A 56,903-nucleotide genomic window follows, 5' to 3' on the forward strand; every position below is an offset into this window, starting at 1 on the left:
ACATGCACCCACCCTCCCCTCCCCTCCCCCCGAAAAGCTGTGTTGCCAATGATGAGCTTGATGCTGGTGCAGCCCTCACACAAATGTCTGTCTCACGCAGACAGAGAGAGCACACATTGCAACCTGAGGCGACACAGCCCTTTTCAGCCCTAACCCTCTTGCAGAGAGTGAGTGACTTGAGCAGCAAACCCGCACAGTGCACACACACAGGGGAATAAAGGCATCTTCTAGACTCCGAACTAGTGGTAATGTCATATCATGTGATTGCACAGTCTTTCTGCCCAGTATCTGCGGCATGCATTGGGATGCAATCCGAAAAAGCCTGCAAAAATTCTAGCTTGCTTTGTTGCAGAGACCTCTTCGTGGTATGTGGTGTTGTTGTGTGATGTGGTGTGGAGTGGTGTGTCCGTGTGGGGCCCGGTAAAGGACAGGACAGGTGCAATTCACTGTGCCTGTGCATGTGTGTGGGGAGATGCATCATTGCATTATGTTTCCAAATGAAGATCGGGTCATGTTTGCGAGTTGATTGACAGCATTTTATTTGAAGATTGTGCTTGCCGATACATAGATGCGGCGATCTCATGCCACAGAGTCAGACAGGAAAAGAAATGTCCAGAGACACGTGCGTGCTGCCATTCTCTTCTTATCTGCCATCATCATCCGTTACTCTTCAAAGCTGTGTGGGCGAGGAGGGGGCAACAACAACATGCCAAGACTTGCTGCTCCACTTGCGGAGTGTTGTTGTCTTGCGTGCGTCCTATGTGTGTTCCCTCCTGGCTGTGCCTGTCTGTTGACTGTAGTGGGCGAAAGAAGTTTGGATGAGGTGAGGTTCAGGGCAGGGCACTGTTGCTGGACTTAGAGTGGGATATGGGGCAGCAGAGTGGGGTGGGGTGGGGTGGTAGTGCCTAATGGGTGTAGGCTGCCACCCCAATTTCAGGGGGGTGGGAGGGACAGAGGGCTGATTTTTGGTGAATTACTGAAGTTTTTGTGTCTTTGGGGCAGATGGGGGGGACAGAAAGTGGATCTGCCCCAAAAGAGTGGGGTGGGGTGGTAGTGCCTAATGGGTGTAGGCTGCCACCCCAATTTCAGGGGGGTGGGAGGGACAGAGGGCTGATTTTTGGTGAATTACTGAAGTTTTTGTGTCTTTGGGGCAGATGGGGGGGACAGAAAGTGGATCTGCCCCAAAAGAGTGGGGTGGGGTGGTAGTGCCTAATGGGTGTAGGCTGCCACCCCAATTTCAGGGGGGTGGGACAAAGGGCTGATTTTTTGTGATTTTTTGAAGTTTTTGTGTCTTTGGGGCAGATTGGGGGCAGAAAGCGTATCTGCCCCAAAAGAGTGGGGTGGGGTGGTAGTGCCTAATGGGTGTAGGCTGCCACCCCAATTTCAGGGGGGTGGGACAGAGGGCTGATTTTTTGTGAATTTCTGAGGGTTTTGTGTCTTTGGGGCAGATGGGGGGGCAGAAAGTGTATCTGCCCCAAAAGAGTGGGGTGGGGTGGTAGTGCCTAATGGGTGTAGGCTGCCACCCCAATTTCAGGGGGGTGGGATAGAGGGCTGATTTTTTGTGAATTTCTGAGGGTTTTCTTGGGTGCAGCAGAGCAGAGTGCTAGATTGATTCATTCCCATACTCGTCATAGTAATTAAGGAGAAAGTGAGAGAAAAGCGAGAGTGTTAGGGTCATCTAGAGTTGAGAGTACTATATGCTGCATGAATGAATGAATCATTCACTCACTCTGCTGCACCCAAGAAAATCCTCAGAAATTCACAAAAAATCAGCACTCTGTCCCACCCCCCTGAAATTGGGGTGGCAGCCTAAACCCATTGGGCACTACCACCCCACCCCACTCTTTTGGGGCAGATACACTTTCTGCCCCCCCATCTGCCCCAAAGACACAAAAACTTAAGAAATTCACAAAAAATCAGCCCTCTGTCCCACCCCCCTTAAATTGGGGTGGCAGCCTACACCCATTAGGCACTACCACCCCACCCCACTCTTTTGGGGCAGATACGCTTTCTGCCCCCAATCTGCCCCAAAGACACAAAAACTTCAAAAAATCACAAAAAATCAGCCCTTTGTCCCATCCCCCTGAAATTTGGGTGGTAGCCTACACCCATTAGGCACTACCACCCCACCCCACTCTTTTGGCTCCAGAGTCCTTTTTGCTGATCCGAATCGATTCGGATTCGGATTCGGATTAAATCCGAATCCGAAACGAATTGGGGGTGATTTGGGTCAGCAAAATTCGGACACAGAACAGAACAAAGGTGATTCGGCTCGGGTCCCGAGCCGAATCACCGAAAACCCGAAATGCACACCCCTAGTTTCTGTATCATGTACCTTTTTCACATTAGAAGTAATATAGCTTCTCCTGCTAACTTGGCAAAGAGGTACCTTTAACTTGGTGGTTCTCTTTATTTAGCGGGGGAGAGTAACTGGCCCTATCCACCCCCAGCACAGTATCTCCAGTGACAGTTGCTGGTGTCTGTCTTATGTTTCTTCCTAGATTGCGAGCCCTTTGGGGACAGGGATCCATCTTATTGATTTATTATTTCTCTGTTTAAACCTCCCTGAGCCATTTTTGGAAGGGCGGTATAGAAATAGAATAAATTATAAAAAATAAATACTTCCAAATTGGATCTATCTGGTTTCTAATGTCAGAAAACGAAATTAGAGCCAAAGAACATGTTTCCCATTTCAGGAGTAACCTGAAGGGTGTCTGTAAGGTGAGATTATTCCACTCAAATTCCACTGTGCTTGGAATTTGAGCAAAAGCTTTACAGATCCTACACACGATTGCTGTCTGGAACACAAGACCGAAGGGATGGAATCAGGATGACAGAAATGGGGATCTGCTGAGTCAAAGACAGCAGCCAAGACAGGAGGTTCATTGCGGCCAGGTGGGCCAACGTATATGATGACACTTGGCTTGGTGGATCCTGGCTGGTTTAGAGCTGCATTCAATGTTTGTGTACACTTCCATATGGGAACACGAACCAGTGATCCTGTTCTTACGTGTGCACGGAAGGTGTCAGGGTTTCCATATGAGAGCCACTTTCACTTTGACAAGCAACACTACTATAACACTGGGGGGAAACAAAACATAAAATTGTAACCCTCAAAAGAGTTTGCATTGGGGAAGACTTATTACTGAATGACCTCAAACCTGAAAGAAAGAGCCAGCTATTTGTACTTACATTCAATAAAATGAGAGAGAGAGAGAGAGAGAGACCTTTCCTCTAGGAACTGGGATGGCTGTTTTGGAATTTGGACTGTTAGCCCATCCATCAGTAGTTCTAGCCTGTCATGAAAGAAAGAAAGAAAGAACGTCACATGATCCAGGCCAGTCAATCTAATACAGCAGAAGTGACTTTCTTTCCAACTAGTATCATAAAGGGGAGATCGAAAAATACCCAACCCACCAACCAACCCATTCACAAGAAGCAACTCCAGACGCTCACGGCACATAGGCAACTAAGCAGGGGGAAAGTATCTTTTTTCCAGAGATTGGCATCGGAGGATAAAATGGGCCACAAGCTGGGGCAAGTCCTCTCCGCCTTTCCCTGTTCTTTCTTCTATTTTTCCTCAGCATCCATTCCCTCAGAGGGATACCTGCAATCCTTCACCGGGCTCCCCAGAGCTCACCTGTCTATCGACAGACCTATCTTCTATTAATTGGCGTAATTCTTAAGCGAAGCCGGTGGCACTCCCGACATCTCGAAGGGAATCCCGCAACATAAAGATGCATTGTGCAAAGCAGTCTGTCCTGAATCTACTGCCACTGGGTAACCAAGTTCTATTATTGTTGGAGTAGTTGTTCTCTCTCAGCCTAGAAAACCAAACAAAAAGACAAAAGATTGAGTCTCCGGCTCAAATGGCTATTCAACCACTCCCACCCGCTCCATTCTGATACTCATACAATTAGCAGACTCCTCCTCCTCATTGAAGTCCTCCAGGACAAGATCATCTGAAGGGAAGAGAAGAGAAAAGATTGGGTTTTCTTCTTTCAATTGGCTAAGAGAAGAGTGAAGGAGGGACAGGTCCATGTTGAATAAATGAGGAGGTTCTAATGGGTCACTTTTTGCACTGGGATTGCCAAAGCGGAAGACAAGCATGGCTTCCAGACCTCGCACTTTAGCTGCAAGGACTTTCCCAAGAAGAACCGTGTTTGCCCATGTGAGAGGGGTTGGGAGTTTGAAACATGCCCACTCGGGAGGCCTGCCACAGAGAGGTCAGAGCAAAACTGGGGCTCCTTGGACGAATGATGACCTTTGTCGCCCAGGCCCATTCTGGGATTCCAAGGAGACAGTTCTGCCCTCCCCACTTCCCTGGAAATTGGCATTACCTTTGAAGGTGCTTTCAATCAAATGATGAGTCAAGTCATCTTCAATGCGCAAGAGAGCCTTGTGTGTGGTCAGCTGTAGAAATAAAGACGGACATGTTTTTTTCATGTCAGGGTGACACCATATCCAAAGCAGTGAAGAATTGAAGATGATCCCGTTGGGAACAAAGTTGAGGATTCCCAAAGATGGAGTGTGGCTCTTCTGGGCACTGGGCAGCCAGAAGAGACATGGGGTGGGGGCGGGTGACAGCTCTGTCCTGTTCCTCCTCTTCCTCGGTGAGCCGCAGTGGAAACAGCCCCTCTCCAGCAAGTGTGCTGCCAGGCTGCCCCCGTGTGACCAGGGACCAATGGGAGGTCTTCTTCTGAACCTGGAAGCTGACAAGGGGTCCCAGAGGATGCTGAAGCAGAGCCAAGCCATGTCCACAGCAGGGTACTTACTTCCACATTGGGCAGTCTGGCCACATGCTGCAGGACGTAGACGTAGGCTTCTCGGCCCAGAGCCTGCAGCCGGGGCTCCTCTGATTCAATATACCTGTGGAGCTCCTGTGGGTTGAAACAGCAGCTCAGAGTCATCGCACTGGCCTAAATCATCCCTTGCCATGCTACTGAGAGCTAAGCCCGGAAGGAATTTGTTCCACTACAGGAACATCCCTTGGTTGTGTCCCAAAGGAGTCTAAGGAGGATCAAATTTCATATAAACACCCCCCCCCGGCAATAAAGTTGACATATTTCTGAATTGTCATTCAGAATTCTAGAAGTCAATTCTAAAGTTGATCAATATTTCTGAAAGTTGCTTATGAGAGTGATGGTTTTCTCTGTCTTCTCAGCCAGTTGTCTTCTAATAAGGAAGTGACCTAGATGTATCTTGAATACACCAAGTGGATGGGGTCTGCTGCCTCTTTCTGTCAGACCACGTTCGGATGTGGGAGAGGATGAAGACAGAAGCCCCATTCACACCTTATGTTGCACACTCGGACCACGAGTGGAGAGTGCACAGGGGCAGATCTGGACACAGGGACTGCAATTCATACATGCTGTTGAATAGAGGCACTGCTTGACACTCCCTCTCTGTACCAGGCCTGTGAGGGGCCCGTGCCCAGGTTCACATTGAAAAGAAATGCAACTACAGTCATGCACGTACCAGCGTTCAGATACCTGCACGCATCTACTACCTAACATCCCAATAGGGCTTTCATTGCGCTTACCTTCAAGATGCCAATGGTGCTGTAGACAGAGGGGGCCTCCTCCAGCAGCCCCCTGAGCATCTTCTTAAAGGATGCCATGTTCTCCTTCGAGGGGGGAAAGAGAAGATCAGTCATGAGTAGGAGACACAACCGGTCTTGAGAATACAACATTGAAAAATCACTGGTACTGACAGTGCTATCACGTTTTCTTCGCAAGAGAAAAAAGCCCAAGAAGAATTTACCTGGGTCCCTGGGTCCACTTGGTTCAGCCCAGACACCGCCACATTGAGGACTGCTGCCTTGAGATTGAAGGGCATAGGCGGCTTCATTTTGCTGGAGGGAGAAAGATGAGATTTCGTAGTGTGAGGAGGGCTGGTGATCCAGCCAATGGAAGCTCCTGTAGAGAAGAGGAACATGGCAACCCAGCAAGCGTCAAAAACGACGACAGGTCTGTGATGGTTTCCCTTCTTTTTTCCAAAAATGACCAGTCCCCGTCTGGGGAGGCCCTGGTTGGCAAAAGGCCGTAGTACTTCAGAAGATTTCTTTCTAAAAGAAAAACCTTCACATTAATGGCCATCTTTTGGGAAAGGGGAGATCCAGTTACAGATCTGGCCTGGTTTGCCACTGCCCTTTCCTGACACAACCCCCTCCTATTTAATCCCCGTGGGCTATAAGCATACGTGAGTTCCGTGACGGCGTCCAGGCTTAACCGCAGCAGGAACCCAGGGTCTGGATGCTTTTTGACATCCTCCATAATTTCCTGGCAGAGATCAAAGAGCAGAAGAGAGGTGGTCACTACCCACGGACTTCCTTGCTATAGCTCCATCCCCAAACACACACTTTGGACTGAGCCCTCGCTTGGGCATTCCCTTCCATTCTATGCCACATCTCACTCACCAGTACGGCTTCCACAGCCTCATCCTTATCATAGGTCACCTGAAAATTAGAAGCACTGAACTGATAGTGATGGAAGGACTCTCCGTGCCTTCCTGGAAATGGAGCGGGCACCCTTACTTGGTGGGCTGCTCTCAAGTCCTTTCTGGGGACACCACCCGCTCCATGGAATATTCTGCAGCTGTTGCTTCTCAGGGAGAGTGCAGAACTGGGAAAAGGATCCGAGCAGAGAGTGGGTGCTCCCAGATCCCGGATGGAAGAAATGCCTCTCACAGGAATGTCCTGAGCTCTGTGGAGGAAGGCGCTCTCCTCAATGGTTCCCTACCTCAGCTCTGTCCACTTCCTCCTGGATAGTTGTCAAACCTGGAAGGGAAGAAGAATGGGAAGGGAGGGGGGATTCAGGACTTGAATTCCCATGAGGAATTAAGCAAGGTGAATTCCCTTTGTTGGCATTCAGGCTGGCTCCCGGGCTCCCAAGCACCAGCTGTCCCACACTCCCCGAAGAGTCAGCCCCAGTCCCAACCATTCGCCAGGAGCCTGGGGCACCTCCTCACCGATGGTGACTCCCGAGACTGCCGGGGTGCCCCGTGAGGGAGTTGGAGGTGGCGCTGGAGTCGGCTCAACCCGCTTGCTTCGTGGCCAGAACCTCCCTCTGGGGGGCTTGCCCTTTTCGGAGTCACTGCTGGGGGAGGTCTTAAAGAACTTTCTGCAGCATCTGCAGACTCTTCGCAACCTAGAAGAGAGCAGGGAGAAGGTGAGAATGGGTCTCTAGTCAGACCTGTCCGGGGACAGAGGGAGCAAGGCAAAGCTGTTATGCAATCCTACTAACCGTGCAAAGAAGCCTTTCCTCATCTTCTCCCCCATTTCCCTCCCTGTCTAACTATTCCCCCCTGAATAACTATCCCTCCTCTTACTAAAAGCTGACTGTCCCTCCCTCCCCCCCTAGATCCCTCCCCAAACCACCCCAAACAAACAACAAACAACAAGCAACAAAATAACAAACACTAACACTAACTGTAACACTGAATGGATAATTAAATGGATAAATAGATCAATCAATAAATGGATAAATAAACAAATAGAGGAATAAATAGATGGATCAACAGAAACAGAAACAGAAACGGACTCTCTAATACACTCTTTCCTCGCTATCTCTCCAACTCCTCTCCACCTCGCTTCCTCCCTCCTCGCCTAACTCACCCACAAAGAGCAGCTGAGCCCCGGAGGTGTCATAAAAGAGGATGTGTCATGAGCCTCAGCAATGGCCATTGGTCCTCTTGCCTCTAGTGGTTGCTTCAGGACTTGGAGGCATCCCCTGCCAAGCGGGCAAAGAGGCACCTTTTCAAAGGGCTGATTCTCTTTATTGAACAGAGGCCGCACGGGGGAGCAGTTGGCCCTACCCACCCCCTGCCCAGTAACCCTCCAGTGGCGGTTGCTGGTGTCAATCTTAGGTTTCTCGGTAGATTGTGAGCCTTTGGGGGCAGGGAGCCATCTTTATTCCTTGATTCTTACTCCACTTAAACTGCTTTGGAAACTTGTGTCGAAAAGCGGTATATCAATAGTAGTAGTAGTAGTAGTAGTAGTAGTAGTAGTAGTAGTAGTAGAAGTTCTTCCAAACCTCACCCTTCCTGTTCATATGTCTGTTGATCTGAGAAATCAGAGGACTCTCTTCCCCACCATGTTGAAAGCAAAACCACCACAGGCCCCTCAGAGCAGACCCCTCCACCTCCGCCCACTGCCATTCATCCCGAGAGCCACCTTGGTTGCTGGGATGTGCTCTTGTTTCAGCACGACACGGGGACTCATTCCTTCAGCGCAATCCTGACACTGATTCTCACCTGAGGGGACACACATCACTTTGCTGGCTCTGCCCTCTGGCCACTGCTCTCTGCTCTTTCCAGAGTGTGGCAATGCTGTCACTTGCCTGCCAGGAGGCAGCCTGGAGCAGGTCGGTGGCTGCTTAGCCTTCTCCACTCTGCCTCTTCATCGCTGACTTTGGCATTATTCAGCGGAGGGTGGCGGAAGAGGCAGCAGCAGGATTCTCCCTCCCTCCCTCTGAGTCTCAAAGCCAAGAGCTGATGCCCCAAGTGGAAGGAAGCTCTGAACAGCTGCCTGGCTTCCCTCTGGACCCTCTTGTTTGGGGAACAGCAGGGCTCTCCTTCCCATGCTTGGAGAGGAGGAGACCCAGTGGAAGTGAAGGAGGGAGGAGGCTACTGACGTAATAGTGAAGCAGTCAACCACAGAGAGGCAGCCGCTTGTCTTCTCCATGCTGCCTCTGGAGTCATCCTTCAAAACCTGCTTGGAGGCAATGCATCAGTCATACCTGGAGGGTCCAATATTCAGGTAGAAGAATGAGTTCATGGATGCTGGAGTTGGTCCGTTTGGGTGCACACCCAAGGAAGAGAAGTCTGGAAATGGCTTGAGTGAAGTGTATGTGCAGGTTTGAAGGGGTGACCTTCAACTTCTCTGAGAAGTGGGATGTCTCTTTCAGGTGGAGAGCAAAAGTTTTCTGAACTCTTAACGGCTGAGTCCTCACCAGCTCATCAGGTTGACAAGTAGAAGGAGTTCCCTGTCCTAAAAAGGGCGAGTGGGCAACCATGAGGGTCAATCTCAAGTGTTGTTTAGCTTTCCACAACTGCTTGGATACCAACATTGCTCGCTGCTATAAGCTGCAGCTACATTGCTTTCATAGGGCTGTAGAGCTGACAACTGATATTATGGTTAACAGCACAGCCATTGCCTGATGACGTTTGAAGACTTGGGGAAGTCTGTTTCTGGTCAGCATAGCTCCAGAGATGACTGACAGTCTGTCTACACAATAGAAAGGAGGATACCCGTTTCTCACAGACAGAGAAGCAAACAGCAGGTTGGATTGAAAGAACGGGAAACAGAAAGAGAGAGAGAGAGAGAGCGAGAGAGAGAGAGAGAAGTCTTTCATTGTAGCAACCAGGAATGAGAGGAATCGTTTTGTTATTGAGTCAGGCGCTACCCCAAACATCCTGAATTCCCCTCAACTGTTGATAGATTTAGACAAAAATGACAAAGTTGCTGTTTGGTTTGCTGATGGGAAAAATAGTTATTCATCCAGGAGAGGAACTGCTGAACTGTCTAGTAAGCAATTGGATGGGGAAATGGAAAAGATTTTGATCCAAGATGCCCTCTTAGTCCCTGATATGGAGAGTAACTTGACCTCTGTGGGAGATGGAGTCAATCAAAGTTGCAAAGTGACTTTGCAGGACAACGTTTGCTACATCAGCTAAGAAGGATGATTTCCTGATGCATAATATATATAGCCTATATGCATAAAGATGTGCTTTTTCAACTGGACTGTGTAACTGAACAGGCCAGGCTTGCAGCCTCATGCAAAGACAAGAACTGTTCGACCATATGGCCGAAAAGACTAGCACATAGGCAAATCCATGTGATAAATGAGCTTGGGGGAAATGGCATTAGGAAGGACTTTCAAGTGGAGTCATGCAGAGAAGCTGCCACAAGGGGTCAGTGTTGCTTACTGAATCAAGGGGTGAGAGCCAGCTTTTCTGCACAGACAGAGTCACAGTGTCCTTTGGAGCTAATACATTCTGATGTCATAGAACCATAGGAAGCTGCCATCTCCTGAGTCAGACCATTGGTCCATCTAGCTCAGTATTGTCTACACAGACTGGCAGCGACTTCTCCAAGGCTGCAGGCAGGAATCTCTCTCAGTCCTATCTTGGAGAAGCCAGGGAGGGGACTTGGAACCTTCTGCTCTTCCCAGAGCGGTTCCATCCGCTAAGGGGAATCTCTTACAGTGCTAGCCTCCCATTCATATGCAACCAGGGTGGACCCCAACCTTCTCCCAACCTTGGAGAAGCCGCTGCCAGTCTGTGCAGACAATACTGAGCTAGATGGACCTATGGTCTGACTCAGGAGATGGCAGCTTCCCATGTGTTCCTAAGTCCTTGCCACTCAGATTGCCAGCCAAAGCAATAGACAAGACACCATCTGAACGATGGCTTGGGCACAAACCCTCTCTAAAGCATGTCAAAATGTTTGGATAGAGAGCTTATGCATACGTCCCAAAGGCCAGGAGAACCCAACTCAATCGCAACTGTGAACTGGGAGTCTTGGTTAGATATCCGCATGGCCAAAAGGGATAGAGAACCCTTGATCCTACAAATGGAGAGGTCAGGATCTGCAATGTGGTGTCTTTTGATGAGAGACAAGGGCCAACTAGGGATGATGTGCCAGAACTTGTGCCAGAGATCCAGGTGAAAGAGGCAAGATGTCTCACGATGCAAGAGCCAGACCGTGAACCCGAAGAATCTGTACCACAACCAGAAGGGGCATTCCTTCTCCACCAGAAGCAGAAGAGAAAGGATCTTCTCCAATGCCTGGTAGCTTCCTTGGTGCTTTGCTAAATAATCACAAAGCCCAACAACAGCCTCCTTGAAGTGAATGACCTTCACTGGGTTTGCGCATGTGTACTCGGTGAAATTACAATGCAGCAACCACATTGCAAAGCTCCACAAGCCCATTCGAAGGAGACATGGAGAATCCCAGTTCAATTGTCACATGTACACAATGCTTCTAAGTGTTAGCAACAAGATGGAGATCAGATCCTTGGAGGCCGTTTTCAGCAGCAGCTCCCTGGTGACCACCAATATCTGGTCTGACTTTTCACACTCTGATTTGCTTGCAGAAAAGCTTTGCCATATATGGGCAAAGCTTAAGTACACCAAAATATACCTGGGATACCAATAGGGCTGGCTCATTCTAAGAGAATAGCAACAGGCACTTGTATTGTGCCAGCTCAGATGCAGCTCTTTGATTAGAACATTGAAGTCCACTCCCCTCTTCCACATCAAGCGTGATTTCTGTGCATGACAAGCCACATCAAACAGCTTGAGATATCCCATGTGCAGCCTGGCTTGCTCTGTACAGGCCTCTGCTACAGGGTAAACTATGATGGAGAGAGAGAGAGAGAGAGAGAGAGAGAGAGAGAGAGAGAGAGAGAGAGAGAGAGAGAGAACTCTGCACAAGAGACTTCCATGCTCCTTTGGAATTAGGTCAGAAATTGCACTTACTGTAAAGAAGCTACTACTCTTAGAGTTGGAGATGGAGTTCCAGTGCATCGACCTTTTGCACCAGCTCTCCTAATGACCACTTGGGGTATTGGGCGTAGAGGTAGTTAGTGAGGGTCTCCTTACCTGTCCCTGCTTGCCTCTCCTCTATGGCCCCTGCCTCGACTCCTCAGCTATTCCCAGTCAAGAGTCAGTCCTCTTCCTTTCCTCTGAGAGAGTAGATGGAAACATCTCTCTCTCCCTTCCTATTCATTATGTAGCTGATAGATAGGACTAGGTTTTTCCTCTCTAAATGTACTTCACCAATACATCTTTTTCGTTTAGATTGTACAACAATCTCCATGTGTCTTCTTCACATAATGGCAACAACTCAACTCTGCACTCTACTCCGTAACTGGTGTGGGTAGCTTCCTTTTGGCGCTTTGCTAATAAGATCAATAAGATGCATAGCTATGTTGTGACCAGACATCAAACCAAGACATTTCATAACCACATGTTAAGACAGAGATCTACGTATCTATCTTGGATGCGTTTTTGATCACATTTTGTCTGTTCCTTTTGCTCTGTTAGTTACTGTTGTTGTTGTTGTTTTGTACTGAACGTGTGAAACAACCTTGAAGTGAACTAATCACAAAGTCAGATTTCTTGTAATAGCAAAAGGAAAATTCTAGCTTCTGTGGACTCCACCCCACGCCTATAGGCTTTACTACCTTGAAAGAAGTTTGCTTTTGCAACGGAAGGTTGGAAGGCCATTGCGGTAGATTCAGTCTAGAACACACAAGTCTACTTGGTGGCAGTGGTTAAACGGGTCATTGGTCAGGAGATCCATGTCTGGTGTTAGCAGCAGAGCAGATCCTTCTAGGGACACACCAAGGTAATTTGGGCATCCGGACCGCCCAGCCACGAGCCCCCACCCCCATGCGAGGCTCCCCAAAACTTCCTTTGGGGGGCCCACCCCACCAAAGTTCCATTTAAAAACCAAACCAAAGACTCTAATGGTGGCTGAGGGGTGGCAGCGAGGGGGGAGGGATGGTGGCTTGAAGCAAATGAACTGCACGCCTGTGCAGTTTAGAGATCGTCGCAAGCCCGTGACGTTACGGGGGGCAACTCAAGTTGTTCGGAGGGCAACTCAAGCCACGATATTGTTCAAAAGTGAGCCAGCTTCATCCAGGTCAGGGTCTCCTTGGAAGTCCAACTGGCACTTTCCCCCTCTGTGAAGGAAGGATGTTGAGAAATGGAATACCGAAGCAAACAACAACTTATCTTATTTATATCTCATGTTTCAACGCAACTGTTCTCAAAGTGGTTTACATACAAAAAGGAGAAGAAAGTGGCCCCCTGTCCCCCCAAAGAGCTCGCAATCTAAAAAGAAGCACAAGGGAGAAGCTAGTGCCAGTCACGGAAGGAATGCTGTTCTGGAGTCGCCTAACAGAAAACCTGAATTGGTCATAAAGGTCTGGTGCCAGCTGTTCAATGTCTCGGCATGAAATAAAGAGGGCTTGGTGCTCGCATCACCAAATTCCAGATGTCCTCTTGTCTAATCAAATGCTGAGCCTCCAGCAGGATTGTAAACTGAGAGCAGGATCAAGCCCCAAATCCATCCCTATGGCCATTGGTGCTCCTGTGGAGACAGCCTCTCATAATGCATGACTGAGCCACCTCTCCTGGGTTCAGATTCTCTTTCAGCCATGAAACACACTGGTTGGCTGTGGGCCAGTCACTATTCTCCGCCTAGCCTACCTCAGAAGGCTGTTGCAAGGATAACATGGAGAACTCTACCCTCAGGGAGGAAGAGTGGGGTATAAATGTAATGGGGGTGGGGTGGGGCAGCAGTCTTGATCTGGACCCCGGCTGACATCTGTGCTCAGCCACAAACTCATAGGTGGTCTTGAGCAAGTCACACTGTGATCCTGCCTGCCCACTGGTGAAACAGCAGCTATCATGACTCACCCAGTTATGTGCAGATTAATCCCACAAAGAAAATGGTGTGTACAATAAAAGATGCTATGTCAAGACTATCATCCAGCACTGCTGTCAGTACAGAGCGCCTCTCCAACCTCTTCTCTCCAAACCTCCTCATTACGTCAGTGTATATAGACTTATGCAATAATATACAAGACTTCCAAATGATTCGATCGGATTCCACGCAACACAGCCCAAAATCAAGCAAGATCAAAAGCCTGTCAATAGAATCATTGAGAAGTTCTGCTCCACTGGGCTAGTCTGTGAATTGGAATGTTTCGGATCTTACAGCCCTGAACTGAAGTATGCTTACTCAACGTAAGCCCTATTGATTTCAAAGGGATTTACTTCCAAGCAGCTATGTTTAGGATTGCTACTTTAATCTTACTTCTGCCATCTATGGATGGTGTGATACGCTTCAGGGAGTAAGACATTTTAATTTCTAGTTGAGATAAATGATGCTGAAGGTAAGAGTTTCATTAAAAAGGAAGAGCTGTGAAAGTTCTTCCCTTTGGGGAGATTAATCATGTTTGTGGTCGTCCAGCTGGAATAGGAGAAAGACTGAGCTGGTCCACATAAGAAGGCCCCAAAGTTCTCAAAGCGGTTTGATGAGAAATCTAGGGTGGGAGTCCCCACTGGCTGCTGAGGAATGACCCCGGTGGGTGTGAACTGGCCCAGGCCATCCTCACTCCTGCTCTCCTCTCTCCTTGACAGGACATGGGAGAAGGATGCCCCTCACTACGCGGCGTGGGCAGCCTTGATGAGGCAACTCCTCATCAAGGCTAGGTCCTTCTTCGTTCTCTACATTAGTCCTCAGCGCTGTCCTGACTGTCATTTGGAAGTAGTGTCCTCTTTTCAGGTGGCCTCGTCTTTTAACTTTAAGCTGATCTGATCAGAAAAGGTTTAGATACAGCAACTCAATAGGGCTTCAATGTTCTCCAGTCATCCAAAAACCTCTTCTTTCAGATGAGAGTTGAGATGCTTTCCATTTCCAGTTCTACTCTAAAAAGCACGGAAATTCCAAGCCAAGGTGGCCATGTTAAATGCCGCACCATAGAAGCTGTCAAGACTTTATACAGTCTGGGAGCGTATGGTGGCTTTCCAAAAGAGGCTCCATGCAGCCACACTTTGCCTTGATCTCTCAGCTGGACATTGGGCTGGGGAGGGATGTGTCTAGGCAGACATTCCAGAATTGCAGCTTCCCCAATCCACTTCCTAGAGATGCCCCAGATGAATTTCTGCCTGGTGCACCTCTGCAAGGCACGGTGCTTCCCCCAGCTGTTATGTCGCTTCATAAATGTCTGGGCAGAAATTCAAGATATATAGCAGTTTTACTAATAGTAAGAATAAGAATGCAAATAAGAATAAGAACAATAAACTGTACTTATTAAGATAAAACAAAGAAAAAATTAAATCATAACAGATAAAAAAGGGGGGAGGGGTGAAGGAAATACAAAATACAATACAGAACCATTTCAAAGTCATTGTTAAGATCAATCATGTAATATGATATGATATGGTATGATATGTATTCTTAAAAACATATAATACTTCCAGGCAGCTATTCTCCTAGCTTTAGGAGCATTAAAAAGAAAAGGAAGCAAATGGGCGATCAGACAAACTCCTCCTTTTCATGGAAGTCCTCGAAGACAAGGCCATCTGAAGAGAAGAGAAGAGAAGAGAGGAGAAGAGAAGAGAAGAGAAGAGAAGAGAAGAGAAGAGAAGAGAAGAGACGTAATATTCTGATGTTAATTGATTTAGGTAAGGAGGGACTTCTACATTTTGAACAAATGGAGGAGGGTCTAATGGGTCACTTTTTGCCTTGGGGTTCCCCAAGCAGAAGGCAAGCATGGCTTCCAGATCTCACAGTTTTGCTGCAAGGTCTTTGCCTGCAAGAACCATTTTTACCCCTGTGAGAGGGGTTGAGAGTTTGAGACGTGCCCACTTGGGAGTCCTGCCACAGACAGTCCTCCATAATTTCCTGGCAGAGATCAAAGAGCAGAAGAGAGTTGGTCAGTACCCATGGACTTCACTGGAATAGCACCAGCCTCAAACACACACTTTTGGCAGTCAGGTTTTGACTGAGCCTGCGCTTGGTCATCCTCTTCCATTCTCTGCCACATCTCACTCTCCAGTACGGCGTCCACAGCCTTGTCTTTTTCATACGACAGCATCTCACTTTCACAGGACTTGGCATCCTTAATACCGTCAATAACGGACGTCAAGAATTCAGCCCAGCAGAGGATGACCTGAATATTAGAAGCATTGAGCTGTTAGAGATGAAGGACTCTCCGTGCCTTCCTGGAAATTTAGCGGGCACCCTTACTTGGTGGGCTGCTCTCAGGTCCTTTCTGGGGACCCCACCCCCTCCATGGAATATTCGGCTTCTGCCTCTCAGGGAGAATGCAGAAGTGGGAAAGGGATCAGAGCAGAGAGTGGGTGCTTCCAGATCCCGTATGGGGCAAATGCCTCTCAGAGAAATGTCCTGGGCTCTAGGGAGGAAGGCCCTTTTCTGAATGGATCCCTACCTCAGCTCTTTCCATTTTCTCCACTCCAGTTGTCAGATCTGGAAGGGAAGAAGAATCGGGGGTGGGTGGGTTTAAGGAGTTTGATTCCCATTTGGAATTTAAAAACGGGGATTCCTTTTCTTGGAATTAAGGCGGGCTACCAGTTCTAGGTTACAGCCCAAGTCAGCCAGCCTATATGAATAATGAGAGATTAGCATCTCCCAAAGGGAAGCGACTGCTCACCAAAGGCCTTTTCATTCGGACCCACAAGTCTGCCAGGTTCCCAAGCACTAGCTCTCTCACCTTCCCCAAAGAGTCAGCCCCAGTCCCAACCTGGGGCACCTCCTCATCGATGGTGACTCTGGATACTGCCGGGGAGCCCCCTGTGGGAGTTGGAGGTGGTGCTGGAGTAGGCTCAACGCGGTGTTTCCGTTTAAAGAACCTCCCTCTGGGGGGCTTGCCCTTGGCGGAGTCACTGGTGGGGGAGGTCTTAAACAGCCGCCTGCAGCAATGGCAGACTCTTCGCAGCCTAGAAGAGAGCAGGGAGAAAGTGAGAAAGCGACCCTTAAGCAGACATTGGCAGGAGAGGGGGCCAATGGGGCAGTGAAGGAGTGCAGAACAGAAGGAGGGCAGCAATACAGGTAGCCCAATAGGCTTCCAGGTGGTGCACCGTCCTCCTTCTGGCTGAGGAATTGGGTCGAGACAGCTGCCCCAACGCTTTGGGGCAGAGACCTTTGACATATGGGGTGCAATTCTGGTCAGCCCCGCTCAGCCAGATTATGTTAGAGCTGGCAAAGTTGCAGAGAAGAACCATGAACGAGCTCAGGGGTGAATGGAAACCATGTAACCATTAGGCAGTCCTGTTTTCAGGCACTGCATGACACTTCCTAGCTGGACCAGGCCTGTGAGGGGCCCGTGCCCAGGTTCACTTTTAAAACGAAGCAACTACAGTCATGCACACAGAATCACGTACCAATGTTCAGACACCTGCACACATGTACTACCAACTGTCAGAATGGGGCTTTCATTGCTCTTACCTTCAAGATGCTGATTCAGTTCCAGACAGAGGGGGCCTCCTCCAGCAAAGCCCTGATCATCCTCTGGAGCGCCTCAATGTTCTCGTTCTGGGAGGGGAGAAAAGCTCAGACATGATTATTCTATGCAGAAACCACATGCTTTTTGAAAAACAAAAACAAGTTTTACCACAAGCAAGCATTGTGTAAGACTATGTGTAAGACAAATCATATGATATTTATTTAGACTGCCTTCCTGCCTTCCTACTGTCCACCACCCTCTTGCCATTTTAAGCAAATCCAGACTCACAGTTTCATCAAAAATGTCCAGGTTTTCAGTTTTAAACATTTCCCCCCTCCGTTTCAAAACACTTAGGACTTCACTGTGAATATAGGAACTTAGGAACATCGGAAGCTGCTCTATATTGAGTCAGGCCCTTGGTCCATCTAGCTCAGTATTGTCTACACAGACTGGCAGCAGCTTTTCTAAGGTTTCAGGCAAGGGTTTCTCTCAGCCCTAAAATCTTGTCCTAAAAAAATAATAATAATAATCTTGTCCTGTCTTGGAGATGCTGCCAGGGAGGGAATGTGGAACCTTCTGCATGCAGTTTTCAAACATGATTCCCTAAAGGAGCATTTTATTGTCCCTTGGACTGTGTTAGGGATGGGGCTGTATTTCAGTGGTAGAGTATCTGCTTAAAGATGCTGAAGGTCCCAGGTTCAGTCCCTGGCATCTACAGGGAGAGCTGGGGGAAACTCTTGCCTGAAACTCTGGAGTGCCACTGCCAGACAGAATAGACAATATTGAGATAGATTGGGGTTCCCAACTGGGGGTACAAGTACTATCAGGCTATCAGAAGAGCCAGCGTGGTGTAGTGGTTAGAGTGCTGGACTAGGACCAGGGAGACTCGAGTTCAAATCCCCATTCAGCCATGATACAAGCTGGGTGACTCTGGGCCAGTCGCTTCTCTCTCAGCCTAACCTACTTCACAGGGATATTGTGAAGAGAAACTTGTGTATGTAGTACACTGCTTTGGGCTCCTTGGAGGAAGAGCGGGATATAAATGCAAATAATAATAATAATAATAATAATAATAGTTGTTGTTGTTGTTGTTGTTGTTGTTTTTGTAAAAAGATTGCACAGACTGACTACAGACAAAGGCATGACAAGGTAGCAGGGCTGATACACTGGAACATCTGCAAAAAATACAAGCTACCTGTAGCCAAACATTGGTGGGACCATCAAATTGAAAAAGTTGAAGAAAATGAAGATGCAAAAATATTATGGGACTTCCGACTACAAACAGACAAACATCTGCCACACAATACAACAGATATAACTGTAGTCGAGAAGAAAGAAAAACAAGTCAAAATAATCGACATAGCCATACCAGGGGATAGCAGAATAGAAGAAAAAGAAATAGAAAAAATAATAAAATACAAAGATCTACAAACTGAAATTGAAAGGCTGTGGCAGAAAAAGACCAAAATAATCCCAGTAGTCATTGACGCCCTGGTTGCAGTTCTAAAAGACTTTGAAGAGCACCTCAACACCATAGGGGCCACAGAAATCACCATCAGCCAATTACAAAAAGCAACTTTACTGGGAACAGCCTATATTCTGCGCCGATATCTATAACAACAGCAACAACACTGACAATAAAATTCAGCCATCCCAGGTCCTTGGGAAGGACTCAATGTCTGGATAAAACAAACCAGTCAATAACACCTGTCTATGTAAATAAATAAATAATATCGAGGGGGGGCTCAGAACCCTCCTGCCCCCACATTGCAGCTGTGCTCTTTGTTCCCCTTCTCAGGATTGCCGGCTTGAAGCTGATGTGTCCTCAGTGCTGTGTCTGCTGCAGAAGGGGAGGGAGCAGCGTGAAGACCCTCCCCCTCCGCTGCTGATTGGCTGGCTATGTGCTGAAGCTCAGCGTATCCCTCCTCCTCAGCCTAAGCGACAGGCTTCAGAAAATTGCACTTGTCCCATGAATTTCAATCAGGCTGCTTATGAGTAACTTAGTGTGGATGTGAACCAGTGACTGCAATAGTCTCTGTACCACTTAAATTTGTGTTTTTGTGTATATATGTGTACACACACACACACACAATTAAGTGTAGCATCTATGAGATGGGCTACTCCAGTCACTGACTGGCTTAAATCCAGATTAAGTTGTCTGATACGGGGTGTGTGAGATTTTGCTCCCAAATGGGGCCCTGTGGCCCCGTTTGGGAGCCAAATCGGCCAGCACTACCTTTGCAGTGCGGCCAGAGCAGCTCCCCCTGACTTTTGAAGGTGAACGCAGCGCTGGCCAACTGAGCTCCTAAACAGGGCCACGTGGGCCTGTTGGGGAGCAAAACTACACGCCTGCATCTGACATCAGACGCAGGGGGTTGGGCTGGAGGGGGCCACGGGGGAGGCAGCAGCTGGGTCACCGCTGGCCTCCCTCTGCGGCTGACTCTAAGCAGTCTTATGGAAATGAATGGGACAAGTTGACTTGTTCTGTTAATTTCAATGGGAGTACTCAGTCACCAGTAAGCCAGCAACAGGGTGTACGCCACTGAAGGGAGTACGCACATCTCTTCATGTTCTCCACCAGATATACTTTCCTCTCTCCCCCTGCCGTGTTTCACTTCTGGAACTGTAGACGGACGTTTGCATATCAGCAGAGCCATCAATAGTCCCCCAAGGCCAAAAGAGGCCCAAGGAAATGCCAAGATTTCCAGCTGAGTCTGGTTTCGGCCAAACCATACGCCTCTAGCACCTGTTCCGCTGTTCATCCCCCGTCCCCCGTCCCCGTGAGAAATGTTAATGCAATTAGATGGCCAGGCCACAAGAGAATGAATTAAGGAAGTAACATGGCTCAAAGTTGCCAGGAGGTAAACATCACAAAGTCGGGAGGCCTGGAAACTGCATGGATGTAGCTGGACTGGATTTGGTTGTAATGTGTTCATGATGTAATGTGTTCTTTTAAAAAACATTTCCTAGACTTTGGTGGAAGGCGAAAGGCTGAAATCCACAGACATGTATTTGTTAAAAAGAATCTAGAGGGTCAAGGTGACCAGGAGGAATGGGGACTTTATGAGTCTTTGTTCTTCCCTTTCCCCATGCCTTTAACTGCCGGAATCAGCCAGAAATGTCATGGGCATGGCTACCTGCTGATAATCCCAGGTAATTAATTGTCCCAGGAGAATGACAGACTTTGGCCTTCTACCAATTCACACCTGCTCAGTGAAGTGCAGTTAATCATTCTGCTCAGTGAAGTCCAGCTAAAACATTTCAAGGTTGCAGGCAGGAGTCTTTCTCAGCTCTCTCTGGAGATGCTGCCAGGGACAGAACTTGGGACCTTCTGCATATACTCTAGCACTGAGCTACGGCCCCATCCCCTGGGATCTTGGAGAGCTGCTGCCTGTCAGAGCAGGGAGTTCTGGGCTAGCTGGACCAATGGTCTGACTGGGAGCCAAACTAGACATGGCAGTGGCAGAGCAGTCTCTCTACATGCAGCTCTCACTCTCACACAGTCACGTAAGAACTAGGAGGAGGGAATCTGATTCAAGTGCTGAATCACCTCCTGTCTATGCCTTACCTCCCCATAATCTGTCCTCAATGTCATTTTTCGCTTGATTGATTGACTAAGTACCGTCAAGTTGGTGTTGACTCTTAGTGACCACATAGATGGATTCTCTCCAAGATGATCTGTCTTCAAACTGGCCTTTAACAACTCTCAGTGCTGCGTTCATTGCAGCCGTAATTGAGTCCATCCACTTTGCTGCTGGTCCTCCTCGTTTTCTCTGTCCTTCAACTTTTCCCAGCATTATAGACTTCTCAAGGGAGCTGGGTCCCAAGTATGAAAGTTTAAGCCTGGTCATTTCTGCCTTGAGTGAAAATTTTGGATTGATTTGTTCTATGATCCATTTGTTTGTTTTCCTGGCTGTCCATGGTATCTTCAAAAGTCTTCTCCAGCAGCGTCAATACTTTTTCTATCTTGCTTCTTCCAAGTCCAGCTTTACACAGAGAAATAACAAATAAATAAGATGGATCCCTGTCCCTAGAGGGCTCACAATCTAAAAACAAACCTAAGATAGACACCAGCAACAGTCACTGGAGGTCCTGTGTTGGGGGTGGAGAGGGCCGCTGCACATCATGACATGTTTTTGAGATTATTTTGGTTTAGCTCAGTTGTTTTCAAACTTTCTACTAGGGATGTACACAAAAGGAGTTATGCAGACTTGGTTCAAATTTGAACTGGATTTGAGTGGACCCATCCCGGCCATTTTGTGCCCATTTGACCACACAAGACCAGCCAAGTTTGACCCTGGACCTGTCAAGCCAAGCCGGCTTGAACCCAGCCAGCTCTCACACCCCTGCTTTCTATCCTCTGGAAACTTGTCCTCATCACTGTAAAGGCAAAGTGTGCCATGAAGTCGGTTTTGACTCCCGATGACCACAGAGCCCTGTGGTTGTCTTGGGTAGAATACAGGAGGGGTTGACCATTGCCTCCTCTGAAGCATGAGATGATGCCTTTAAGCATCTTCCTATATTGGGAAAACATACCTGCGGGGATTTGAACCACCAAACTCTGGCTTGATAATCAAGTCATTTCTCTGCTGCACAATGAAGTGGCTTCCTCATCACTGTATCTCCTCACAAACTAATCTTCTTTCTTTCTTTCTTTCTTTCTTTCTTTCTTTCTTTCTTTCTTTCTTTCTTTCTTTCTTTCTTTCTTTCTTTCTTTCTATCTCATATTTCATATTTTGTAATTTTCATGTGTTTAATATAAATATTACATACATATTTATTTATTTATTTTAGCACATTTATATACTATACTGCTGCTGCTGCTACTACAACTACTACAAATATTTATATTCAGGGGGTCATACATACTGCTGATCACAGAAGTGCTGGCCATCATGGGGACGGTGTTTCCTTATGCAGAAAATTGCCACTGTAACTGTGAGCAGCCAGATCATTTGAACCTAGGAATCTGCCATATACTGAGTCAGACCACTGATCTACCTAGCTCAGTATTGTCTTTACAGGCTGGCAGCGGCTTCTCCAGGGCTGCAGACAGGAATCTCTCTCAGCCCTATCTTGGGGAAGCCAAGGAGGGAACTTGGAACCTTCAGATGCTCTTCCCAGAGCGGCTCCATGAACATAGGAACAAAAGAAAAAATGCCAAAAGACCAAATTGAAAATAGCCTCAGGTTTTATCCATCCTTTGTATTATTTGCCTTGAAAACTTGACTTTTCCTTTTGTGCTGATGGTTGGCACCCAGACAGCGTCTCAGGACGCTGTCCCTACATGGGGGGAGGGAATTGGCAACTCACTTGCCTGTCTTTCTCTCAAGTAAACAGGTTTGCAACCAACAGTGCCTTGAATTGTCTTTCCAAGAAGGATTGGTCCTCCCCAGATTGAAGGAATACCTGGATCCAGCGCCAGAACGTGATCCCAAGGGAGTCTCCAGAGGACATCAACACTGACCCAGGAAAACTAACCAGCAGCAGCAGCAGCTACCCGGGGGCAGTCCCTATCTGCATTTCCAATCCAACCCAATGGTGACAGAACGTCCATCTGCTACCCTGTCCTGTGTTCGAAGAAGAAGGCCTAATGCACAGTTCATCTTCCTGCTCCAAAGTGCTATAGGAGAGGGATAGACACCAAATGCCTGGAGACTGCCACTTTTCTCTGGAGTCATACATGCAACAGCATCTCCCCAAGCTGTAAAGCCCTGGAACCATCCTACCTGGGTAAGATACCTTGCCAAAGACACTATTTCAAATTCTGCCAAAGACACTATTTCAGATTGCCCAAAAGGGGGGGAGTCAAGGCTCCCAAACACATGAACATTTGAGCTTGTCTATGGACACTAGCCAAACAAGCCAAAACAACACGGATCAGAGAACATCCAGGATAGCCAAAATCCTGCAACGTTGTACAAGAGCATTTGGTTCTCAACTGAAGGACTAAAATATTTTTTTTACCAAGGACTCTTAGGTTTTTTTTAATTTTAATTCTAAAGCTCTCCATGGCTTCCTTTTTGGCCATGACAGACTCTAGAGGACACTAAGAGTGGTGGGAGTTGATGATTTACACCACTTTCTTATATTACTTTCTTGTAGTGACTATGTGCTATCATTATGTTGAAAACCTTGCTATCTCCTGTGCTGTAAGGACATGAACCTCACATGCTTGCTCTCCAGTCATTTCCCAGAGCATTTACCTGCAAGTCTGCACCTATCCCCAAGTTTGTGCTCTAAGACATTAAGCTAGCCCAAGCTTGACCTGCTAATTTTATAGACACTTGTATTTAAGCAATGTGATTGTACGTGACTTGTCATTGCTATCGCTTTCCACAAGCTGATAATCCATTAATCACTAGAAGCACCTGGTTCCACAATGCAAGACTGTTATTGATACTTTATTTGGGATAAAGATGGGTTAAAACAATGTTGCTTGCTATAAGTTATATGATCTTTATATGTAAACCTTGCTGCTATGTCTAAAACTTTTTATCTATATCAAATCAGAATTATACTAATTATGTTTGTAGCTCTAGGATATTATATGCAATGTATCTAGTTTTATTGCCATATGTACAGCCCATTCAGCACCTATATGTCCCAAATCCTTTAGCTACACAAAACACAGAACTATATTTCCAAGATTAGGAGTTTATGTGTTAGAAAGAGCTATTATTAATATTTCCAAACAGTTAGGACTTTCATTTAACTCATATGGAGAGCCTATTGATTTATGGGCAAAGAAGATAATTCTAATTATAGTATGTATTTTCCTTTTATTGATAATCACATGTTGCTGCTTATAATGCATTCTAGCTTGAATCCAAATGTTTATGAGAACCTTTCAACCTTGCCATAATGTAAGACCCATACATACAGCTGTACCTTTACAAGCCCATATATCCTGAAGGTTCAGGATGATCCAGTGTTTCAGGGGGGAATTGATGTCTTTTAGAAAACCAAAGTAACTCCATTTTACTTAGAAAACCTCAGTCTGACTGAAAGTAACCCCAGCCCAGCTCAGGCCCATCACGGCCTCTCATGATCAACGTCGTTATCTCTCTCCACTAAATTGTATCTAAGGAAACTTGGTTCTCACAGGATTCTCACTGTTCTTTGCTGACAATTAAGAAAACAGGATGTAACCAAATAAGGAGTAATCACCAGATGAACAATGAATCATTCGCATGCGTACTAGATACTTAGCCCACCATTTGATTGCCACGTATACTACGTCTAGGGTGTCAGCATCATTCAGATTGTTTGTATAAATGTAAGATGCACCTATAACCAATTTGTATTCAGTGCAGAGCCAAAGCCCACTGGATACCTTGCTAATCTGCAGTAGCAATAAACGCCTCAAAAGAGATTCCCACTGTGTCTGTTTGATTGGCTAAAAGGCGGACCCAGGGACGAACCAAATTAACATCACTGTTGTCCCCTTCCATGTGTGATCAGGGATGGACTACAGTCTGGATCCTGCAGGGTTGCCAACCTTTTTGCTAGCCTGGCTCCTGTGCCTTGAAAAAGAGCTTGACAGTCCAAAATTAAGCAGATGAAGCTTTTGCTGCAATGGAAATGAAGAGATGGGGAAATCTTCATCGGTTTAATTTCTATATGCCAGGTTTCCTCTAAAAGCATAAGAGCAGGAGCAGGGAGAGAGTTGGCAACCCTGCCTGCTGGTGCCTCGTGCCCAGCATTGGGCATGGGAGTTCCGCCATCCTTGTGTACATTCAAACATGGCGGTTGCTGGGGGGGGCGTCCAAGCCGGGAGTGTTTACCGGTCACGATGGATCCTGATAGGGCTGGAGGTTCCGCTGCTGCCTTCAGTCTCTCTGGACTCGACCGTTGGCAGGAAGACTTTCTGGCCTCTCCTGCTGCTAACAGCAAATTTCCGTCCAATTTGGATCGTGAAGGGAGCGCAGAACATGGCCTCAGGCAAGGAGTCCAGAGTGAGTGTCCACCGCCCTGCCCCAAATGGTTTCAATGTTTTTTGGGCGGGGGAGACCCCCAGGGGTTGGATTTGGGTCCAGGTGGAGACATTTAGGAAGCAACACTGTCCTGGCCCCTTTGGGCTGACCAAGGTGGGCGTGAATGAACTGGCCCAGCGCACCTTTACAATGTCTTCATGGAGCACCAGCCCCCCAAAGGATGGCTCAGAGCTCCGCCAGCCCCCTCCCTCCTCCAGGACCTCTTCCAGCGAGAAAGCACAAAGTGGAGCCACCCGCACAGAACAGGGGAAAGAGTTCCTGGCCTCTCCGTGCTCCCTGCAGCTTCCCCCTTCAGAAGGGCAGGATGGCCATATGAGGGACTTGAAGAAAATAACACTGGTCATTCTTGGTATTTGAGCATGACTGGAATGGATGGTGAAAAGAGCCCAAACTCGGGAGCACTTTCAGCATCCAGCAACACCCCTGCAGCGAGGCTCCCCCTCTCTCTTCCTCTTTGGATAGATGGTGATGACCTCCATTTTTTGGAAGGCTTCTTCCTCTGTAGCTTTGCATGGGATTATATGAGTTCTATTGTTTGTTAGCCACTTCATTATTTTTAAATTAAAAGGAAGATATCAATTTAATGGAATGTGGGGGGGGGGAGGAAGGAGGATAGAAATGGCGAATTCTGCCAAGTGGGAGTTGCAGGTTCTGTGGAGGATGGGAATTGCCCCCTCTTGTTGAAGGGGGTGGGGGGAGACCCCCAGGGGTTGGATTTGGGTCAAGGTGGAGACATTTAGGAAGTGAGACTGTCCTGGCCCCTTTGGGCTGACCCTGGTGGGCAGGAAGGGACTGGCCCAGACCATCTTCACAGGGTCTTTATGGAGCAGCAGCCCCCCATCGATGGGTCAGAGCTCCGTCAGCCCCCTCCCTCCTCCAGGACCTCATCCAGCGAGGAAGTGCAGAGTGGAGCCACCTGCACAGAGGAAGGGAAGGAGCTCCTGGCCTCTCCGAGATCCCTGCAGCTTCCCCATTCAGTGGGGCAGGATGGCCATATTAAAGGAGAGGAAAGATTGTGCTGTTGGTCATTGTCAACTCCTGGTGCCCACAGAGCCCTGTGGTTATCTTTGCTAGAATACAGGAGGGGTTGACCATTGCCATCTCCTGTGCAGTCTGAGATGAGGCCTTTCAGCACCTTCCTTGATTGCTGCTGCCCGATATAGGAGTTTCCCATTGTTTGGGAAACACACCAGCAGGGATTCGAACCAACAGCCTCCTGCTCTCTAGGCAAGTTGCTTCCCTGCTTCGCCATTTGGTGGCTTTAAAAAAATATTTGTCATTCTTGGGAGCTGGAGATGCCTGGATTGGATGCTCAAAAGCCTGTTTTAAAACAGTTACACTGGCTGCCAATTTTTTTCCGGGCAAAATACAAAGTTCTGGTTATTGCCTTTAAAGCTCTGAACGGCTTGGGTCCAAGATCTTTTAGAGAGCGCCTTCTTTTATATGATCCCCACCGCACATTAAGGTCATCTGGGGAGGTCCATCTCCAGTTGTCACCGGTTCGTTTGGTGACGACTCAGAGGAGGGCCTTCTCTGTAGCTGCTCCTGGACTGTGGAATGCACTCCCAGCGGAAATTCGTAATCTTGATTCTTTAAGTTCCTTCAAGAGAGACTGGCCTTTCAGGGTTTTTAATCAGTTTTAATTGTTTTAATACCTGGTTTTCAGGGTTTTAATTGTTTTGATAGTTTAATTGTTTTTTAAGTTGTTTTAAATTGGTATTTATATTTGTATCTCTGTTTTAATTGTTTTTAATGTTTTCTGTTTTAATTGTAAACCGCTCTGAGCCATTTCGGAAGGGCGGTATATAAATGAAATAAATAAATAAATAAAAGGGGTCAGGCTCGGGAAAATTTTAAGTCTCCAGCAACACCCCTGCAGAGAGGCACTCTCCCTCCCTCCCTCCCTCCCTCCCGCTTTGGATTGATGGTGATGATGACCTTGTTTTGAAAGGCTTCTTCCTCAGTAGCTTAGAATGAAATAATACAAGTTTTATTGCTTGTAAGCCTCTTTGATATTTTTAAACTAAAAGTAGGATAGAAAAGAAATGAAATGTTGTGGAGGAGGATGGAGGGAAGATAGAAATGGCAAGATCTGCCAAGTGGCACTGATGTGGAGGATGGGAATTGCCCCCTCTCGATGAAGGGGGTGGGGGTGGGGAGACCCCCAGGGGTTGGATTTGGGTCAAGGTGGAGACATTTAGGAAGTGAGACTGTCCTGGCCCCTCTGGGCTGACCTTGTAGGGCAGGAAGCGACTGGCCCAGACCATCTTCACGGGGTCTTCATGGAGTAGCAGCCCCCCATCGATGGGTCAGAGCCCCATCAGCCCCCTCCCTCCTCCAGGATCTCATCCAGCGAGGAACTGCAGAGTGGAGCGACCTGCACAGAGGAAGGGAAGGAGTTCCTTGTCTCTCCGAGATCCCTGCAGCTTCCCCCTTCAGAGGGGCAGGATGGCCATATGAGGGAGTGAAGAAAACAACACTGGTCATTCTTCGGTAAAAGAAATGAAATGTTGAGGAGGGGGATGGAGGGAGGACCGAAAGGGCCATTTCTGCCAAGGGGGAGTTGCAGGTTCTATGGAAGATGGGAATTGCCCCCTCTTGATGTGGCCTGGCTCCTCTGCTCTGAGCAAAAGCTTGACCAGCTTAGCCCAAAGAGATGGGAAATGCATCACCAGCTTGATATCTGCATGCCAGCCTTCTGCTGAAGTCACAGGAGCAGGATTAGTGAGAGAGTTGGCAACCCTGCCTGCTGGTGGTACCCCATGCCAACCACGGGGCCCAGGGAGTTCAGCTAACTGAGCCAAGAGACCCCTTCAAAGTGGTCATCCTCTGATATTTAGCAGGGGGAGAGCAACCTGTCTCCCCTGCGGCTCATGCCAAATTTGGTCCATTTGGGGCCATGTGGGAGCGCTGAACATGGCCTCCGGCAGGGGTTTTAGAGGGAGGGTTCACCACCCTGCCCCAAAGAGGTCCAATGTGGGGGAAAGACCACCCAAGTTCCCAAAGCGGTTTGATGAGAAATCTAGGATGGGAGTCCCCACTGGCTGCTTAGGAATGACCCCGGTGGGTGTGAACTGGCCCAGCCCATCCTCACTCCTGCTCTCCTCTCTCCTTGACAGGACATGGGAGAAGGATGCCCCTCACTCCGCGGCGTGGGCAGCCTTGATGAGGCAACTCCTGTGGCTCCTCTCAGGTACGTCCTCCTGCTCCTCCTGGGTTATCTGGGCCCATTCTTGATTTATGCCACCTTGGATTTCAAGACCACTTGGGATCCTCTCAAGAAACATGGCCCCTGCCAGGGTTTCATTGTTGGAGATCCAGCTCCAGATGCCATCGGCCTTTGGCACCAGTAACCCTGATGACCACGACAGGTCTCTCTCTGACCAACACGTAGCCAGAATTCAGATAGATGTCTTTTCCTTCTTCTTCTGAATAAAGGAGATTAGTTTAACCTTGTGTGAATCTCCCTGCTTATCATGGACAAGCTGTTGCCCCGGAGACCCTGTTGACTTCTGCTGTAAAGGGAGTAAATTACCTCCAGAAGTCATGACCCCCAACATTAATAAGCCCAACCCCGCAAGAGGTTCCAGTTTGCAAGGGGCACCCAGTCTAAGTTCTGACTATTGGAATGTGGGGAAGACAGAAAGGAATGAGAGCAGGGGCAGGTAAAGGGAGTTCCAAAGGAGAAGAGCCGATCCGTCTGAGCTAGCTGGATTCTGGGAGAGGATCCAGGGGTTCAGGCACAGGAGGCCAGGGAGGGTTCTCGTGCACATTTTGCTCCCTAGGGTTTCAAATGAGGATGGGTGGGGTGGGGGGATCGGTCCCCTAGTCTGCTCTCTGAGGACTGAAGGGCTGTGGGTCTCCATGGGCTGGTGTGCCTGGCCCACTATTTCTCAGGACCTGGATTCCAGGTGAGCCCTGAAGCCACCCAGAGCGGGAGAGGGAGACTGGAGCCAGGGTGTGGCTGGCTGCTCCTTCAGGGCTGGATCTGTTGGTGCCTCCTTGAGTGGTTGCAGGGCAAAGGGAGCAACTGGGATGGGGAGCAGTGGAAGCCCCTCTGGGGGGCAGAGGAAGGGGTCGTGGCAGCCCCTCAGAACAGCTGATGCTGAGTCAGACCATTGCTCTACTCTGACCAGTAGCCGCTCTCCAAACCCCAACCAAGGGAGCTGAGCTGTTTTAGAGGTTTTTAAATTAGGCAGTATATAAATATATATAAATCCAATGAATGAATGAATCAGGAAAGAAAGAAAGAAAGAAAGAAAGAAAGAAAGAAAGAAAGAAAGAAAGAAAGAAAGAAAGAAAGAAAGCCCTTTATGTTGTGGAGAGCGGGGAGGGTATATAAATAATAAAATAAAATAAAATAAAATAAAGAAAGTCACCTTTATGTTGCAAGGAGCTTGGAGGGTTCTTGCCTTCACCCCTGCCCACTGCTGGAAACTGGCTACTCTGGGTTCCTTTGACACACTCACTCACTCACTTGTGTCTTTTGTCCTTTTCCCCTCTCAGTGACTTCCAGCCACAGGAGATATATGAAGAGTGCTCCGTGGCCAAAACGAGCAAATGGTCACTGGTAAGGGATGAAAACCCAGTCTGTACATGGCAGGGCTGGGAGGGGGTGGGAAAGACCCCATTTCGAGCTAGAATAGAGGGCGTGTGGTAGAGATCCAGTCTTAGCAGGTTGAAGGGATGCTTTGAGAACTTGTCTGGAAAAGCCATATGCCTTGATATTTGCAGTGGTAGTAGCAGTGAATTGGGTGGGTGGGATGAGTGACAATCCGGGCTCAACTACAAGTGACTCAGGCAAAGGTTGGAGACCCTCGCTATGGAGGAAGCATCATGGGAACTTTTGGGATGGGAAGTGCTGAGAGGGAAGAGGGGTGTGTATACTTGTCTCCCAACCTCGCTTCTTCATTCCGCTCTCCTGCCCCAAATCACTCCCTCCCCCAGGGTTCTAGACTTTGATTTTGTTCTGGACAACCAAGCAGAAAACACGTCCAGGAAGGGAGCAGTCTGGAGGGGAACTAGAGTGGGAAAGTCTTCTTTGGGGTAGATGGTGCATTCTTCCCCCACTGCCACTTCTTGGCTCCTCATGGCCCCCTTTCTGGTGTCATTGAAAAGGGCCTCAAAACACGGGTCTGCAGCATCAAGTGGCCAATAGCTCTGCCCAGCAAAGAGAAGAACTTAGCTAGGCTTTCCTTAATTAAAGGCACCATTAAAGAAACCATAGTGTCCCATGTAGCAGGAGGCCTGACTCTTCTTCGGGATCCTGCCACTCCAAATGTTGTGTAATACCCATGATCTCACCCGACTGCCCAGGAATAAGCGGAAAGCTGGTTTCTGAGGTTCAGTAGATTCTTGGGTTTGGTTTCCTCTCTGAGCCCAGTTACACGTTGGTAGACACGGTTTTGAGGTGCTAAGGAGCCACCTCCTGCTTTAAGCTCCTCTGTTAAGAAGGACCTCTTGAAGGGGGGTTGACGTTTGGACCCCAGATGCCCTGGAAAGGTCAAGTGGGCACCAGAGCACCCATTCCTCTCTCCATTCTCATCCACAGAAGTCATTCTCAGAGGGCTCCAGGATTCAGACCGTCAACACTGGGAACGAGATCCTGGAAGATGCACATGCCATCAGTTCCCCGAGGAGGTAGAGTTTCTTCTTGAACTTTTGTGTAGGGAAGGTTTTCTGTCCCCCTGCCAGCCTGGATCTGGGATGGATCCAGTGCTGCTGACTGGCAAGAGGTGCAGGGCAGACAAAAATGATGTCTTCATACATTGTGTAGAAGCAGGAGCGTAACTAGGTTGGAGTGGGCCCTGAGACAAGATTCTTAAATGGGCCCCCCTGCCGAGAAATTTTTTAATAATAATAATAATAATAATAATAATAATAATAATAATAATAATAATAATAATAATAATTCGATTTCTATACTGCCCTTCCAAAAATGCCTCAGGGCGGTTTACAAAGAGAAAAAGGTGCCTCTTTGCCCCGTAAGCAGGGGGCTTTTATTCTTACATTTCTGTCCTCATTCAAAACATACAAAAAACAGATGTACAAAATTGAGCAAATGAGAAGAGAAGAATTATATGGGAGTAAAACCTTTTTTAAAAGGAGTCAGGAAGTGCATCTTTGGAGGCTCAAATGGATACCTTTCAGGCACAACTATTTCCAAGTCAAAAATTCCTTTTTCATGTGGTGTATTTGCAAAACCAAGGATTTGAGCTTGAAGTTCATCTAAGCGACTTCCAGTCTGCCAGCAAGTAATACCCGGTGGTGGCTCTGTGGATAGCAGATGCAGCTCCCTTTTCAATCGTGAAGCTCTCTGCATTGTGCTCCGTTTTCGAAGTAGAGCTCTAAGAACGGAGCCAAATGCGCTCAGGGGCGTAGCAAGGTTGGAGTGGGCCCTGAGAAGAGATTTTAAAATGCCCCCCCCCCAAAGTCCAGGGCTTCCACACACCCCAGGCTTCCAAGGATTTAAGTCTGATATTTCAAAATATGTATGCTGCCAAGAAATACATTTCACTGAATACACACACACTTCACAATATATAGTGATATACATTGAATACTATATCTTTGTGCTACTTTTAATGCCTAGAACACACTAGAAACACTCATTATTAAGATGGGCCCCTTGCTGCAGATTAGCAAAGGAGACTTTCAACCATGCAGGGTGAGCCTATGTTTGTTTTCTCAGAATTCTGAACCAATTCAGTCCAGTTTGATTCCAGGAGGTTTTTCACAAGAGGCTTTGAAAGCCCTTTAACACACATCTCCTCTGGAATGGAGGTGCTGCATTCACATGTGGGCCAGATTGACCCTAAGGGGGAAAAATATAAAAGCACAACACATGCGTCACATTTCTCACTCATGTCTGTTCTCACTCAGACCTGGGTTGCAAAACAACTTGAACAGAAGTGTATTTATGAATGAATGAATGAATACATAAATAAATTTGTTCCAGAAGTTTTTGTAATTTCCTGCCATGAAACAAGCCACTTATAGGACTTTTTAGAGGGTTTTTTTAAGCCAGCAGATTTTCCAATCAGTCTTCCATGAAATATTCAGAGACTTCTCAGTCTCCCCACCCCCCAACCAAGCCCTATGGCAAGCAGATCCCTACCTGGATATAGGGGGCGGGGGGCGGGGTGTGACCACCAAAAGGAATCCACATTCTACCTGGCCACGGCTGAGCTGTCTGGCCTGGGAAGAAGAGGGTCTGCTGCAGAGAACTGGAGTGGCCACTCTGACTGCCAGCCTTCTTCCTGGGGCTGGCCAGCCTACTCGAATTCAGGCTTCACGGAGGCCTACACGGAGGCCTCCCTGGAAGCCCCGCCCAGCCGCCGATCAGCTGAGAGGCGCCCGGGAGAAAAGCAGCTTGCCTGCTGCTTGGATGGCCGACCAGGAGGACCAGCAGGAGGGAGGGCAAACAGGGCAAGTGGCTGAAGGGTCTTGGGGCTGGGCAGGGGGCAATGGGGAGTCATGGGAGGTGTCTCTGGGGGGCCCCTCAAGGCAGTGGGGCCCCGAGGCGACGGCCTCCCCCGGCCTCATGGTAGTTACGCCCCTGCGTAGAAGCATTCACTCTTCCAAGATGTGGTGGTGATGTCCGCTAGCTTGAAGGGCACAGAGGATAGCTTCCTGGAGGCCTGCCGGATGGCTGTCCCCTATTGGAAGCAGAGTGCTGGGCCAGATGCATCTTTGGTCTGATCCAGCAAGGCTCTTCCGAGGTACTCAGGCCATTGTATTTCTTCCTGCAGTGTCTTCACGGTTGAGGAGGATGGATGGTTTCTCCAGACCGTGGACACCGAATGGTCTTGTGAGGTCAGGAAACGATTCCAGTCGCTTTTGTGGATGGGCTGGTGGAGGAGTGAGGGGAGATTGCATCTCCACCGTCAGGAGACAGAGGGGGGTCAGATCCTGAAAGGGGAGGAAATCCAGCTGCTGCATGTTGGCCAGAGGATTACAGTGGGAACGTCGTGGCTAGGGAAGGATTCTGCCACCCTCTGCCTCTCCTTCCAATGGCCACCTTTCTGGGTTGGTGTGCTTTGGATTGGAGGCATCAAACGGCTCCCAAGACCCTGAGACGGGTCAGGAGAGGAGAGGGTCTTCCTGGCAGAGATCCTCCAGGTCTCTTGACTGAAGAGGCATTTCTGGAGAGACAATCCTGGTCCCCTCAGGGAAAAACAGCCCACAGCAGGAGGGATGGCCCTCACTCCGGACTCAGGGGCCCACCTTGTCTCTCCCTTTGGAAAGGCTGAGCTAACCCTGTTTCTTGGGGAGAGGAGAGAAGAGGACATGAAGGGGTGGGATCAAGAAGACTCTCTGGGCCAAACTATTGATGCCAGTGGGTCCCGTTCCTCTTTGTTTCCATTCCCCATGAAAGGAATGCAGAAGAAATGACAAGAAATGACAACAAGCAGTTAGCATTCCATTCTGGAGCTCCCATGCAGTGATGTTTCTGTTAATGGCAGGTTTTGGGGAGGGAAAGAAAGAGATTTCACAGACCTACCTGTCATGCTGTCTTTGGACTAGAGCTCCAGAGTGCAGCCAACTGATTCTGATGGCCCTTTTGAAGGATGGTGGCCAGTTTGCTGACCACAGTAGATCATATCACAATGGAGGTTCATGGTTGGACATAGGATGAAACCAAATGCCCACAAGCATGTGGTGGCTGTGCCCTGGCACTCCCAACCAGTTAGAATTAGAACACATGGTTGCTTTTTAATAAGGTTTTTTTGTCTTAAAAAAAAATCAAAATAATTTAAAGAAATAAAAATGAACTCAAAGAAAATGTCAGGGGGAAAACTCCCTACGAATCCTAGGCCCTAGGAAGATCAGAGTGAGTACACACATTGGAAACCTTTGTCTCTTTTGCAGAGTCCTGACATCCAAGAGGCCAAGATCCCAGAAGACAACACTAGGGATCAGGAGCTGGACGTGGAGAGCTTTGTCAGTTCCCCGAGGTACTCTTTTCTCACCTGGAGGGGCAGCTCCATTGCTCATGGAAGTAGAGGACCTTCCTTAGAAGCCCATGCAAGTTTTTTGGGGGGGAGGTGGTTAGTTTAGCAAGAAGCCAAGGGTGGAGAGAAGTTCCGAGCAGCATGGAGAGTTGTTTCCTTGGAGACAGGTGTCTCCATGTCCAGCCCGTGGGCTTCCTGCGGGCATCTGGCTGTCCACTCCTGGAAACAGGGTGTTGGGCTGCATGCCTCATTCATCTCATCAAGCAGAGCTCTTTCTAAGCACTCGTGTTCTGATCTCATGTGTCTTCTTTCTTTCTTTTCTTAGTGTCCAGAGGCCAAGCACCGTGTTGAGGAGGCTGCAAAACACCGCCGCTGACCAAGAGCCATCCCTTGGAGAGGTCAGGAAGCCTCAACATCCAGTCCCTCCCTCGGAAGAACTGTGGGTTGGGCGTGTGGGTCCCCCGTGTTGGCCAGGAGTAGAGAGCTTGTGGAATGGCCCCAGTTTTTGATGCTGCCGGGTGGGCGGCCATCTTCTGACAGTCGTTTGCTTAAAGCTATGGTAAAGGGACAGCCATGCCCTTAACAACACTGCATCCCAATGGTGGCACGGTGGGGGTGATAGGATTAAAGAAGATGGCCGCAAGGAGATGGTGGCTATGGCCTTGACTTCTGGTCGAGATCTCACAGTTAAAGGTGGAGCATCCTGTTGCTTTAATGGCAACCATTGAAAAAGAGTGACAAATAAATGAAGAATGAATAAAAATACAAAACAATAAGCAAACTCAACCAAACCAATGAGAAATGAACTAATTGGAAAGGGGAAAGAAACGGGAAAGAAAGAGGAAAGGAGACCCAGTTTGGGCATGTTTTTGCACGTGCCTTTAGTGTCCTCACTAAGGAGCCGACTGAAAGCATAAAGTGGACTGGAAGTGGTCTTTTCCAGTCACCAGAGTCATCGGGGCCCCAGCTCAGTGAGGGAGCGCAGCATGTCTTGGGGTGGGGGGAGTTGATGCCTTTCCCCTCTGCCATTTGCATGAGTGCGCGAAGGCCTGAAATCAGCCCGACCGACCTCATTGCGAGGAAGGCGGGCACGAGAGAGGAGCTCTTTTGCCATCTCTCCTGCCAGCCTCCAGCCAGCACGCCTGGGCTCCAAAGTGGTTTTTAAGAAAGTTGAAAATCAGGAAAGCGGGAAGAGTTGTGTCCAGAACGGGACGATCCCCTTCCAGCCCACTTCCTGCATTCAGCTCACCCGGTGATGACCGCTGGAAGGTGCCAGGCTGGCCTTTTCCCTGCTGAAGCCTAGGAAGCTCAATACGAGGGCCAGAGCAGCCATTTCTCCCCCTTCTCTCCTTCACAGAGTTCTTCCTTCCTGGGGGCCGAGACTCCACCCGCCAGCGTGGAGGACGAGGGGTCGGAAGGGGACTGTGCCACCAGTTCCCCCAGGTACCTTTCTCAGCTGAAGGGCCGCTCCAGGGATCATAGAGGCGGATCACCTTCCCCGGGAGCCTTGGTTGATTAGACATGTTCATGGAGGAGAAGCCAGTTGAAGACTATTACCCATGACAGCCAAGGAACCTCCGAATCTCCAGATCTCAGTCTCTCTCTCTCTCTCTCTCTCTCTCTCTCTCTATCTATCTGAATAAACACACTTTGATGCCACATGTAACCAGGTCTCAAGTGGTTCACAACCAACTAAATAGGTTGATCCACAAGGGCTCTTGTCATGCATTGATGTTCTTATGCCATGTCTCTCCTTTCTCCTCTCAGAGTCCCGAAGCCAAAGAAGTGGCTCATCAAGAAGATGATGATGAACACCTACACAGTGGAAGACTCGTCCTCCGCGGAGGTGAGAAATGATCCATTTCATCATCCATTTTTTCATGTGAACGGACTCTAGGTTGTGTGTGTGTGTGTGTGTGTGTGTGTGTGTGAGTGCCCTGTTCCCCAGCAGGAGACAGAACATGGAATGGTTCTAGTTCTAGATGCTGCAGGATGGGAGGGATGGTGATTGGTGGGATGGGAGGAAATGCATCTGAGGCATTGGAAAGGGGGCAAAAATGTGGTGAAAGGCTCTAATGGGCTGAGATGCCAAATGCCTTTTCTACCAAGAGGCAGGTCTTATTTTAGAGCAGGATGTCTTCCCAACCATCCCTTGGGCTTGGTTCCTCTCAGAAGCCTCGCAAGGTCAACGGAAGCCCCGGAACACTCCCGTTTCTCTTCTCTCTCCTCCCCAGTGCTCCTCGACGGACGAGGACGACACGATGCATGACATCAGCAGCATCAAGGACGAGGTGTGGGACTCTCCGCTGACCCCTAGTTCGGCCAGGTAGGTACCCTCGTCTCAGCTGAGGAGCCAGTCGGGAGCTGGGGGCTTTTAGTGTAGCAAGCAGAAGGCTGCAGGGGACAGGGGCAGCTCCCCCATGTCTGAGCCCCATAGAGGGATGTTTCCTCCTTCCTGCTCCCTGAGAAATCTGGAGGGGGAGTTCACCCAAGGAGGCCTATTGGCAGCCGGTGCAAGACAGACACCAGCAAGTCTATTGCTGGCTGTTAGCAGAGGGAGCTCTGAGACCCCCATGCTGTTGGCATGAGCGGGTGTTGGGGAGAAGGAGCAGGGGAGGGCTCCTGTCTCGATGCCCCCTTTGAACACTTCCCAGGGCTTCTCAGTGGGGAATGAAAGGCTGGACTTGGGAGATCTCTGGCCTGATGAAGTTCCCCTGCCAGCCACCTCCCAAGGGAGGCTAGATCTTTGCTTAGCATCTCTTTGGGTGCCCGTGTTCTTTTTCAGCTGGCTGCCATCTCCAACAGGACAGTTCTTTGAGAAGCTTTTCTCTCTCCTCTCCTCTCTCAGGAACATCGGTGAAGAGGAAAGAAGAGGACAGCTGGCCCCAGATTGGTTCTCCTCGGTCCATCTGGGAGAGGTAAGGGGTGCAAACCAAGGGTGACTTGACTCCACCCCTCTACCCCTCCTTTCTTGCACTACACAGGATGGCCTGGCCCTGGGGATTCTCCTGACCCATAACCGTCCCTCGGACTGTGTGCTGAGGCCTGACCCTCCTCTTCTCCTCAGAGGACATCATCCGGAGCGTGGAGTATGCCAGCGAGATGGAGGAGAGGTTCCCCGAACTCCTGGTGGGCCTGGTCAACAAGATCCTCACCGGCCTGCAGAACACCACCGAGGGAGTCGGGAACCGAGACAGCCAAGACCTGCCTCCTGAGTAAGTCATGGCGGTGGGGAAAGCGGGGCCAGCAAGTCCTTCTTCCAGCACTCTGGGAGGACAGGCTAGGGTCATTTCTCCCATGTCCCACTCTGATGGGTGAAGAGCATTTCTGGCCTGTTGGGGTGACTCTGGAACGGAGGTCCCCTCCCTCAGCTACACAGAGGAGAGCCCAGAATTTGCAGCCCTCTTGGCTCTGCAGAGATCCTTAAAATGCTTCTGCAGTGTTAAAAAGCCAACTGTGGGTAAAGTCACTTCACCCTGTGGTCTCCCTCCCATGGTCCAACTCAGTCCCTCCACCCTTGACACTCCGCTACCCCGCAAGGAGTCCCTCCCTTGTCCACTGCCTCCACCCTTGACATGGTGATGACAGCAACCTTCTCTTCTCTGCAGGGAGACCGCGCAGATTGTCCGAACCCTGCTGGAGAGGGTGGCACAGGTGACCCCGGAGAAGACCTGCTGGGAATCCCTGTGCTCTCTGCAGAGCTGCCTCCAGGGTGTGGCCTTCTTGGTGAGGTAAGGATGAGTGAATAGGAGATTCCTCACGAGGAGTCGGGGCTGGGATGGTTTGGGTCAGGTCTGCTCTTTCTGGGCCTCCCGCCCAGGACTCAGCAGGGTCTTTTGGTGTTTTGCAGGGCTCTCCTCCAGACACCATCCTCCACAGTGGCCAGGCTGAAGGCATACCTGGCTTCCCTCTTCAGCCTCGATAAAGATCCAGAAGAGCATTCCCTCACAGAGGTGTCCTTCTTTGTGGAGGTGAGAAGCATTTTCCTCAGGTGGGCTTCCCTGAGAGGAGGGTCTGGCCCCAGAGGCTGATGGATGTTTTCCTCCTTTCCCTCTTTTAGCTGCTCCTGAAAGACCAAGACTTTGCTGCCTTAGAGAAGACCTGGACGCTCCTGGTAGCGTGGCTAGTCCACCCCAGCCAGAACATCCGCTACCTGAGCGAAAGGGGTCTTCTCCACATTTATGGAAAGCTGAAGGCGGTGAGTGACATCCCTGGGCATGGAGCATCCCTAGACATGGAGACTCCTCTCTTTGGGGAGCCCTTCCTGAGGCTTGTGCTCCTAGGCATCCCCAGGTATGACAGGAAGATTTCTCCAGTTGGGAGGATTCAGCCTGTGGAACCCTTGCCACAGGATGAAGGAGAAATCCTTAAGGGAATGCATCTCTCAGTGGGAGCCCTGATTCCCCACGTGCTCCAATGCTGCCTTCTCACCCCTCTTGGATGGAGGCCATGCGGCATCAAACATGGACAGCTCTGTGGTCCATTTAGCAGGGGGTAGACTAGCATGTGTTCTCAAGGATCCACCTTTTCCCTCCCTAGGCGAAGAAACCCCAGGATTTTAGTGCCGGGATCCTGGGAGGGCTCAGGACCTCCAGTCTGGAAGCCACTTTGGGGGTCCTGGCCTTCATGGAGCGGCTGAGGCACTGTCCATCAGAACACCAGGCCACGGTGAATGCTGTCCTGGCTGCCCTGTGCCGCCCTCTCTTCCACCACGTGAGTACTTGCATGCCAGCCCTCCGCCCCGGCTCTATGAGGGCCGGCCAACCTGCAGGTTCCGAACGGGTTGGAGAAGAGAAACCAGAAACCCCCTAGAGACCCATGCAAGCTCTTCATCAATTATGGAGGTGAGGAATTCCTCTCTAATAACAACCCCTGTTCTTCTTTTTAGGAGGAGGCTAAGATCCAAAGGGCAGCCATGAGGACCCACCTGGATCTCCTGCAGCACCGCCACCACCATCATGAGGGTACAGAGGAGAACATCACGACCCTCATCGTGGTTCTGATGCATGTGGAGGATGAAGACCTGGAGGTAGCACAGGTGAGAGCCTGTGCCACCCCTACGTAGGTGTTTAGGCTTCCCCAAGTCCAGCCACCCAGTGGCAGGCCCCAGAGTTAGCCTCACGGGGTTGGTGAATCCACGAGCTGTCCTGCTGTGGTTTGGCCCATCCAGGCCCTACTCCTTGAAGCCCCCTTAGAGGTTTCTTGGAATCCCTTGGCAGCCTTTTTCACTCCCATTCCGGTCTTTCTTTTGGCAGGCTGCGAAGGACAATCTGAGCCTCCTGGCGGAAGCCCTCCTATGGCACCTGGAGGGCAAGCTGCTGGCGCGGGACTCTTACAGCCTGCAGGAGCTGCTCCACAAGATCGCCAAGCGTCTGGTAAGGGCAGCCCCTCCCTGTCCGTCCCTCGGCTCAAATGGCTCAAGGACCTTTGGGCGATGCTTTGCTCACTCGGGATTTGTCTTTGCTCTTGATCCCAGATTCGGCAGCTCGGCACAGAGGATGCCGTGGAGATGGAGGCCACCAATATCCTGGGCTTCTTCTGCAGCGAGCAGCCTTCAGTGAGGAGAACGGCTGCCCTGCTGATCGGTAAGCGAAACAAGACTTTTGGGTCTCCCTTAGTGGGTCGTTTTGGTGGGCAAAGGTTCATTCTCTTGGAAGGCACTGCCAGAAGGGTGTGGAGGGGCAGGAGCTGTTCCCTCCCCAGGAGGATTGGCCCAGTGAGCGTTAGCGAGGACTCTTGGCTTAATTTCCACCCAAGGTGACATAAGAGTCCCTGGAGGAATGGCTCAAATTGTCAGTCCCAGAGGGAGCAGAGAGGGGAGGACTTCCTCTCCTGAATGATGGGAAGTGGGCTGTCCATGCGCAGGGTCCTGAACTGTGGTCCCATTTCCTTCCACCCTTGTTTTTAGGTCACCTGGTCCACAAAAAGGGCAGCATCCTCACTGAAGGGAACATAGAGACCTTCCATGCTGGTAAGTGCCGCTTTCTGGGTGGGAAGGGGAAGTTTCTGTGAGGGGAGAGGCCTAGATTTAGGGACCACAGAGCTGGAATGGGCCACCTGTCCCCTCACATGGAAGGTCCCGCTTGCATCCTCAGGGATGCTCAGCAGTAGGCTTTCCCAGAGTGCAGGGGAGAAAGAGTCAGGACTTGCGCCCTCTTGGTGTGGAAATGGTGGGGCTTGGCCAAGGGTGGGGTGATCTCTTCATGCCATTTCTGAACCTTCTCCTTCATCCCTCCAGCGCTGGAGAGCTTGCTTGGCGACCATGACCCCGAGGTCGGGAGAGTTGCCTGCAAGACAGAGAAGATCGTGAAGAAGGCCTTTTCCCTCCACTCCTGGCACGGGCTGCGGGCTGCCGTTCGGCGCTTGTGGGCGGGCTGTAAGAAGAAGAGACACCCGCCAGAGTACGGTGATCTCTCCACCTGACCGACTGGTGAGCAGACCAAGGCAGGGCTTCAGTTGAAGGGGCCCCGATGGTTAGGGAGGGGGCTGGGGCTGCAGGAAGGGTGGGCAGGAATCTGGGCAACCCTCCCTCGTGTTGGAATGCCAACTTCGGCCCTTGTGGCTGGTTGTACCAGTAGCCAAAGGGAAAGAGGAAAGATCTCTCTTCCCTCTGGGAAATGAGGACACGGATATTCTGCCAGGAGTCCCTGGTGCTTGATGGTGTCATGGGGGAGAGTGTGAGAAGACCCCCCATCTCTGAACCAATGTCCTTCTCTCTTTCCAGGAACAACAGCCCCGTGCTCTCCCCTTGAAGATCAGCAGCTGAAGGGAGGTTCAGGAAAGACCGTGCAGCGCAGGGGCCTCCCAGAAGACCTCCTCCAATCGCGTGGACACAAGATCTGTCCACAAGAAGACATCCAGCAGGGAAGTGCAGTTCTGTCTGAGGAGTGAGGGGGAAGCAGGCTCCACTCCCCTGGCCCAAGGAAGCCCCGCCCCTGGGGTGCAGAAGCCCCTCCCCTGCTTCTGCTGGCAGGCTGTGGGAGGAGGCTACAGGACCACCCTGCCCCCAAGTGGCCCTTTGGAACCATTCTTGGGCTTCCCTTGGGTCCGGGGAGGCTGTGTGGCCCCAGCAGGAGGGCAAGGTCACCGCCTCCCTCCATTCCCACCAGCTGGCCATGGAGCACCCCCTCCTCCTTCCACCTTTCTCCCCTTCCCCAGCGGCCTGGCTTCCCCTGGCAGGGGAAGCCCCATCCAGGCATCCGCCCCCTCCCCTGCCGAGGGTGTGCTCCTCCCCACCTCCACTCCCGCAGCCACGCCTCACTCCCCCCTCCGCTCCCTCCTCCTTCCTCCCAAACCGGTGCAGCAGCAGAGGAGCCTGGGAGACTCTGGGGGCCCCCTGCAGCCCCAGTAGCGCCCCCTGGTGCTGCCCGGTGGCAGGCCAGAGAATCCTCCTCTCCCTCCTGCTCCATGCTGTGGCTGCACAGTGGGGAGCCCGAATTCTCTGGCTTGCCCCCCCATCAACCCCCACCCCACTGCCCAATCCCCACTTGCTGGGCTGCCGGAGTGGAAAGGGAGGAGGAGCAGGGCAACCCCACTGACGCTGCTTTGTGCTTCTTGCAGGCTTGTGCTGCTGCTGGGAGGCTGGAGGAGTCGATCCGCCCCAGAAGAGGAGACCAAGTGAACGTGCCTGCAAGGAGCGGTGGGGTGGGTGGGGCTGGCTGGGACTCCCCCCAATTTTGTTTGCCCTGCCATTCCCTTGTTCCGTGTGACCCTGGGCTTCCTCCCTTCCCTCCCACCCTCCCTCCCCCTCCCTCCCAGGGACAGAATGGGCTTTGCTGGTCGCCCTGTTGGGGGCCGAGTAGGAATTTTTGGCTTTCCAACAGATTGGCCGAGATGGAAAGTTTTTTTGCCTACTCCATTCTGTCCTGTTTTGTTTCCTTTAGTTAGAAAGTTAAGTGACGACTTGTAACCTATTTAAGTATATTAATAAAGTTGCCACTTTGTTAACAGCTAGTCCTTTCTGAGATCCTCTTTTCTTCTCGTCTCCCTTGGAGCGTTTGTGCCCACAGACTCCCATGCTCACGTCTTGGCTGAGGGAGACGCTGCTACAATGCTACAGGTCCATGCAAATGCCTCTTGCTTGGAAGCACTCACTCAGACAATTGGCTTGGATCACTCCAGAGGAGCCCACTTGAGGTTTGCCGCCAATAAGGTTTGCTGAGCACAGGATCCTGGGAGCAAGCTGCACCTTCCAATCGAGTGCCCGGAAAGCACAGCCTTGGCAAGGCCTGGCAAGCTTACAAACCAACACTGACTCCCTCCAATACAGCCAAATATGAAATGTGATTCCATTCCAGTGATTAAAAAGTCCTGCCAAGTATGAAATGCCATTTGTGCAGGAACAAGGCCTTGACCTCCTCTTGTGCTCTTCACATTTCTGTTTTGAATGCGTATTTGCTTCCTTCCTGTGCTCTGTAAGAAGAAGCTGGCAGGGATCAAGAGTTCACAGCTCCCCTTTGACAGTTTGGTCTGGTTGGGGAAAGAGTCCTGCTGTTTGGTTTTTGGAGGGAGGAGAGGGTTGGATTGGATTGGTTTGGTGTTTTTTTTAAATGGGGGGAGCTCGCTTTTATTTTGATTGGTTGGTTTGTTTGTTTTTTCAAATTAAATTTTTATTATTATTTTTAACAATATTAATATGTCATTGATTACAAATAGACAAAAGTGGACTTCCCGCACACATCTCTTCGTGAATCATCAGCTATAAAGTTTACCCTTGCTATAATAATAATTCAAAACATAAATTTAAATCCTTACAAACACAGCTAACCTATCCAACCTGCAGGTTTTTTTTACTAAATTTCGAACCCTGCTGTAAAGTCCATAGTAGGAAAATAGTTCTTTAGATACAACAAGAATGGTTTCCAATCTTCTTTGAAGCATTCCAAATTTTGATCTCTTATTAGTGTTGTAAGTTTTGCCATCTCCGCATATTCCAAAAATTTTATCAGCCAATCTTCTTTTGAAGGCACTTCATTACTCTTCCATTTCTGTGCATATATAATTCTAGCCGCCGTCGAAGCGTAGACAAAAAGCGTTGAATTACTTGTAGAAATTGCACCTTCTATTATTCCCAGCAGGAAGGATTCTGGCCTCTTAGGAAATGCCATAACTTGGGTCTCCCCGGTCCTAGTCCAGCACTCTAACCACTACACAACACTGGCTCTGACTAGTTACACCTTTAATGGTAAAGAGATTAACCATTAACACTGATTATGCAGTCTTGCTTTTCAGTTTAAAATTTTGTCATAATTAAGCAGAGGCTGAACACACAAGACCGAAGTCAGCCCAACACGACAATAGAGGACTGGCTCATTTTAAAATAATAAATAATAAATAAATAATTGTTGATGACAATAAGTAAGTACGTAAATAATGCTATAACAGAGGATAGGGATAGGATGCCAGCGTGGCAGGGGAGGAGTGCCCATACAGTGAAGGGCTCTCTTAGCTCTGCAGCACAGAGTATGCAGAGTGAAGGACAATTTCCCCAATCTTCGCACAGTCCTCAGGAATATATATTTGGAGAACACAGAGCATTTCTGGGGGAAGCAGAACTGGGTGAAAATTCCACCTACCCTGAATGCTCTGTGCTGTGAAGCTCTGGAAGCTTTCCACAGTGTAGGCACTTTTCCCTAGTCTGCTGCCTATGCCTTAATCAGGATGGTAAAGGCAAAGTGGGCCATCAAGTCGATTTCGACTCCTGGTGCCCACAGAGCCCTGTGCTTTTCTTTTGGTAGAATTCAGGAGGGGTTTACCATTGCCTCCTCTCACACAGTGTGAGATGATGCCTTTCAGCATCTTCCTATATCACTGCTGCCCGATATAGGGGTTTCCCATAGTCTGGGAAACATACCAGTGGGGATTCGAACCGGCCAGTGTTTATAGGGGGCTTTTTAGAGCATGCCAAGTGCTTCACATACATCATCTTTTTGTAAGTATTTCAATGACCCTCCAAGGTAGGCCAGCACGTTTGTCCCCAGACAGCAGGTTGTAAAGCTGCAGCTCAGTGAGAACAGCTTGCCTAAGGCTGGCTAGTGAATTAATGGCAACGGCAAGATTCAAACTCAGGACCACCTCATTCACAGCGCTGGCTTGGAGCAACTGCACTACACCAGCTTGCTCCAACCTCCACAAGCACCCTTGCAAACAGACAAAACAAAGTGGAACTGGCCGTGCACAGGGAATGTGCCAATGCTGGATGGTCATTTATTTCACAGCTGGCACCAGGGGGCATTGCTAAAAAGATCTGGAGCCTGGACCCACAGCCCCCCTTTTGCTAACTGATATTATAATACAGCCTCCAGCCAGCACCTACAAAGGTAGAAGCAGAATCAGGGGCGTAGCCACCATTGTGCAAACGGGTTCAAAGAACCTGGGCTGCCAATGAAAAAAGGCAGCTGAGCCCCATGGCTCGGGCTCCGTAGGAGCCCAGAGCGAACTCACCCCTCCCTGAGAGCCCGGGCAAATTGTCTGCTAGTTATTTCAGGCAGCACAGACTGCCCAATAGAATGTTTTTCCCTTTCTCTCCGTCTCTGGAGGGAGAGAAAGGGGAAAATGTTCTATCGGGCAGCCAACGCTGCCTGAAATGACGACGGGAGAGCTCGCTCGGGCTCTCGGAGGCCCAGCCCACATCCCCTTTGTGTGTGATGTCACACGCAAAGGGGCATGGTCCGAGCTGCTGCAAGCTCGAGCGAGCTCTCAGCTCATCATTTCAGGCAGCGTTGGCTGCCTGATGGGACGTTTCCCCCTTTCTCTCTTTCCAGAGAGGGAGAAAAAGGGGGAAACTTTCTGTCGGGCAGTCTGCGCTGCCTGAAATAACTGCCGGAGAGTTCGCCGGGCTCTTGGCGGCCTGGGCGTGGGAGGGGGGAGTTTGCTCTGGGCTCCTCTGGAGCCTGAGCCACACCCCTGTGCGCGTGAAGCCATGTGCACGGGCGTACTTGGAGGGGGCTGCTGGACCCAGGCCGCCACTCGGCTGGCTCTGCGCCTGAGCAGAATAGAGCGAGGGGAGGCTAGGAGCTCTCTCCCTTGCTCTGTGTAGGTGCTTCCACTGCTGCAGTTCCTTTCTGGAAGATGGCACAGATGAGGGAGGTGGCTGATGAGGTCTGAGCAATTCATTGGGGCTCATGCCCCATGGGCCACCCCCTACGACGCCCCTGTGAGCTTTCCCACAGCAAGCTTTACCGTGGATTTTCTGTGAGGCTTTACTGCAAGTTCAAAGTTGCCCCCCCACAACCAATGCAAAGTGGATTTTTTTTAACCCCGGATATAAATCGGGCTACACTCTAAAGTACAATGAAAATCTCGAATTGTGTGTGAAGTGCTCCCTGATATCTTGCAGGGACTTCAGGGTAAATTTGGCCAATATGTGAACACACACCCTCCATTCTGGAGGAGATGCAAACTAAAAGCCAGATGTGAAAAACTTCTGTGTGACACACCTTACATTGGCAGTGCAGGTCCAAGCAGTATTTAGCAAAGTATCCATGTGCCTCTTCCACTGAAACTGGCTCACATGTTTAGGGAAGCACATTTACATCTATCCTAATCCTAGGATGTCCTAAAACCTTGGGCTTGTTTAGCTGCCCAAGGATGTTTCAATACTGGACACTGAATTGTTTTGATATTTTACACTTTTGTAGTTGGACATTGGAATTTTGTGGCAGATCTCACATGGAGAATTCTTAGCATCCTCATGGAAGTACAATTTTCAGCATCCTTAGGGACAATCATAATGTTAAACCATTTCAGAACCACTCAATAGTAATAGTATATATTGAATCCTGGCCAAGGCAACCCTTTCTAAGTCAGGAGAAGAAAACAACCCTGTTAGGGCCTCCCCACAAAAAGTCTTTGTACACAGGTGAAGACCCTATTACGAAAGTGAGAAAATTTAAGCTAGTGAAGTGATTTCAACATAGTATGCCAGGAAGAACCACCAGAGGGTTAATAAGGCCTGCTAACAATTAGAGTTGTCAGCTAATTAAAATGCTGTCAGTTGATTAATCACTTGTCTTTTACCATCTAGTCAATTAATTTCAACAAGTGTGCCTGATACTAGAACTTCAAAAATACAGTAGTGCTCTTTTGTAATGCTGAAGGAATGATAACAGTCCATGTCTACTTATTATTATTACATTTATATCCCAAGTAAGCCCCATTGTATTAAACTGAATTTCCTCCTAAGTAAGTGTACATAGGACTGCAGGTACTGTGCATGCAAGTAAGTTTAGTAAAGTTTTCTAAAGTTAAGCACAGTCTTTGAGAGGCTTCACTTCAGATATAATCTGCTTTGCGTCTTTATCCTCCTGCTTAAAACAGGTGCAGGGGTTGAGCTGATGTCTAAGCATCTATCTATATATTTAATTCTCTTAAACGTACCCGCCGCTAATCCCATATGTGGCAGCTCTTGCAAGAGTTCACGAGCAGCTGCCAGACGAGTGATGGGGACGGGGGGGGGGAGAAAATAGGGATGCCAGCTGGTGGCTGCCAGGAGCAGGAGGTGGAGGTGGGCCGGGTCAGCCACCAGGAGCAGGAGGCGGCAGCCTGGCCCAGCCAGCTGGAGGAGGCGGCCGCTGCCGGGAGCTGGGCAGGAAGGAGGAGGTGGAGGGCCAGCTTTCTGGCCAGCCCGCCAACCAGAAATTGCAGGGGAGGGGAGGGAGGCAGCCACAGTGCTGGCCTGAGGCACAGATACTCTACGCCCAGCCCAGCTAATATTTGTTTAATTTCATAATTTCCAAAATCGGAATGTCTTTATTATGTCCAAAGGCCAGCAAGAGATTTCAAAATTTGTATCCCACTTTCTTTCCAAAGGCTGAAGGTGGCTAACAGCAACTATAAAACAATACGTAAATAACCAAACAATAATAAAACCACCAAAGGAGGTAAGATGTTAAATGCAGAATGGATTCTGATAACTCAGTCTGCAAGGCAGATATCACATTACAATATATTTTATACCTGTAATACTTCACAAATAAATAACACGTGCTAGAAGTTCTCCAGTACCTGGGGGCAATTTTTTTTAACTATGGATGGTAGACATGTTCTGCAGCTAAGTAATATTGTGGGAAGGTTAGGTTAATATTAACAAAAGTTTTCTACTATTCCATTCTGCTAGAGCCACTTTTATTTCCATTAACATAACACTTAGTATTGTTAAGAAGGACTGTATATTAGCAGTATAGATAGATAGATATAGATATAGATATAGATATTAAAAAACCATAGTTTTTTAATATCTATATGAGCCATGAGCCCCTGGTGGCGCAGTGGTAAAACTGCCACCCTGTAACCAGAAGGTTACAAGTTCGATCCTGACCAGGGGCTCAAGGTTGACTCAGCCTTCCACCCTTCCGAGGTCGGTAAAATGAGTACCCAGAATGTTGGGGGGCAATATGCTAAATCATTGTAAACCGCTTAGAGAGCTCCGGCTATAAAGCGGTATATAAATGTAAGTGCTATTGCTATTGCTATTGCTATATCATCTCCCAATATGCTTTAGCCTTCCCACAGCTCCACCACATAGGAAAAAAAGTGCCTTCAGACTGTCCACACTTCCAACATTTGTTTGATACATTTTTATACATTAATGCCAATTTTTGGGGTGTCAGATACCATCTATACATCATTTTGTAATAATTTTCTTTTAAAGCATAACATCCAGTAAATTTTAAATCGGTTAGTTTCGGAAAATTGGAGGGGGGGAAGAGAATAAAAGGAGGCTCGCCTGCAGCAGAAAGTTAGTGAAAGCTGGAGGAAGAGTTTAAAGTTGGCGCTAAAGCTGGAATTAGAGCTGACTAGGAGTAAGACCCTGAGGCTATTCACATGATAGTCCTGGGATGCGGAGGGCGGGCAGTGGGGTAGGGAGAGTCCAACTCATCTTCCCCCCAGATGATTCTTCTGCTTTTCTTCAGGTATACTACCATGCGCTCACATGATCCTCACTGCTCCCAGCAGTGTGGGTCTTTGGAGGCTGGGATGACACATCCCAACCTTTGGATATCCCACAATGCATAGTGTGTCGAGCGTGGTGCATTGGGGGATAGGAACATACGAAGCTGCCAGTCAGACCATTGGTCCATCTAGCTCAGTATTGCCTACACAGACTGGCAGCAGCTTCTCCAAGGTTGCAGGCAGGAATCTCTCTCAGTCCTATCTTGGAGATGCTGCCAGGGAGGGAACCTGGAACCTCGATGCTCTTCCCAGAGCGGCTCAATCCCCTGATGGGGAATCTCTTACAGTGCTCACACTTCTAATCTCCCATTCAAATGAAACCAGGGCAGACCCTGCTCAGCTAAGGGGGGAAGACACGCTTGCTACCACAAGACCAACTCTCCTCTCCTCTGAGACGGGCGCTCTAGGCACCCATCTCTGTGTGCACTCAGGCAACAAGCAGCCCGAGCACCCATCTGATTCCAGTGCCAGGGTAAAGGGCACGCTCGCACCCTAAACTTTGTCTAAAGGCCGGGCTTCAAAGTGGGGTTAGGCGGGCCAGCAGCACCGTGATCCATAGGGATGCCTGCGCTGCAGACGAGCAGCCTGGGTTAAATTGCTTCTGGGAACCGTCTTCCTGAGAAACATAGCTAGAACAGTGAAGAGGGAAGCAGACGCAGGAGAGAACTGGCCCCCACCCCCACCCTGATCAGTTAAGAGCAGAGAGATGGAAATCACAGAGCTGGAATTGCATCTGCTTTGCTCGCAGAAGGTCCCAGGTTTGATCCCTGTCGTCTCCTAAATCTCCTTCCTTGCAATTTCAACCCATGGAATTTCTAATCCAATTTCTAATCCAGTCCTCGGGAGCAACAGAGAAAAGCTGCCTGTGACCTTGGAGAGCTGCTTCCAGTCAGAATAGAAAATATTGTGCCAGAAAGCTCTGAGCCAGGCAGACCCAGGGTCTGACTTGGTATAAGGCAACTTCCTATGTTTCTACTGGGGGCAGGACCAGAGTTGTGAAGGCCTGGAAGGATGGTCTTCAAATACCCAGAAGATCATGGAAGGAGGAGGGAGGAGTTCAACAGATGCATCATGACATTTCACAACAGAAACGGAAGAGGAGCAATGTTATATCCATTGTGAAGCACTAAAAAGGACTGTAGAAATGATAAATTCTGAGTGTGTTTTCTCTTACGCAAACTACCTGCCTTCCCTTGGCACATTATAGTTGCTGCACAAGGGTGTGGTCTGGTTTCGTTGCACATCTCGACTGTATGCTAGAACACTAACTCATCATTCTAAGGTCAGGGGTCCTCATATTTGGGTCTCCAGATGATACTGAACTACAACATCCCTGGCCACCATGGCCTTATAGAAGAAGGAACAGACTGGTTCTCTGTTGCTCCTTAGGGCTGGGCTACTAGAATCCATGGGTTGAAATGGCAAGGAAGCAGATTTAGGCTAGGCATTACGAAGAATTTCTTAATTCTGCCTTTGTATGTAGTCCGGAAACTTCAGTTAGTTCCGAATGCGACTGCCAGATTGGTCTCTGGGGCAACCCGAAGAGACCATATGATGCCTGTTTTGAAACAGTTACATTGGCTGCCAATATGTTTCCGGGCAAAATACAAAGTGCTGGTTATTACCTTTAAAGCCCTGAACGGCTTCGGTCCAAGATATCTTAGAGAGCGCCTTCTTTTACATGATCCCCACCGCACGTTAAGGTCATCTGGGGAGGTCCGTCTCCAGTTGTCACCGGTTCGTTTGGTGACGACTCAGAGGCGGGCCTTCTCTGTAGCTGCTCCTGGACTGTGGAATGCACTCCCAGCAGAAATTGGTAATCTTGATTCTTTGCTGACCTTCAAGAGAGCCCTTAAAACCCATCTGTTTGGCCTGGCCTTTCAGGGTTTTTAATCAGTTTTTAATTGTTTTAATGTTAACCTGGTTTTCAGGGTTTTAATTGTTTTGATAGTTTAATTGTTTTTTAAGTTGTTTTAAATTGGTATTTATATTTGTATCTCTGTTTTAATTGTTTTTAATGTTTTCTGTTTTGATTGTAAACCGCCCTGAGCCATTTCGGAAGGGCGGTATAAAAATCAAATCAAATCAAATCAATAAACAAACAAATAAATAATTGTAAGAGCTGTTCGACAGCGAAGCAGTCTCCCTCATGCAGTGGTAGGCTTTCCTTTGCTGGAGGTTTTCAAACAGAGGCTGGACAGGCATCTGTCAGAGCTGCTGTAGCAGTTTCCTGCACGGAGTAGGGGACTGAAGAACTCTAAGGTACCTTCCAACTCTGACATTCTATGATCCTGTGATTCCATGGGAGTTGTACATAGGAACATAGGAAGCTGTCTTATACCAAGCCGGACCATTGGTCTGCTTAGCTCACTCTTGTCTATACGTGTTGGAGATGGAGTTCCAGTGCATCGACCTTTTGCACCAACTAACCTAATGGCAACTAGGGGCATTGGGATCAGAGGGAGCTAGTCAGGGTCTCCTCACCTGTCCCTGCTTGCCTCTACTCTATGAACCCTGCTTTGACTCCTCAGGTACCTCCTGTGGTGAGTCAATCTTCTTTGTTTCCTCCTAGAGAGATGATGGAGACATATCCCCCTCTCTCTCCCTGATTGATTGATTGATTGATTGATTGATTGATTGATTGATTAAGTGCTGTCAAGTCTGTGTTGACTCTTAGCGACCACATATATAAATTCTCTCCAGGATGATCTGTCTTCAACTTGGCCTTTAAGGTCTCTCAGTGGTGCATCCATTGCTGTTGTGATCAGGTCCATCCACCTTGCTGCTGGCCATTTTCTTCTCTTGCCTTCAGCTTTCCCCAGCATTATGGACTTCTCAAGGGAGCTGGGTTTTCGCATAATGTGTCCAAAGTATGATAGTTTGAGCCTGGTCATTTGTGCCTTGAGTGAAAATTCTGGATTGGTTTGTTCTGTGATCCATTTGTTTATTTTCCTGGCTGTCCATGGTATCCTCAAAAGTCTTATCCAGCACCAAAGTTCAAAAGTGTGAATACTTTTTCTATCTTGCTTCTTAAAAATCCAGCTTTTGCATCCACAGAGTGTCATGGGGAAAACAATTGTCCAAACTATTCTAATCTCTGTAGGTATAGACACGTCATGGCATCTAAATATCTTTCCCAAGGCCTTTCTTACAACTCTGCAAAGTGCTAGTTGAATAAATGATGATGATGATGATGATGATGATGATGATGGTGATGATGATGCTGAGTACTGCAAGACCAGGTCTCCTTCTCAAACAACTTCTGGGAATCCAAATTTAAGAAGAATTTAAGAACGCACCTAACTTGGACGCTCTCTGCCCTGAAACTTCCCACGTGGACAGTTTGGTGTATTAGCATCATTTTCGGTATTGTGGGCCGCCTCTCCCTCTTCAGATTGCAGGTAAGATTTCATTCATTCATTCATTTTTTGATTTTTATACCACCCTTCCAAAAATGGCTCAGGGTGGTTTACACAGAGGAATAAGAAATAACTAAATAAGATGGATCCCTGTCCCCGAAGGGCTCACAATCTAAAAAGAAACATAAGATAGACACCAGCCAAAGTCACTGGAGGGATGCTGTGCTGGGGATGGAGAGGGCCATTTACTCTCCCCCTGCTAAATAAAGAGAATCACCACGTTAAAAGGTGCCTCTTTGCCTAGTTAGCAGGGTATTGCTCATGCTCTTCCCCAGGGGAAAAAACCACACATTTATTCTATGCAGAAACCACATGCTTTTTTAAAAACAAAAACAAGTTTTACCACAAGCAAGCATTGTGTAAGACTATGTGTAAGACAAATCCTATGATATTTATTTAGACTGCCTTCCTGCCTTCCTACTGTCCACCACCCTCTTGCCATTTTAAGCAAATCCAGACTCACAGTTTCATCAAAAATGTCCAGGTGTTCAGTTTTAAACATTTCCCCCCTCCGTTTCAAAACACTTAGGACTTCACTGTGAATATAGGAACTTAGGAACATCGGAAGCTGCTCTATATTGAGTCAGGCCCTTGGTCCATCTAGCTCAGTATTGTCTACACAGACTGGCAGCAGCTTTTCCAAGGTTACAGGCAAGGGTTTCTCTCGGCCCTAAAATCTTGTCCTAAAAAATAATAATAATAATCTTGTCCTGTCTTGGAGATGCTGCCAGGGAGGGAATGTGGAACCTTCTGCATGCAGTTTTCAAACATGATTCCCTAAAGGAGCATTTTATTGTCCCTTGGACTGTGTTAGGGATGGGGCTGTATTTCAGTGGTAGAGTATCTGCTTAAAGATGCTGAAGGTCCCAGGTTCAATCCCTGGCATCTACAGGGAGAGCTGGGGAAAACTCTTGCCTGAAACTCTGGAGTGCCACTGCCAGACAGAACAGACAATATTGAGATAGATTGGGGTTCCCAACAGGGGGTACAAGTACCCCTAGGGGTACTTCAAAGGCTATCGGAAGAGCCAGCGTGGTGTAGTGGTTAGAGTGCTGGACTAGGACCGGGGAGACTTGAGTTCAAATCCCCATTCAGCCAGGAGACTAGCTGGGTGACTCTGGGCCAGTCGCTTCTCCCTCAGCCTAACTTACTTCACAGGGTTGTTGCGAAGAGAAACTTAAGTATGTAGTACACTGCTTTGGGCTCCTTGGAGGAAGAGAAGGATATAAATGTTAATCATCATCATCATCATCATCATCATTATTATTATTATTTATTATTATTATTATTACAAGACATGTCTCACCAGAGGATCCAGACAAAGAGTGCCTCTCCCGTCAACAATATGGTGAGATGTAACTTTAATAAATTTATACCGGATTGGTCGTCGCCCGGGTCAACAAGGACCGCGCCAGGTGCTATAGTCCCTGGACATCTGGTGGCAAGTGGGCTACAGGACTCAGGATCTTCAGTTGAGCAACCAGGGCTGGAGACAGCAAAGCTACTGGAAGAAACGTCGCTTAACCGAAAAAAATATACAAAAAAAGCCAACAAGGAAATAATGATCTGCTATTACAAGTCTAGTCCAACTTGAAGAGGTTATTTAAAAAGAATGTACCAAATTTGGAAAGAGAAGCATCCAGATACAGAAATAATAGAAAAAAGGCTAGCAGACCAGAGAAGATTCAGAATAAGAAATAAAGTATTCACAGGAGTTGAGCTGGAAGAACTGCAAAGAGCAACACAGGCTCAAGATATGGAAGAAGAATTACCACCAACTGAAGCAGTTGCTCAGGCACAGATGGAGGAGGTGTTGGAAATAGAGGATACCACCATTGCTGGACTGTTTCAAAATCAAAACCAGGCAACCTCCCCTTTGCCTTCACCTCAAAAACCCAAATGCCGTTTATCAGGAAAGCAACAAGAACTAAAGCAAAAAATAACTGAGCACATGAAGCAAACAACCACCAGGGTTCGACTTCCAGCTCTAAAAACAGTTGCCAAAAAACAACTTGCTCAGGCATTAAAAGATGTCAATGCTGCACTTGCAGAAATAACAACCAAGAATTTGCAAGAAACAAACCAACTCATGTACAGTGCAGCAACAATAACAACACAAGAGCTCGGATAGAAGATCAGTGGACCTGTAAAAAAAGAAAGCAGTACATCACCTAAATGGAAGATTTGATTAGAAAATAAAATCTCCAGGCTTAGATCAGATGCTAGTAAATTGAAAGATATGCCAGACAAGAAGCTGAAGAATTGAAACACCAAACAGTATCGGATCCAAAAATACCACCTAGATTCAAGGAAAATTAGAGAAGTCCTGGAAATAATAAAGCAGCAAATAACAGCAGTATCAAAGAAGATTATTAGATATGAAGCCAGAATTACACAACACAGGCAGAATCTCCAATTCCAGTCGAATCAGAGACGTTTCTACCAAAGCATAGAAGGAGAAACTGCAAGAAATGTAGAAATGCCAAATAAAGAAGAAACAGTGCAATTCTGGCGGAAATTATGGGACAATCCAATAGATTATAATAAAAAAGCAGGCTGGATGAAAGAAGTCAAAAAATGTAACCAACAAATGCAAGATCTAATAATAACACCAGAATTAATCAGTGAAAGAGCAAAGAAAGTTAAAAATTGGACTGCGCCAGGCGACGATGAACTGCATGGCTTCTGGCTTAAACACCTAACAAGCCTTCATAAACAACTATCAAAACAGTTCAATCACATTTTGCAAGGAGGTGATATTGAACAATGGCTAACAACTGGGAAAACTCATCTCATCATGAAAGACCCAGCAAAAGGTGCAGTTCCAAGTAATTATAGACCGATAACCTGCCTGCCAACCATGTTCAAATTATTAACTGGAATAATAGCAGATGAAGTGATGCAACACTTATTAACTAACAAACAGCTTCCAGTTGAACAGAAAGGAAATTGCCTTAACACCAGAAGCACAAAAGACCAGCTGCTGATTAACAAAATGATTTTTGAAAACTGCAAGAGAAGAAAAACCAATCTAAGTGTTGCATGGATTGACTACAAGAAAGCCTTCGATTCATTGCCTCACACATGGATACTAAAATGTTTAGAAACAACTGGTGTCAGCAAAAACATTCAGATATTTATTTAAAAAGCAATGAGCATGTGGAGTACACAGTTAACAATCAATGGCGAGGCACTTGGAGAGGTTAGCATTAGAAGAGGCATTTTCCAAGGGGACTCACTATCCCCTCTATTGTTTGTAATCGCCATGACCCCACTTTCACAAATACTAAACAAAACAAGCCTCAGATACCAAACATCTAAAACATCCAGTAAAATCAACCATCTGCTGTACATGGACGATCTGAAGCTGTATGGAAAGTCCCAGTCAGAAATCGAATCACTGCTCAACACTGTCCGTATATTCAGTAGCGATATAGCAATGGAGTTTGGACTAGACAAGTGTGCTGCACTAATAATGAACAGAGGGAAAATAAGAAAAACAGAAGGAATAGAACTGCCCAATAGAAGCAAGATCAAGAACCTGGAAGAGAAAGAATCTTACAAATACTTGGGCATTCTCCAGGCTTATAACATCGCACATGCTGAAGTTAAAAGAAAAATGGGAAGTGAATACATCAGGAGAGTCAGAAAAATCCTCAAGTCCATACTCAATGGCGGGAACATCATACAAGCCATAAACACCTGGGCTATACCTGTTATGAGATACACTGCAGGAATGATAGACTGGACCCAGGCAGAGCTAGAGACGCTAGATCGTAAGACCAGGAAAATCATGACCATCAATCGTGCTCTGCACCCCCACAGTGAAGTAGATAGGCTCTACCTCCCTCACAGCTCAAGTGGAAGAGGAATGCTGCAAGTCCATCAAACAGTAGAGGAGGAGAAAAGAGACCTGGAAGAATATATAAGGGACAGTGAAGAAGATGCACTTCAAATGGTCAAGAACGCACAACTATTCAACACCAATGAAACAAAACAGGCCTACAAGAAAGAACAAGTCAAGAACCGAGCAGAAAAATGGAGAAATAAGCCCCTGCATGGTCAATATTTACACAATATAAGTGGAAAATCAGACATCACCAAGACCTGGCAATGGCTTAAGAATGGCAACTTGAAGAAAGAAACAGAGGGTTTAATACTGGCTGCACAAGAACAGGCACTAAGAACAAATGCAATAAGAGCCAAAGTCGAAAAATCCACAACAAACAGCAAGTGCCGCCTTTGTAAAGAAGCAGATGAAACAGTGGACCACCTGATCAGCTGTTGTAAGAAGATCGCACAGACTGACTACAAACAAAGGCATGACAAGGTAGCAGGGATGATACACTGGAACATCTGCAAAAAATACAAGCTACCTGTAGCCAAAGATTGGTGGGACCATCAAATTGAAAAAGTTGAAGAAAATGAAGATGTAAAAATATTATGGGACTTCCGACTACAAACAGACAAACATCTGCCACACAATACACCAGATATCACTGTAGTCGAGAAGAAAGAAAAACAAGTGAAAATAATCGACATAGCAATACCAGGGGATAGCAGAATAGAAGAAAAAGAAATAGAAAAAATAAAATAATAAAATACAAAGATCTACAAACTGAAATTGAAAGGCTGTGGCAGAAAAAGACCAAAATAATCCCAGAGGTAATTGGCGCCCTGGGTGCAGTTCCAAAAGACCTTGAAGAGCACCTCAACACAGCCACAGAAATCACCATCAGCCAATTACAAAAAGCAGCTTTACTGGGAACAGCCTATATTCTGCGACGATATCTATAACGATTGACAATAAAATTCTGGCATCCCAGGTCCTTGGGAAGGACTCGATGTCTGGATAAAACAAACCAGTCAATAACACCTGTCTGACTGTGTAAACAAGAAATAATAATAAATAATAATAATAATAATACTATTTTCCCTTCTATGGAGTGAAAGCAGCTACTCTGGTGAGAACGCAGGTGGCAGGATGGGAAGGAATGGAGCAGCTCCGTCCAAGTGGCCACTGCAAAAGCAGGAGCATAACAAGGTTGGAGTGGGCCCAGAGACGAGGTTTTACAATGGGCCCCTCGCTGATTGATTGGTTGGTTGGTTGATTTACACATTTCACAATATATAGTGCACTCACACTCAAATCCCCAATATGTATCACATCCCCTAACCGTCCTGAGCCATTTTGGAAGGGTGGTATATAAATCAAATAAATAATAATATGAATATGGTGAATATTTATAAAGTTATATTTATATCTATTCCTATATAGTTATATTTATATCTATAACTATATATAGTTACAAATATAACTAAATTTATATAGTTATATAGTTCACTGCCAGAACTATGATCTCAGGGAACTAATGGTGAAGTTCCAGATTTCTTTCTGGTTGATTATGCAGCCTTGTTCTATCTATCTATCTATCTATCTATCTATCTATCTATCTATCTATCTATCTATCTATCTATCTATCTATCTATCTATCTATCTATCCATCCATCCATCCATCCATCCATCCATCTACGCAGATAGTCTCCCCCAAGCGCCAGAGCTGTGTGTGTGTTGAGGGGGGGTCTTTTAGCTGGTCT

General features: G+C 48.1%; 2 protein-coding genes across 4 annotated transcripts; one reads left to right on the forward strand and one right to left on the reverse strand.

The window, feature by feature from the left end:
- Positions 1 to 514: 514 nt before the first annotated feature.
- LOC128332507 (uncharacterized) lies at positions 515 to 32,273 on the reverse strand. Of its 3 annotated transcripts, none has more exons than XR_008310673.1 (12): positions 32,097 to 32,273; positions 16,985 to 17,071; positions 16,251 to 16,476; positions 6,970 to 7,148; positions 6,741 to 6,778; positions 6,202 to 6,281; positions 5,764 to 5,854; positions 5,543 to 5,626; positions 4,776 to 4,880; positions 4,341 to 4,413; positions 3,193 to 3,962; positions 515 to 794 (listed from the first exon to the last, which is right to left on the reverse strand). XR_008310673.1 is itself a non-coding variant. In XM_053266829.1 (11 exons), the coding sequence occupies exons 3-11, from the start codon at positions 16,295 to 16,297 to the stop codon at positions 3,874 to 3,876; spliced, it is 786 nt and encodes a 261-aa protein (XP_053122804.1). In that variant the 5' UTR covers positions 16,298 to 16,476; positions 16,985 to 17,071; positions 32,097 to 32,273; the 3' UTR covers positions 2,150 to 3,873. The 3 variants fall into 3 exon arrangements, 1 of the variants encoding a protein (XP_053122804.1); XR_008310672.1 differs by having other exon boundaries at positions 3,011 to 3,962; XM_053266829.1 differs by lacking the exon at positions 515 to 794 and having other exon boundaries at positions 2,150 to 3,962.
- A 3,922-nt stretch (positions 32,274 to 36,195) lies between these two features.
- Positions 36,196 to 41,864, forward strand: LOC128332501 (uncharacterized). The gene is made up of 13 exons (XM_053266821.1): positions 36,196 to 36,259; positions 36,782 to 36,851; positions 37,001 to 37,148; positions 37,542 to 37,664; positions 37,784 to 37,904; positions 37,994 to 38,131; positions 38,473 to 38,646; positions 38,822 to 38,971; positions 39,189 to 39,308; positions 39,410 to 39,518; positions 39,842 to 39,904; positions 40,172 to 40,363; positions 40,658 to 41,864. The coding sequence occupies exons 3-12, from the start codon at positions 37,036 to 37,038 to the stop codon at positions 40,354 to 40,356; spliced, it is 1,296 nt and encodes a 431-aa protein (XP_053122796.1). The 5' UTR covers positions 36,196 to 36,259; positions 36,782 to 36,851; positions 37,001 to 37,035; the 3' UTR covers positions 40,357 to 40,363; positions 40,658 to 41,864.
- Positions 41,865 to 56,903: the final 15,039 nt, after the last annotated feature.

Source organism: Hemicordylus capensis, chromosome 7 (genome assembly GCF_027244095.1).
Source record: "Hemicordylus capensis ecotype Gifberg chromosome 7, rHemCap1.1.pri, whole genome shotgun sequence".
In the NCBI taxonomy this organism is placed as follows: Eukaryota; Metazoa; Chordata; class Lepidosauria; order Squamata; family Cordylidae; genus Hemicordylus; species Hemicordylus capensis.

What these genes read in the sequence shown, in the direction of transcription:
- LOC128332501 (XM_053266821.1), top strand. Translation starts at nt 37,036, where the DNA reads ATGGAGGAGAGGTTCCCCGAACTCCTGGTGGGCCTGGTCAACAAGATC. An exon ending in GGTGTGGCCTTCTTGGTGAG is followed by an intron (nt 37,665 to 37,783) that starts GTAAGGATGAGT and finishes GGTGTTTTGCAG; the next exon opens with GGCTCTCCTCCAGACACCAT. An exon ending in ACAAGATCGCCAAGCGTCTG is followed by an intron (nt 39,309 to 39,409) that starts GTAAGGGCAGCC and finishes TCTTGATCCCAG; the next exon opens with ATTCGGCAGCTCGGCACAGA.
- LOC128332507 (XM_053266829.1), bottom strand. Translation starts at nt 16,297, where the DNA reads ATGAGGAGGTGCCCCAGGTTGGGACTGGGGCTGACTCTTTGGGGAAG. An exon ending in GACGCCGTCACGGAACTCAC is followed by an intron (nt 5,855 to 6,201) that starts GTATGCTTATAG and finishes TTCTCCCTCCAG; the next exon opens with CAAAATGAAGCCGCCTATGC. An exon ending in GATTGAAAGCACCTTCAAAG is followed by an intron (nt 3,963 to 4,340) that starts GTAATGCCAATT and finishes TCTTCCCTTCAG; the next exon opens with ATGATCTTGTCCTGGAGGAC.